The 72089-nt window shown below is 42.2% G+C and overlaps 2 protein-coding genes across 15 annotated transcripts; one reads left to right on the top strand and one right to left on the bottom strand.

Moving 5' to 3' along the window:
- DTX3L (deltex E3 ubiquitin ligase 3L) lies at window positions 2905-14020 on the bottom strand. The gene is given in 6 exon segments (XM_021070271.1): window positions 2905-5772; window positions 6871-7087; window positions 7515-8068; window positions 8071-9049; window positions 10961-11172; window positions 13794-14020. Coding segments are annotated over 6 exon segments (2235 nt in total). The 5' UTR covers window positions 13978-14020; the 3' UTR covers window positions 2905-5683.
- On the top strand, window positions 13626-53501 carry PARP9 (poly(ADP-ribose) polymerase family member 9). Of its 14 annotated transcripts, none has more exons than XM_021070269.1 (13): window positions 14053-14141; window positions 15742-16019; window positions 19201-19282; window positions 20571-20604; window positions 21016-21072; window positions 22851-23686; window positions 26323-26550; window positions 28260-28475; window positions 34314-34359; window positions 38919-39296; window positions 43688-43824; window positions 44425-44599; window positions 52685-53501. In XM_021070269.1, exons 6-13 carry the CDS (start codon window positions 23033-23035, stop codon window positions 53053-53055), a joined length of 2205 nt encoding a protein of 734 aa, XP_020925928.1. In that variant the 5' UTR covers window positions 14053-14141; window positions 15742-16019; window positions 19201-19282; window positions 20571-20604; window positions 21016-21072; window positions 22851-23032; the 3' UTR covers window positions 53056-53501. The 14 variants fall into 14 exon arrangements, with proteins under 14 accessions (XP_020925923.1, XP_005670224.3, XP_020925928.1 ...); XM_021070267.1 differs by having other exon boundaries at window positions 14058-14141; window positions 20571-20712; XM_021070268.1 differs by having other exon boundaries at window positions 14060-14141; window positions 15872-16019; window positions 20571-20712.

A 72089-nucleotide genomic window follows, 5' to 3' on the forward strand; every position in this document is an offset into this window, starting at 1 on the left:
AGCCCTGAGAAAACCACTCTGAAGAGGTGAGGGGATATCTAGGATATATGAGTTTTTGCAACAAAGGGAAGGTACTAGGAACAAAAGATATACAGAAAACCAGATATCTCAAGTTAAGGAATTCAGCATGCTTCTATGGGAAGATGTAAATGTCTGGGCTTACTGGAATCACTCCTTTGATATGCACCTCACCTATCTGGGCCAGTATTCTTTGTTTCTTTCCCTAGTTCCCTCAGGGCTCACCAGCTCACCCTTGGGAGTGGCTGCACTCACAGATGACTGTGACATCTTTTGATTTTGTCCACTTAACTACAGCCTGGGTAGTGCTGTGCTGTGGTATTTCAGATAGCTCTGAAATTCTGCCCCAAAGAGGCAGGGGGAAATAATATCAGTGGTTTGGGTAAAGGTGAGGGTGGGTGCATGCAGCCCTGCACACATTTTACAAAAGTTTGTTGCTGGTCTCTTGAAGGTTACTACTAGTCACAGACATCAGTCATCATGAAGGATTTTGGTGTATTTCTAGATGTGAGAAGACACAAGAATTGGGCACATAAAATCTCCTAAAAAATATCTGACTATCAAGACCTGTTCTTCCTGTTTTCCTAGAGCACAGATTGCATCACTTCTGATTTCTATCCCAAGCTCTGCTCAGCAGCTACAGTGGCTCATGATTTAATCCAAGTAGAGGCAGATGGCAAGTGTGGCAAGTGCCAAACTCCAGTTCACAAGATTATATAGGGAAAAGAGCAAAGGGCTTTTTGCTGGAGGAGGGACTCATCTTCCGTTTCCAGAGATGACTGTCTTAATCACATGGTTCCAAGTAGCCTTGATGTCTCACATTACCTGAGCCATAAATCTCTGATTAGCTAATCTTGGAAAGTAAGGGACTAGGAACAAAGACAAAGGTAAAGCAATGAGAACAATTAATCTTTAACCTCAACATGCATCATCAGCTTTTAATAGAAAAATGCTCCTAATAGAAGGAGCAAGCTAAGTTAATGGTGAACTAGGATAGAGGTCAGTCATGGTAAACATAAAATTATAGCCATGTCATAACTGAGAAATAAAGTTGAAATAATGCTTGGTTTTATTCAGATGTCACACAAATAAAGCTCCAGTCAGCCTGCTGTGAAGCAGTGGCCAGCGTGAGAGCCCGTGGCATTGCATAGCATTGCATCTTAGTTTGCCTCACTTCCCTGTTTGTCTTCACCTTCACTGACCTGGGTGTGTACCTCCCAAACAAATTGTTAGCATCTTACTCTTTCCCTAAGGCTCCGTGTTTTACGGGCTGCAAGATCCAGTCAATAGAAAAGGAAATAGTACCCAACTTTTGTATGGAAAAAATAAACTAACTAAATAGCACTAAACCTGAGGCAAGAATGAGGAAGTCCAATCTCCTAACAACTGCTCCGATGTTGTTTGTGATGTTGTAATTTATAATAAGAATATGTATATGGTCTTCATCCCCATTTCTGGCATAGAGCTTCTAAAACCCTTGAAATTTCCTGAGTGCTGAGAATGAAAAAGAGGTATCTTTTGTTATGTTATTGAGCTGATTTTGCAAAGGTTGCCAGAGAAACCAACCCAGATTAAGGATTGGAACTTTCCCACCCTCTTGATCTCTGGGGGAGGGGAGTCAGGAACTAGAAATTGAGTCGGGTCACTAATGACCAATGATTCAATCATGCCTCTGTAATGAAGCCTCCAAAAAACTCAAAATAATGGGGGATTGAACGAGCTTCCAGGTTGGTGAACACTTGATGACTCGGGGAAAGCAGTACACCTGGAAAGGGCATGGAAGCTCCTTGCCTTTTTCCCACATGTACCTCTTTCCTCTAGCTGTTCCTGAGTTATATCCTTTTATCGTAAACTAGGAATCCAGTGAGCAACCTGGTTTCCTGAGTTTTCTGAGCCTCTCTAGAAAATCAATTGAACCCAAGGAAGGGGTTGTCAGAACCTCTTATTTTATAGCCATTCAGTCAGAAGCACAGGTAACAATCTAGACTTGCAATAGGCAGCTGAGATGGAAGGTAGTCTTGTGGGACTGAGTCGCACCTGTGGAATCTGATGCTGTCTCCAGATAGAGGTCAGAATTGTAGGACATTCAGCTGGTGTTGGAGTGCTTGGGTGTGTGGGAGAAAATACACACTGAAACTGTGTGCAGGAGCTTATGATCTTCAGGGAAACGTCAAATATCTCAATATTATTTGTAATTCTCCTTTCTCCTTTGAAGAGAAAAGTACCCTGATTTTCTCGTACCTAGTGAGCCATCTGGGTAATCCAGTATTGATGCTGGGGAGGTGAAACACAAACTCGTGGAGCAAGGAGGGACAAGTGTAGCTTGCTAGGGTATTACTATGCTTTCTCCAGAAGGAAGGAAGAGGCAAAACCAGCAGGCTACTTTTGGGGCGGGGGGTGCTGCAGGTGAGACACATGTAAGTTCCCAGGCTAGGGATTGAATGGGAACTGTGGCTGCTGGTCTACACCACAGCAACTGCAACATGGGATCTGAGCCATGTCTTCGACCTAGACCGCAGCTCACAGCAACACCAGATCCTTAACCTACTGAGCGAGACCAGGAATTGTACCTGCATCCTCATGGATACTAGTTGGGTTTGTTACCACTGAGCCACAACGGGAACTCCCAGCAGCCTACTTTTACCTTTGTAACAACCTGTGTGTTAAGAAGGAAGACTATTAAGACATGTGATTTTTACCACTGAAAGTGGCCGTGAAGTCAACAGTAACTAAGTTCTTTTGTGATACTGTTTAGCAGTAGCTACACACAAAATCAAGCAAAGACATCCACCACATGGTGTGTTGTACACTGTATGTGTTGTAAGAAACAGCCAGACTCTCAACCTAAAGAAAAAGAAAAAAGTGGGAACGAACATAGACAGTCTGCTCCTAATATGTATATAACTTTATTTATAACAGATACAGATGATAGTACTTTCCACAGAGCAAAGGCAGTAATCCAAAGGCTTGCCAACCACTCGCACTAAATGAAACTTGCCTAAGCACACATGTTGTAATCAAAGATCCAGAACTTAGCAGGCAGGAAATCAAACTTTGACTTTTTTGAAGCACATTTAGCTAAAATATCAGTAGATACAAAATAATCGTAACTGCAAGACTTTAGTGAATCATCAAAAACTAAATGTCTAATCTGGTTTTTTTTAAGATACATCATTACCTTAAGCTTCCTCAACTCTCTGGACAAAGAAAAAGATTCTAGGTTTTTAGGCTCTTCAAACAAGACTTCCTCAGAGGAAATCTGCTTTGAGTACTGTGCAGGAATCCAGTCCCAAGAGAAGCTCGGAATAATGGGAATTCTTCAACCTGCTCCATGGAGGGGAAGACCCTTGTAGGACATAGTGTATTTCCAGGGCATAACAATTGTGCAGCTAGACTAACTCCTTCAAATCTCAGCACTTCTACTTATTAATTATGTGACTTTTGTCAAGGAACTTATCCTCTCTGTGCATCCTTTTTTTCAATTATAAAATAGATATGCTAACAGTTACTTATAAAAGAGACAAAATTAAGTACATAATATTAACTATTACTATCTGATAAAAAAAAAAATTAACGTGTGGAAGTTCCCACTGTGGTGCAATAGGTTAAGAATCTGACTGCAGTGGCTGGGGTGGCTTCAGAGGCACAGGTTCCATCCTTGGCCCAGCACAGTGGGTTAAAGGATACAGCAATGCTGCAGCTGTCGCTCAGATTCAGTCCCTGGCTCAGGAACTTCTATAGGCTGTGGGTACAACCATTAGAAAAAAAAAGAAAGAAAAAAATGGGTGGTTAACGAATCCGACTAGGAACCATGAGGTTGCGGGTTCAGTCCCTGGCCTTGCTCAGTGGGTTAACGGTCCGGCGTTGCCGTGAGCTGTGGTGTAGGTTGCAGACACTGCTCGGATCCCGCGTTGCTGTGGCTCTGGCATAGGCTGGTGGCTACAGCTCCGATTCGACCCCTTGCCTGGGAACCTCCATATGCCGCGGGAGCGGCCCTAGAAATGGCAAAAAGACAAAAAAAAAAAAAAAGATGTGTGTATGCATATCTTTAGGAAAAGAAATCTCATTAATCATTTTTGGAGAGAGGCTGGGACATGGATAACCAGATAGTTTGCTACTAAAACTTTTTTCTGACTTGGAGAACCATTTAAAAGAACAATTTGACATGTCATATATTCCTTATAGTAGGCTAAACCCTAGCTTTGTCTTTGTCCAGAGATTATCAGGGAGAAAGATTTTAAGGGAGAAATCATGCCTTGGTGGGACTTAGCAAAAGGATGGGAAAAGTGCTACTGTAAGAGCTACAGTTACTGAGAAAATGATAGTCTATGGAAATTTTGGTGATTTATCTGTTAAAATTGGAAGCAGGATATACTCAAAAGTACAATAATATTCAAAAGGAAAAAAGTGTTCAGAGACATGTAGCAGCGTTCCCTGGTGGCTCAGCAGGTTAATGATCCAGCATTGTTACTGTTGTGGCACAGGCTCAGTCCTTGGCCCTGAAACTGCTGCATGCCATGGGTGCAGCCAAGAAAAAAAAAAAAAAAAAAAAAAAAAAAGGAGAGAGAGAGAGAGCGCCACAAATAGCATTACTGTGACAGGGCAAGTGCATGCCATGTGGCAGATTATATGGACCCGGTGGGGAGCAAAGACAATGTTAAGAGGCCAGTCCCAGAGCTCAGAGGCCAAGTGTTCTAGAATAAGAAACTCAGTCTTCAAAATCAGTGGTGAGGGAGTTCCCATCGTGGCTCAGAGGTTAGCGAACCCAACTGGCATCCATGAGGACACAGGTTTGATCCCTGGCCTTGCTCAGTGGGTTAAGGATCCAGCGTTGCCGTGAGCTGTGGTGTAGGTCACAGACATAGCTCAGGTCTCGCAATGCTGTGGCTCGCACATAGGCCAGCAGCTACAATTCCGATTGGACCCCTAGCCTGGGAACTTCCATATGCCATGGGTGTGGCCCTAGAAGACAGAAAAAAAAAAAAAAAAAAATCAGTGGTGAAGACTCCAGAAATGGCTTCCTTACTCCTGCCTTTACCAAAGATTTAGGGAGCATATCTCCCTCTGCTGGGTCATTAGCAACTTGAGTCTGGCAGCAAAAATTTATTAAGCATCAATTGTACACCAGGGTCTGTGTTGTGAAAAGTAATAGCCTCTTTTCATTTATTACCAAAGGTTACTCAATCTCTGTCCTGGCCATTTTCTGGCCATGGGGAAGGGAAGAGGAACGTGAGTCTCTAGTTTTCCATAACCAAAGTCTTTTTCTTCCCCATTTACACTAGGATTTTACTTTTAGTGTAAAGATTAAAGGGCAAACAAACAAAACTAAAGGACTGCCCCCGAGATGGCCATAAAAAGATGACCACCTGGCAGCTAGTACCTCACAGACCCATGGCACTCCACCCCTGCCCCCAGAGCAGTGACACAAGAACGGGGCACAATACTTCAGCAGCAAAACTACACAGATCTTTGGGGATTTTATCTTCCATAAAAGGTAACACTTCAGAAAGGACACACCAGCACATTCTTACTCTTACACAAACCACTTCTTGAGATGAACATTTTTTAGAGGTGTTTTTACATGAGGCTTTAGATGAGTATTTACTCTGCTTCTTCAACTGTGCCTTTTGCAAGCTTGGCTCAAGGCATCCTTCCAGTAGGCTTCTTACTCAATTCCTTTACTTTTCAGCTCCTGCTTGACACGTTTCAGATAGTCAGGATCAGGGTAGCCATGCCTGCGTAAGGAAGAAGGCCCTTAGCTTTATCGCAAATGGTTTTAAAAAGATCTGTACAGTAGGTCCTTAGGATTAACACTCAATGTTGCAATGCTGAGGCTGATGACTGTTAATCACATTTAAGTGTGTGGATATGAGTCCGTTTACCTAGTGAGTAGGCCTAGCTGCCTGTCCAGGATCTGCCTTCCAATAACTTGAATTTTCAGCTCATGTTAAGCAGTGATTCTCATAATGTTATACTATATTTTTATGGAAGATAATTGTTTTACTATAGGAGGATTTTCAAATTTGGGAAATTAAAAGTCTCAGGATGTATTCCTTTTTTTTTTTTTTTTTTTTTTTTTTTTTTGCTTTTTAGGGCCATACCCACGGCAAATAGAAGTTCCCAGGCTAGGAGTCCAATTGGAGCTGTAGCTGGCAGCCACAGCCACAGCAACAGCAATGTGGGACCTGAGCCATGCCTGTAATCCACATCATAGCTCACAGCAATGTTGGATCCTCAACCCACTTCAAGGCCAGGGATCAAACCCACATCCTCATGGATCCTAGTCAGGTTCGTTAACCACTGAGCCACGAAGAGAACTCCCTGTATTCCCTTTTGAATACTAAGGGGCTGAGGTATTCTATCTGAATTTCATAAAGAACAATTGGATTGCCCATAATATACTTCCAACACCATTAACTAAGACTTTTTTCTAGAAAACTGTTAGCCAAGTGAATTTAGTATCTCTACTAACTGATGGGAGAGGAGGGTAGAAGAAAGGGTGATCTTAAAAGAAGGCAAAGTAAATAATATTCCTAGAATCTACCCTTCAAACAGACATGAACCCCCAAATTAAATCACCTTGGTACGATTCATCTTGGATTCTGAAGATCCCCTGCCCTTTGATGCAAAATTTAGTAACTGTAGGATACTTTATGCTTGGAAGATAGAAGGTGATGGGAACCAATCTTTCTGCCTTTGAGATTATCACCCCAGACTAGCATCTGTCAAAATACTTTACTGTGTCCAATCTCAGTGCTATAAACTCCCTCCTTACAGCCACATCCTCCAACTGCCCTGTTTTACAACCTTTAAATTCTGTGTAGCAGCCATTATGGTTCAAAAGGTTCCCACCTGTGTGGTCCCCACACCAGGACGTTTTGTGGTGGATGTCATTCCATGTAATGACATCTGAAGCTCCTGTTTGTCGAGACTCTCCCACTGTGAAGATTAGTTTTTGCTTAAAGGCCCTACGAAGCAATCCCAAAACTTCATTTCCTTCCTTGTTATCAGGCAAGTATGCAGTTCGACGTGTTCCTGAAAATCTCTTTCCTGGGTTTGGGTGCTCTTTCTGTACAAAGGTAAGAAAATGTCACATGAAAACATCCCTGTGTCTGAATTTAACAGTATGCATAGATGTGTTCATATGCAGGTAGGACAAACAAAAAACAACAGAAGTATTGAAGGTTTGTTCATACCCCCCATGTAATTCATATTTGCCCTCTTTCCCCAAGTTCATGCTAGGAATGCTATCTGCCTTGCTGACTACCCCACTCCAAGACACAGTCACTACCCACCCTTTCTCTGTCTTAACAGACACAATAGATACCTAAGTTATAAATAAATGTTGTTACTTTATCATCATTTAAAACCCTTGCATGTGACCATGGAGATAATTACCCAGGAAATCCACTGTCTAATTGGTAGCTGAACAGTCCCTTTTGCTCTGGTAATCCCAATATATTGGGAAGAAACCAAGGGATCTTAGAAACACTTACTGTTTGTACGCCTCCTTCAATAACATACGTAATCACAATGGTGCCACAGGGTTCATAACCTGGAAGCGAATCTCTTAAGACAGTGACATACATATCTCCATCTGGCTGATTCCCTTTCTGGACACCATAGGAAGTTTGGCACACAGGACAGACTGGCTTATATGACAAGGCTTTGTTGATACAAGGGCTGCAGAATTCATGCTTGCACTTTGAGAGCACTTTTTTATTACTCATGATGTCCATGCAGATGCTACATATGTCCTTTTCCTTGTCCCCTCCTGACACTTGAGCACTGATGGGGCACAGGAGTGTTGGTGAAGCTGTTTTTGAATCATTACTATCAATGTCCATGAGTGTTTCATTCCATTTCTCTCCAGCCGACAGAGACATTCCTGCTCTGTTTAAGACATACGCTTTTGCCTTTGCAAGGTGATGTGGCAACCCAGTCAAAGTCACTGAGTCTTGACTTAGCACAAAGTGTATATCTGGATGGCTTTGTCTAAAGTCATCAGAGAACTTGGCCCCTTGTAAGTGCTTTCTTTCCTGACCAAACGTTTCAGTGAAATAACTTCGTTCACAATCTGACATGAGACATGTTGGTAGCTATCGATGAAACTTGAATAAGCATGCACAGACAGGTCTAACTCCTTGGATATAGGTTCAAACAGAATGCAGGTTTTCTGACCTATTCCCCAAATTTTACTTTGAGTGTCGTACTTTCTTTCAATCTTTGATATCTCCTGGAATAATTCTGCTTCTAAAAGCTTGTAGTGAGCAGTGTCCATCTCAATTACATTCATCACGAGTCCGGGAGTCAGTATTTTCACAGGTGCGGTGACAAGACTTTCAGAAATTTTTGAGGCAAGAAAATCTTTGGCAGCCGAAATGTCACCTGTGGTCCCAAGGAGAGTTAATTCTCTGCCTTTTGCCTTTATGAGGAGCTTTTTAAACTGGTCACTTAATTCCTGTTTGATTTTATTTGCCTGCATACTGTCTGCTAAAGCAACACTGTCCTTGCTCAGAGTCTCTACGGTCTTCTGAAATTCACTGGCAAAAATCCCGAGAGCTGCTTCGAGATCACTTGATTGTCTTGCAGTGAAGTCTAAATAGACCATACCCTGAGAACTCTCCTGAGCGTTTATTCTTATACCAAATGTTTTCTGTATTGAGGGTATTATATCCGGAGAGGTATATGTGAAGTATTCAAAGAAAGCCAAGGGAACTTCAAAACCATTGCTTTTTGCTTCTGACTTGGTTTTTGATTCAGAGGGAAAAACATAGCTGTTCCTGTCCTCTTGATGGAACGGCTCCCTCTCTGTTGTCATGGGGGACAATTCATGTGTCTGCCCCCTTCCCAGGAGCTGCTCATTCAAGAAGCTATGTATTTTTTCAATATCTTTGAAGTCACCAAACACCGTCTTAATTCCATCAGCACCCTCCCATCGTTGGACATTGGGGCAGAGAGTGGTGATGCAGTCCCTCTGCTCTTTAGAAAACAGGCGGCAGTTCAGTTCAGCTGTGACAGTAAGAAAGATCTGAAATTTTGAAAGGGAACAAGTGAACTCTCTTAGACATCCAGGCCTACGTTCTCCTCGCAGGAGCATATCTAGAGAGTAGAGAAACAACCACTATAACTTCTTTCTTTTTTTCTTTTTTTTTATTACTCAAATGAATTTATCACATCTGTAGTTGTATAATGATCATAACAATCTAATTTCACAGGATTTCCATCCCATATGACTTCTTTCAAATCCTTTTTGCAACGTACCCAGAGGAGCCCAGCCCTAGGTGTACATCAGAATCGTATGGTCAGGGAAGAAAACGCCAAGGCCCAGCCACATCTCCATAGATTCTGAGCAGTATTTTTTAAAGTTCCCTGGACAAGACACCTGGATTCTCGAGCTGCCACTATCTGTTTGACCTTGGGAAATTGGGTGAAAAGAAGGCACTCTGGCTTTCTGGGTAAACTGCTGTTATTTCTCACTAAAGAGTGTGAGCCTGGAACAGAGTCATCAGTATGAGGAGGATGTTTTTTCATTTTTTCCTGTTACTGTTTTTTTCTACCTTCCTCTCTCTTTTCTTTTTTTCTTTTCTTTTTTTTTTTTTTTTTAACCACCTAACTGCATGAAATATTGCTAGGCTAAACTTTGACCTTTAGAAGTTCAAAATACGGCAAATACACAGGTTAGGCAAAAAAAAAAAAAAAAAAAAAAAAAAAAAAAAAAAAGGCAAATTGAATGTAATATAAAGCAAGATTTCTAAAGTTTTGTTCCTCCTCAAGGTCTTCGCACATGCCATTTTCTCCACACATAACATTCATCCTCTACATCTTCCTTCAAAATGCTTCCTGAATCCAGCCATTCCTCACACATCCACCAGGATCATTCAGAATCCAAGCCATTATCACCTTGCACCTGGCTCACTGCAGCCCCTTATACCTGGGCGCTAACCTTCCACCTGAGCCTTCTTCCTACACTCAGTTCTCCATGCAGCAGCCAGAGTGATCCTTCAGAAATGTCAATCAGCTCACTCTGATCCCCTGGCTCAAAACCATCTGAGGAATCTAACATTTCAGTTCAAATCCAAAGTCCTGACCTTCATCCCTCAAAGACCCCATCTCTGAGTTCCTCTTTAACCCTCTCTCCTGCTCTCTCCCTTCCAGGCAACTGGCCTCCCTCTTTGAATCTCCTGGGGCTCAGGATGTAAGCTTCTGTCTGGGCAAGGAGGTAAGCTTTGCACTTATTTTTTCCCCTCTGCTTAGAACTTTCTTCCCCTAGGAATCCACCCTTCATTTGTATCTCTACTCAGATGTCACCTCATTTGAGAGGTTTTTCCTGATATCCTATTTAAGATAGTGGTTCTGTCATGTATCCTGCTTTAATGGTCCTATCATTTCCCCTGCTTTATTCTTCTTCCTAGCCTTTATCACTGGCAGATATGTTATTCCCATCTATTTGCCTACTGTTGTTGTTTGGTGCCCTCACTAGAACGTAAGGTCCCTGAGGGCAAGGTCTGCTATGTTCCTGGCTGTGTCCCAGCTCCTGTGACAGCACCTGGCACACAGTAGGCAGCTGATACTCATTTCTTGACTGACTCTGTATGGCTGGCTTCTGCTCATCATTCAAGTCTCAGGGCAAATGTCACCTCCTCAGAGACTTCTGGTCAGAAACAACACAAACTCCTTCCTTGCCTGGCCCTGTCACGCACTAAGGCAAAAACCCCATTCTATTTTCTTCTTAGCATAGATCTCTCTCCTAAATGGTTTTATTATTTTGTTTACTTGCTTATTGTTTTTCTACATACCTCTCCATTCCCAGCAGGGATCTGTCTGTTGTGTCTACCTCTGTGTCCCAGTGCCTAGAACAGTGCCAGGCTCAAAGTAACGTCTCAGCAAATGGTCCTTGGACTAGAGAGCAAGTTGCAGGGTAGCTCTCTTCAATACTCACCTTCTGGATGGAGGAATCTGAAGCATTAGGAATGTGCTTCTCATTCGGTTGCTTTTCACCATCCCTCGCCCCTTTTTTTGACTGTGTCAAAGACGATATCCTAGGTCTTGTATTCTTCTCTATTGCAGTTTCATTGGATTCCAGGAAAATAGTCACTGTTTTGCTGTCAACCACAATTTGGTGCTTTTCTTTTTTCAATACTCCCTCTTTACCTTCAGTGGAGACATTAAATATACACAATACACATAGAAATGGGAGTGATTTCAAGGAATCCTCCTACTTAGGCATCCGTACCTTGCCCCAGTACCCTCCCAGTGAGGGCAGTTCCCTGCATCCTGGAATGGTGGATTGGTGATAGGGCAAGCAAGCTATTCAAGACACCAAAGTAGACAGCTTAAGTTTTACTATAGAAAGGAAAGCATAATGATAATGGAATATCATCCACTCATTAAAAGTCATATTCCTGAAACTGCCTCCAGTCTCCCATTTCATGATATGGAATAACACCTGCTCTAAGTGACAAAAAGCAGGAATCAAAAGTGTAGACTCAGTTTTGTAACTATATGTGTGTGTTTACTGACGTTCAGAGAAAAGGGCTGGGAGGAATTATGCCCCAAATGTCCACACTGTTTTTCTCCACATGGTTTTCTTTATTCTTTTCTCCTTTTTCAGTAGTGAGCATAAATAACTTTTGCCATTCTCAAGAACTAATCTATCAAATAATTATTTAAAACATAAAACTGTGCTCCAACCACCATGGAAAACAGTATGGAGGTACCTCAGAAAACTAAATATAGAACTACCACATGACCCAGCAATCCCACGCTTGGGCATATATCCAGATAAAACATTCCTTGAAAAAGACACATGCACCCGCATGTTCATTGCAGCACTATTCACAATAGCCAAGACATGGAAACAAATGTCCATCTGCAGATGAATGTTTTAAGAAGATGTGGTATATTTACACAATGGAATACTACTCAGCCATAAGAACTAAATAATACCATTTGCAGCAACATGGATGGAACTAGAGACTCTCATACTAAGTGAAGTAAGTCAGAAAGACAAATACTATATGATATCACTTATATCTGGGATCTAATATACAGCACAAATGACCCTTTCCACAGAAAAAAAAACTCATGGACATGGAGAACAGACTTGTGGTTGCCAAGGGGGAGGGGGAAGGAGTGGGAGGGACTGGGAATCTGGAGTTAATAGACGCCAACTATTGCCTTTGGAATGGATAAGCAATGAGATCCTGCTGTATTAGCATTGGGAACTATATCTAGTCATTTATGATGGAGGATAACATGAGAAAAAGAATGCATATATGTATGTGTGATTGGATCACTTTGCTGTACAGTAGAAAATTGACAGAACTCTGTAAACCAGCTATAATGGAAAAAATAAAAACCATTTAAAACAAAACCAAAACCAAAATAAAATTATTTTACAGCCTTCCAAAAAAAATAAATAAAGTACACTAATCATAAGTATAAACCTAGGGTGACTAGTTAACACTAAAAGGATGACTGAAGTTCATACTCTTAAAAAAAGACTACAAGTGTCACCTGCATTTCTCTCCTATTAACACAGTTGCCTTAATTAGAATAATGGATATTGGTCTTAAGATTGCTTTATTGGTGAAATGAGTGGTTTTCAAAATGCGTTGATCAGTTTCAAATGTAACATAGGCACTCCTGTTCTTACAAAGGGGTATAAGAATCTAGTGAGCCCAGTATAGGCCCTAGGCTTCACAGTCCTGGTTCAGCAGCTAATTCAAAGCAGTTTTGCCACCTAACTAGAAGGATAGCTGTGTTCTGCTACTAGAATATTGCTGCAGAAGTCTCTAATGAACCTTTCATGCAAGGTGCTATCAGAGCATCTAAAAAGGCAAACAGCTGGGACTACATCGAGCTGACACCAGGTCATATAAAAATTTTGGGGGGCCGTGTCCATGGCATGTGGAAATTCTCAGGGCCAGGAATCAAACCTGAGCCAAAGCAGCAGTCTGAACCGCTGCAGAGTTAACCCTGGATCCTTAACCAGATGGGCCACAAGGGAACTCCCATATAAGTGCTTTGATGCCTACTTGTAAATAGATGTTTCACATTTGACAAAATTTCATTGTATGAGACCATGTACTTCCAAGGATGGAAGGCAACCGGTATCTACCAAAAATAACCTAATAGTGAATGATCAAATCAATTCTAGTTCTTTTAAAACAAAAGTTATTTTCTCCAGAAAGTCTGGCATGACTTAAAAAAAAAAAAATTATTTTTTTGAAGTATAGGTCATTTACAATGTGCTAATTTCTGCTCTACAGCGAAGTGATTCAGTTATACATGTATACTTTATTTTTCATATTCTTTTCCACTATGGTTTATCACAGGACATTGACTAGTTACTCTTAATAAATAGGATGAAATTAATATTCATCAATGGGCTTATTTTAATAAATACAAGCTGTTAAATTTTACTGAAAAAAAAAAACCCATAAAACTGGAACACCTAAATGACAAGGGCTGACAGGTGTCTGGGGGTGGCAAGGGTGTTCTTCTGAAAGCTGAGATTTATGAGTTCGGAGGAGGATTCTGGAAAGCGTCAACTTTAAGGCGCGGTCCGACCGATCACAGATTGGGCTCCTCCGGGCTCTGTCCTTTGCTGTGGCTCTGCGCCTCGTGCCAGCAGGAGCCGCGGTTCCTGTTCCCCACCAGACGTTCCTAGACCTTCTCCCTCACTCTCTCCTGGCTCCTCTGAACTGGGTCTGCACGCACCCACGCCCCAAGGATGGCAGTTGCCCCCCCAGCCCTCGCCAGCCGCTCACCTGCCCTTTGCAGGAACTGCACCCGGAAGGTGTCTGGGTTGTTGCGGTCCAGGGCCTGGACGGTGCATTCCCCACCGCCTGACTCCCGGCTCTGGAAGTACTTTTCCAGCTTCCTTTGTAGGCGGGTGCCGGGCTGGGACACCCGCACGAGCAGCGGTGACGGCGGGCAGCCGTTCGAAGCCATGGCGCCGGGGCTCGCTTCGCATCCGGGCCGGGGCAGGGGTGCGCACCGCCCCGCCACCCAGGAGCGCAAAGTTTCAGTTTCGCTTTCCTCGAGATCCAGAGCGGTTCCAGGCAGAGCCGCCTCCCCTTCCTCTCCTCCTTGTCCTCCTCGCCGCGGACTGCCAGGTGAGTAGGTCCCTGTCCCCTGTTTCCCGAGGCAGTGGGCGCCGGAAGCTCCGCGGTCTTCTCCAGGGGGCTCTGAGGACGAGCCGGCGGGCGAGAGGCGGGCTCCCAGGGCCAGGCCTCCCCTGGTGAGGATGGAGACTAGGCAGATACTCAAGTCAAAGAAAGTTTCTCCTAAGTTCGTGATTCCTTTTAACTGTTCTTGTTGTTACTGTTAATTTGCAGCTGAAATTGTAATTCACATTCTGAATTCAGGTGAAACTTACCTACTTTTTAAAAAAAATTGAATATGTTCACCTGCGTGCAGTTACCTCCCTCTAACTCTATGCTTTAGACAGACTCTTAAGGCTTTTCTGCCTTCATTTCTTGATTTGGCCAACATGCAGTACTGAACTGCATGCTGGCCTGTGTGCCTGGGAATAAAGGTGAGAGCCTAGGCACCTGACCTCACCAGCTGTAAAGGGAGGTGAATTGATACCAAAAAAGCAAAATCTTTTGAAGGCCTCCAGAGGAAACAGACTCTTAAAAGAGGGAGGGAGGGGGAGCCTCTGAGATGCAGGGACCACAGTATCTAAAGCACTGAGGAGTACAGAGGCCTTGGAGGAGATGAAATGGGTGAGGGAGGTGACAGAGGAAGGGGCTAGAGCAGCGCTGTCTGGAATGAGACCTACGTGTTAATTTAAAAATTTTTTATTTTACTTACTTTGTCTTTTTAGGGCCACCCTCGAAGCATATGGAGGTTCCCAAACTAGGGGTGGAATTGGAACTGTAGCCACAGGCCTCTGCAACCTACACCACAGCTTAGGGCAATTCGAGATCCTTAACCCATTGAGCAAGGTCAGGGATCAAACCCACATCCTCATGGATGCTAGTCAGGTTTGTTTCTGCTGAGCCATAACGGGAACTCCCTAATTTTAAAATTTTTAGTAGTCATAGTTCTTAGAGTATAAACAGGTGAAATTATTTTTAATTATATTCTTTAATTCACTGCATCCTAAATGAACCATTTCATCAGATAGTCAATGTTAAAAACTTAATTGAGATATTTTGCGTTGTTTTTATGTCATCCTAAGTCATTGCAGTCCAGTCTTTATTTCACATTTATGTCACATTCTGTTGAGATTAGCCACATTTAAGTGCTCTAGAGCTACATGTGGCTAATGGCCCACACTGGATAGCAAAGTTCCAGATGTTGAAAAGTCTTGAGATCAGTAGGGAGACGTGGAAGGCTCGTATCACAGGAGTGTCATGTCAAATGTGCATTTTAGAAAGTTGGTTTTGACAGTGATATGGAGGACACATTTCCATGTAAGGATAATTGGAAGTGGAGAGGCCAGAAATAAAGTTTTTGCACATGGCTGGTAAGACTGGAAATGAGCCCCTCTTTATGGAGAATAGTTTGATAGTAATCAGAATTATAGCTGCATATATATCCTTATTCTGCAGTTCCACTTCTAGGAATTTGCCCCACCGATCGATTAGCACCTGTTTGAGGTGACCTACATACTAAGTTGCTCTTTATAGCTCTTTTTATAATAGCAGAGGATTTAGAACTCCTTAAATGTCCATAAAAAAGGTGGACTGGCAGTTAAATATCTTACAGTGCATTTATACACTGGAATGCAATGAGCAGTAGAAAGAAGGAAGGTGCTGTCTGGTGCTAATATGGAAAGATGTCTCGGATACATTGAACGGAAAGGCAAGATGCAGTGTGTAAAAGATACTACCTTTAGAGGATGGCACAGGCTCTGAAGAGCACTCTGACCAAAGCTGGTGTCCCAGAGCTTCCTGCCCATGAGGACAAAGGCCCAGAGGTGAAGGAGAGTTTGGAGAACATCAAATAGTGCCATTCCACACGCTGCTGTTTGCCTGGAGTGTGGGGTACGTAAAGGGGAGGCTGGGAAGCAGAAATGGCAAAGAGCCCCTTGAATGCCAGGCGGACTAAAGGGCTTGATCTTTACTGTAGGTAGTGGAGTCTACTGAAGGTCTTTTTTTTTTTTTTTGTCTTTTTGCCATTTCTTAGGCCACTACCGTGGCATAATCGGAGCTGTAGCCGCCAGCCTACAGCAGAGCCACAGCAGAGCCACAGCAGCGCGGAATCCGAGCCTCGTCTGCAACCTACACCACAGCTCATGGCAATGTCAGATCCCCAACCCACTGACCAAGGTCAGGGATCGAACCCACAACCTCATGGTTCCCAGTCGGATTCGTTAACCACTGAGCCACTACGGGAATTCCTGCTGAAGGTTTTGAGCAGAAAAATGCTTCTCAAATAAATGCCTTCTTCTTTAGGGTTTTTTTTAAAAAGACGCTATCTTTTGTGTAAAAAATGCCTCTGGAAGGATACAGGAGAACCTAATAACATTGCTTGCCTCTGGGAAGGGACTTCAGTGAGGGAAGTAGGAGGGAGCCTTTCACACTTTCTAAATTTGAATCTGTAAATGTAATGCCTATTCAAATAATAAACTGTATATTAAATGCATTTAAGTATTTAAAAAGAATGTATTGCCATAGCTCAAGCAAGAGGCTCTGCGGCCCTGGAGTGATGGACTATCAGTGGGCAAGGAGGGTGGAGCCATATTTGAAAGTGATTTAGGTGGGCAGGACCCATGATGGATTGAATATAGGACAGAAGAGAAGATTCCAGATTTCTGACTTGAGTGGGTAACTGATGTATTATTTACTACCATGCTGTGGAATCCAGCAGGTAAAGGAGGATTTTGGAGGGGGTTGTTTGAGGGGTAGGTAAGGTGTGGGGACTGGGGATAAGGAGATTAAGGGTCCAGTCTTGCAGAGGCTGCGTTTTAGGGGATTATGGGATGTCAGGTAGACTTGGAAGATGAGGCTTGGGAGAGCCATCGTCTACAGATACAGATGTGGGAGATTTGTAGCTGATGAGTTGATACCATGAGAGTGGATGAGTTCACCCTTGGAGGGTGTATACAATGAGCTGAGACCTGTTCTCAGACGAAATCCTGGGGAAGATGATTAAGGGTGAACTGTGGAAGTGAATCCAGGGGATAGGGCCTGTAAAGGCAAAACGAGAGGTAACAAAAGAACCAAGGGAAGGTGGCATCGGAGCAGCCAGAAAGCAGAGGTTCAGGAATCAAAGAAGGAAATGAAGACGGAAACTGTAGAGAGGGGTCAAATAAAGGTTGGGACAGAAGAGTCCACTGGGGTTAGCCACGCAGGAGACATGGAAGACTTGCCTCTTTTGTGAAAACAGCAGTGCCCTCTGGAGGCAAAAATGCATCTTGTCCTTGCATTTTAGGGTTGTGCTTGGACTTGCTGCTCTTCCTGACACTTAATAATAGTGCTCTCTCTAAAAAAAAAAAAAATAATAATAATAATAATAGTGCTCTAATGCTCTAGATAGTTGTACAAAATATTCCTATTTCAGAGGCATCAGAAATCATCTCAGAAGCCTCCAAGCGATTATGTGACAATGACTGTGAGCAACTTGAAGCATTTGAAACATTTACACCATTATTCTCGTCAAAATTTACAGTCTTTAATTCCTACTTATTAAATGGGAAAATCTTTAAAATGTATTTTCCTAGAGTCTCTGATTTGTATCCAGTTAGTCCCCTTTCTAATTAGATCAGCGGTATTTATCACAAACTCGGTAACACACCCTCTACAGGCACAAGACAGTTCCCTCTTTCTTCAGACACTCTCCAGGGGTCTTCACTCACTCAAGGCTGGTTTTTCCTCATTGCTCTTTGAATGCTGTGCTTAATTTTACCACTTGGTAGCACACTTCTCTTCTAAAGACATAAAAGCCTGCTCCATCCCCAAGGCCTTGCTCTAGGCTCACCTTTTCAGGAAAGCTTCCCTGTTGTAGCCCATACAGTTCTTTCCCTTCTTTGAACTGCCATTATGGTTTTAATTGGAACCTGTTTGTAAAGGATAGAAGGTAACAGTCACAACAGCAGAAAAAACACAATTTGTGCATCTTCACCTGTGAAATTAAAAATGATTCAAGGAATTCCCATTGTGCTTCAGCAGGTTGAGAACCTAGCCAGTATTGATGAGGATATGGGTTCCATCCTTGGCCTCACTCAGTGGGTTAAGGACCCGGTGTTGCCATAAGCTGCAGCGTAGGTCACAGATGCGGCTCGGATCTGGTATTGCTGTGGCTGTGGCGTAGACCAGCAGTTGCAGCTCCAGTTTGACCCTTAGCCCAGGAACTTATATATGTCGCAGGTGCGGCCCTAAAAAGAAATTATTATTATTATTTTTTTGGTTGCTTTTTAGTGCCACACCCACAGCACATGGAGGTTCCCAGGCTAGGGGTCTAATTGGGGCTACAGCTGCGGCCTATGCCACAGCCACAGCAATGCCAGATCCAAGCCGCATCCTCGACCTACACCACGGCTCATGGCAACACCGGGTCCTTAACCCACTGAGTGAGGCCAAGGATCGAACCCACAACCTCATGGTTCCTAGTCAGATTCATTTCTCCTGAACCATGATGGGAACTCCAGACGAAGTTTTTTTTTAATTTAAAAAATAAAAATGATCCAAGATCACAAGTGCCCTTGTGGCACAGCAGGTTAGGGTGTTCTTACTGCATTGGGCTTGGGTTGCTGCTATGGCACAGGTTCGATCCCTGGCCTGGGAACTTCTATATGCAATGGGCACAGCCAAAAAAAAAGAAAAAGAAAAAAAGTTTTAAGATCAGAAATTGGGGGTTTCCATCTTGACAGAGTGGAAATGAATCCGACTAGGAACCATGAGGTTGCAAGTTCGATCCCTGGCTTCGCTCAGTGGGTTAAGGATCCAGCATTGCCATGAGCTGTGGTGTGGGTCACAGACGTGGCTCGGACCTAGCGTTGCTGTGGCTGTGGCATAGGCTGGCAGCTGTAGCTCCGATTAGACCCCTAGCCTGGGAACCTCCATATCCTGCAGGTACAGTCCTAAAAAAAAAAAGACAAAAAGACAAAAAAAAAAAAAAAAAAAAAAAAAGAAAGAAATAGTTTTTGGTCTTCCTGTTGTGTATTCTCACTAAATTCTCTAAGGTACTAATCCATGCTTATTATATCCTTCTATTCATTCCTAGAAAGGGGCTGCTGTATTTGGGAAACAGAAAACGTAGTAAACATATAAAGACCCAAGAGACCTGGAGGATGGATTTTCTTAAGGTAAAAAGCGTAAATGTCTATAAGTCATAAATGTTGATCAGCATGTAAAATAGTTCTTCGTGTAACAGCACAAAATCTGGGGTCTTAAGTTATACTTGGCATTCTTACTTGGTTTTAATATGCCAATAAAAGTTTTTTGGGAGTTCCCATTGTGGCGTAGCAGAAATAGATCCAACTGGTATCTATGGGGATGTGGGTTTGATCCCTGGCCTCACTCAGTGGGTCGGGGATCCAGTGTTGCTATGAACTGTGGTGTAGGTCGCAGATGTGACTCGGATCCCGAGTTGCTGTGGCTGTGGTGTAGGCTGGCAGCTGCAGCTCCAGTTTGACCCCTAGCCTGGGAACCTCCATATGCCGTGTGTGCAACCCTAAAAAAAGGGAAAAAGAAAAGTTTTCTCATTGCTTATTGTGAGAGATGGGGAATCAAGAATACACTAATTAACACAGTCAACATGAGGACGGGTGATTTTTTTTAAATGTCACCTCAGTATCATTTTGCTTCTCGTTTACTCATTCAGTAGTTCTGCTTTTACAGAATGGGGGAAGGAGGACTATGGGGGAGGAATAAAAATAAGGGACTAGGGAAAAGGGACCTCATTTGTTTACTCTGAAAATTCCATATTCAGGCTTGTGTCATGAAATAAGCAAATGAAAGTGAGTCCTTACAGGTAGATGGGTAGGTGTGGCGGATGAGGCTCTTGTTGCCATGCCTTCTGTTCTGTCTAGAGCAACCCCACAAGCTTTTGGAGATTGGAGTCTCATTTGAGAGTTTGGGGGCATTTTGGTCTGTGACCTTTGAGCCTTTTCAAGTGTTCATCTCCAAGCCTCATCTCACCTTGAATTAGAAATGCACTGGCTTCTAGGGAAGTGGGTTAGGGTCATTGTTGGCTGGAACATTTAGTATTTCGGGTATTTTAGGCACACTGATTAAGCAAACAAATGGGTACTCCCCTTCCCTCTTTTTTTTTTTTTTTTTTTTTGTCTTTTTGCTATTTCTTGGGCCGCTCCCTCAGCATATGGAGGTTCCCAGGCTAGGGGTCTAATTGGAGCTCACGGCAACGCCAGATCGTTAACCCACTGAGCAAGGGCAGGGACCGAACCTGCAACCTCCTGGTTCCTAGGAGGATTCGTTAACCACTGTGCCACGACGGGAACTCCTCCCCTTCCCTCTTAAACCCAGTGCTTTCAGCAAGGTTTCTGTTGCTTGTGTTTGTTAGGCTGTGTTTATCAGCTGTAATCTGTAGTCATTTGGTCTCAGTTTTTTTAAAACCACTTTCACTTTTTACAGGGTGTTGGAGCAGCAGCTTACAAGGAGAAATCAGGTAGGATCACCTCATTCTCACAATTGTCTCAGAACATGTTTGCTCAGATCTTTCCTCAGTGGAGAAAGGGGAATACAGAAGGAGACTCTCTCTCCCACAAGTGCTCAGGTGCGTGACTGCAGGACTTTGTGGGGACCTGGCACATGCCACAGAAGGGGGACTGCCTTGGAGGCTGTGTGGCACTAGCAGATGTGTTCTCTAAGCCCCCCTTGCCCCTTTCCTTTGCACACAAGATGTGGGCCTCTTCTGACCCCAGCCCAAGCCAGAAGAGGTGACCCAGTGTCTCCTTGAGGCTCAACAAGGCTTGTAAGAGCCAGGTGGAACCTGACTAATCCTAGGGTGACTCACTGGATATTGTCAACCAAATCATAGGTCTGTTGGCTTTGACTACTCGTGTGCTGCTCTTTTTAGGTCATTGAGGCCACCAGTCATCTTTCTAGCTGGCTCAGATTAGAAATGGGAATTGAGGTAAAAAAAATTATTAATTACTATGTTGTATCCATTTTAAGGCACACCTTTTTTATAATTCTGAAATAAGGCTACTCCCTAGCCAAAGACGGGTTTAGCTGACACCGTTTTTCCTTTCTCAGTGGCCTATAATAATGAGGCTTTAGACTCCATGAAATACAGTATCACAGGTTTAGCTCTCCAGGAAGTGGAAACTGAGATGGAGTTAAGAGTGCAAAAGGTTTATTGTGAAAGGAAAAGAGAAGCTAGATTGGACAGGTGGAGCCATCAGACTGTAATGAAAACCTGGCACACCTCTGCCAGCCTGAGATTGTCCACTGGGAGAGCTCCACGTTGGACATAGATAGCCTTGCTCAGCCATTGAGGGTAGCCACGCTGAGAAGAGCATGACCTGGGCTGGAAAGCTGAGATGGACTTTCCCCTTCTGGAGCTGTCGGCTCACCATACCCCACTTCACTGAGGGGCACTGCAGCAGCATATCTGGCCTGCCACATGCAGTAAATAATTTTTAGTCAAACAGTTTTCCTTTTTTTTTTTTTTTTTTTTTGTCTTTTTTGCCTTTTCTAGGGCCGCTCCCGCAGCATATGGAGGTTCCCAGGCTAGGGGTCGAATCAGAGCTGTAGCCTCCGGCCTACGCCACAGCCACAGCAACGTGGAATCCGAGCCACGTCTGCAACCTACACCACAGCTCACGGCAACGCCGGATCCCTAACCCACTGAGCGAGGCCAGGGATCGAACCCGCAACCTCATGGTTCCTAGCCGGATTCGTTAACCACTGAGCCAAGACGGGAACTCCAACTTTTCTTTATTTTTTATTTTTATTTTTTTTAGGGACACACCTGAGGCACACAGAAATTCCCAGGCTAGGGGTCAGATCAGAGCTGCAGCTGCTGGCCTCTATCATAGCCACAGCCACCCGGGGTCTAAGCTGCATCTCTGACATGCACCCCAGCTCACAGCAGCACCTGGTCCTTAACCCACTGAGTGAGACCAGGGATCAAATCCCCATCCTTATGCATAGTAGTGTTCATTTCTACTGCACCACAACAGGAACTCCTAGTCAATTGGTTTTAATTCCACCAAAATCAGGCCACAAAACTAGAAAGTGATGAGAATTATTTACAGTAGCATTGTCAGTGCCCTGCCCATCTGCTGGACCATACCCCCAGGAGCATTTGACCAGTGACTGATAGAAACTCGATAAATATCCCAGCTCCTTTACTCCTCTGGTGGTATAACTCAGACACATGGTCTACACTCTCTGCCCCCAGTGGAGTTAAGCTTCATTTGCTCTGTAACATATCCCTTATACATTCCTTTCCTTTCCCTGTCTCGCTTTCTCACTCTGCTGTCCCCATCCCATGTCCCTGCTGTTCTCTGGGATCACCTCCCAAATAAACTTACACTCAAATCCTTGCCTCAGAGTCAGCTTCTAGGAGAATCCAAACCAAGACACTGGCAAGAGCGAACAAGTTATGAATAAGACCTCTACATGTTTTTGACTCATAATTAAATCCTTTCTAATTCTTATGCCTCAAGCATGGCTCTTCCCAAATGCACCCTTTTTATGTGGATTTTTTTAAATCTATAAGCCTCAATACACACAGCTTTCTCATTGCATCATCGAAGCTACCACTTGTTGAGTAAGTACCACTTTTTGAGCTCATCTCTCCTTTTGTACAGAGGAGGCTCAGTCTCCTGGTGTGAAGTAAAAGTACCTCCTTTTCAAAGGAGTCTTTGCTCATTTCTTTATTTCTTATCTTCTCTCCTTTTCCAGAGACTGATATCCTCCAAGAAAACTACAGTCAGCAAATTACCCTTCATCACAATGACCTCAAAATTTTAAAAAGTAATGAGAATCAGCTGTGGGAAATCCTCCAGAATAAATTTGACTGTATCTTTACCCTGGTCTCCCCAGCCCAGGAAGGTAACAATGAGTCTCTACAGGTCTTCAGAAAAATGCTGACTCCCAGGCTAGAGTTATCTGTCTGGAAGGCTGACCTCACCAGACACGCTGTGGATGCTGTGGTGAATGCAGCCAATGAAGACCTCACACATGGCGGGGGCCTGGCCCAGGCTCTTGTGAAAGCTGGCGGCGTGGAAATCCAAGAGGAGAGCCGAAAGTGGATTTCTGAATTTAGCAAAGTACCCACGGGTGAGATAGCTGTCACAGGAGCAGGGAAGCTCCCCTGCAAATGCATTATCCATGCTGTTGGGCCTCGGTGGCGGTTAATGGATAGACAGAAATGTGTCAGTAAGCTGCAAAAGGCCATTATGAGTATTTTGAATTATGTCAACAGTAAAAATGGGGTAATCAAGACAGTAGCAATTCCAGCACTGAGCTCTGGGATTTTCCAGTTCCCACTGGATCTGTGCACACAGGTCATTGTAGAAACTATCAAGTCTTATTACCAAAGAATGCAGCCAGGCAGCAATTTGAGAGAAATTCACCTGGTAAGCAATGAGGACCCTACGGTTGCTGCCTTTAAAGCTGCTTCAGAAGTCACCCTAGGGAAGAATGAGCTGGGACTCCGGGTGACCCAAGAAGCCAGCACGATCGTATTGAACAACATGACTCTCCAGATTGTCCAGGGCCTCATTGAACTGCAAGATGTAAGTCTTCGTTTTATTCTCTTGCACTGCCAAAGGGGATCCCTGAACTGTTTATTACTGATCAAGTGCACTTTGAGTATATACTATTTCAAACACTGTTTTAAAAAGCATTTTGTTAAGGTTAAGAGTATGGACTTCAGAGCCAGACCATCTGGATTTCATACTGGCTTTGCCATTTACTAACTGGGTGACCTGAATTAAATGACTTTACCTTTTGGTCTTCAGTTTCCTCACCTGTAAAATGAGGATGATAATAACATTTACATCTTAAGAGTTGGAATCAGTACACATAAACTGCTTAGAATAGAACCTGGCATGTGGTAAATATTTATACTTATTATTGCTATTATTCTTAGGCACCATGAGGAAATAGAGCAATCTTTGATTCCAAGGAACTTAAAATCTACCATATTCTTTTCATACAAAAAGATTCTCTTTTGAAAAAAATCTCATTAGAGAGACAAAAAAATCTGAACATTTCTAAAGCAGCCTATCAGTAATAGACAAAAAGTGTTAATACAAGGTAGATGTATAGTGTTTAAGAGTTTGGGAGTTCAGTCGTGGATCAGTGGTTAACGAATCTGACTAGCATCCATAATGACGCAGGTTTGATCCCTGGCCTAGCTTAGTGGGTTAAGGATCTGGTGTTGCTCTGAGCTGTGGTGTAGGTCACAGATGCAGCTCGGATCCTGCATTGCTGTGGCTGTGGAGTAGCCAGAGGCTACAGTTCTGATTCAACCCCTAGCCTAGGAACCTCCATATACTGCAAATGAGGCCCTGAAAAGCATAAAAAAAAAAAAAAGTTTGTACCTTTGTGGCAAGAGTGGAGCATAGTAGACCAAGAAAGATTACCTCACAGTATATGAGTTTTGAATCTGATCTCAAGTGAAGATCAGAGGAGAGGAGGAGAGGCCTGAGTGGTTAGAATGACTGATCAGAGAGATACAGAGAAATTAACAGATCAAAAGGAATAGGCTGGACCAGTCAGGGACCTAGATGGAGCTATACATTGTATTCTTAGTGTATGGCCCTGTTCTGGGACTGTGGAGGATACCGAGTGTAACTTAGCATTTAGCCAGGGATCATAGAGCACAAAAGTGAAGGCCCTGGCAGGAAGGTGAGAAAGTCAGGGTAACAGCAAACCTAGGTATTTCTGGGTTAGTGCAGCTTCTCTACCAGGCAGAAAGCACTTTGAGGATGGGGATCATGGCCTGTTTATCTGTTCATCTTTGTAACCCCAGGACTGGTCTCTGGGTGTGCATCTGGGCATGCTTCTAGGTGCTCAAGAAATTCCTGATGAATAGCTAAAGGGGGCAGTAGGGAGCAAGGGCTGCAAAAGAGTAAGAGAAAGAATATAAAAATATAGAGGTTTTTTTTTTTTTCCCTTTTATATCAGTGATTCTCCTCTAGCCACAGTCACATAGACTTAGTCCCTAGTGAAAAAAAGCCACTTAATTGCCTTCAAGATAATTAGGAAGAAGACTGAGGGGACCTCATAAAATGAAATCCCTATTTAATAAAGTATTCATATGCCAATTGAAAATTAGAGTGGAAACATCCTGGTTCAATAACTTATTCCTTTAAGTAAAATGCTATTGTTTTTATTTATTGCCAACATTAGGAACTTTAAGATTTGGGTGCCAGTACCCCAACTTACAAATTCTGATTGCACCTTCAAAGGGACACATTTGCTAACATCCAGGAGGAGTTACCTAAGTTACACCCCAAGGGAGTCAAAGGCATCAGGATAAATGAGGGGGATTTAGGCATGGGGGAAGGACACAGCCCCTTTGCCCAGCTCTGAGGGCTGACTTGGAGGTGTATTACTTAAAATACAGTCCATGTGTATGTAGTCTGTTTCCGAAAGGGCGGGTGAAGAGCTGATGAAAGCAGTTGCCTGTAGAATAGGTAGGTACGGAATATCTGGGGTCCCCACTCAAAAGGGGCCTGCTTTCCACCAAAGACTTTTCCCTTTGTTTTTGCCTTCTTTAACCATGTACTATTTACCTTAACAAATACAATTAAGAGAAATTTTTTGAAGAAATTTCATTTCTACTATGTTTAAAATAAAATGAAAATTCACACAGAAACAGCAAGAACCATGACAGCAAGGCAGGGAATGAAACCACTTATTGATAAAGCTTAATACAAGTCTACAAAGAATGCTCAGAATCTGGGAATACTGGGATATAAACCAGCAAGGGGCTGACAGATGCTTGTAAATTTTCTATTCATCATTAAATGACATTTTTGTGGATTTAGGATCTTCAAAAGTATTTTTCAAAGGTCTTTAGTGAAATAAAGATTTAAATTAGTCATTTAAGAAAAAGTAATTTAGGGAGTTCCTAATGTGGCTCAGTGAGTTAAGAACCTGACTAGCATCCATGAGGATGCAGGTTTGATCCCTAGCCTCACTCAGTGGGTTAAGGATCCAGCATTGCCTTGAGCTTCAGTATAGGTTGCAGGTGCGGCTCAGATCTGGTGTTGCTATGGCTGTGGTGTAGGCTGGCAGCTGCAACTCTGATTTGACCCCTAGCCTGGGAACTTTTATGTGCTGCAAGTGTGGCCCTAAGAAGACAAAAAAAAAAAAAAAAAGTGATTTAACACCGAATCCTGTTCATTTTTTCCCTTTTCAGACAGATGTAATTGTTAATTCTGTAAATCCACGTGATGGTCTTAGAGCTGGGACTGTGTCACAATCAATTCTACAAGCAGCAGGAATTGAATTAGAACAGGAATTTAGCCAAAATATGACTAAGACACCACAAGATTCCCCGCTGGTACTGGTCACAAAAGGATTTAAATTGTCCTGCAAATACGTATACCATGTGTTGTGGCATTTAGAATATTCTACACGAAAACTGGTAAGGTCAAGATAAACTTGTTTTTATGTAGCTCTGGAGTCTCTGTAGTCTTCGTTGAATTTCCATTATGTCATTACATTCATGAAATATTACTGTCAAGTGGAATAGCCCCCATTCTCTACTACTCCTGTGAATACTTGAAATACCAACCAGGTGCTTTTGTTACAAGTTACCTTAAGAAGTTTAATTTAGGGAGTTTCCTTGTGGCACAGCTGGGGAAGGACCCGTGTTGTCACTGCAGTGGCTCAGGTCACTGCTGTAGTGCAGGTTCGTTCCTTGGCCCAGGAACTCCCACATGCTGTGGGTGAGGCCAAAAAAAAAGTTTAATGTAAAAGATCACCCTGGAGTTCCCGTCATGGCTCAGTGGTTAACGAATCCAACTAGGAACCACGAGGTTGTGGGTTTGATCCCTGGTCTTGCTCAGTGTGTTAAGGATCCGGCGTCGCCGTGAGCTGTGGTGTAGGTTGCAGACTCGGATCGGATCCCTGAGTTGCTGTGGCTGTGGCGTAGGCCAGAGGCTACAGCTCTGATTCGACCCCTAGCCTGGGAACCCCCATATGCTGCAGGAGCGGCCCAAGAAATGGCAAAAAGACAAAGAAATAAAATAAATAAAATATCACCCAACCCAGAGTTCCCTAGTGGTTAAGGCTTCAGTGTTGTCACTGCTGTGGCTCCAGTTTGATCCCATGTGCCGTGGGGGTAGCCAAATTAAAAAAAATTAAAATATCACCTAATCCATGTCCAAATTTTATATGGGCATACTGTAAACAGACACAGAAACCGCAAGGCTCCCGCAGTCTGCACACTCATTCACCTCACTGCATCCAGTGAGCCTGTAGGCCTTTTCCTAAGTGGGCCTGAGATTCTGCCTCTCCATCTTCCCTGCCATCTGATAATTCTGGGAGGACCTGGGTCTCCCTGCCAGTCCCATTCCAGTCACATCTATTACCTGTGATGTCTTCTCACCTGTGCCTGTGGTGGAGCTTAGCTTTCTGGCTGACTTTACAACTGAGGCCCGTACAATATATGCGGTAAAGAGCAGGGGGGGAAGCCACTGAGATATGGAGAGAGGGAAACTTAATCCTCTTCTGTGGCTTCATCTGTCTTTATTTTGTCATCATGTCTGGTCTTCTCTTCTCTAGAAAGCCCTTAAATGCCAGATTGGTCCTTCAGTCTCTCTGTACCTCTCAGTTTTCCAAGGTCCTTCCACAGATAAGCTTCCTGTATTAGCATTCAGTTTGAATGTTGAAACATTGACCAAAGTGTAAATCTGCTAAAATAAATTACATGACAGGTCTTAATGACATTGAATAAATGTTGCTTGCTTACTTTAATCTGAACCTCTTTTTATTAAAGCTCCTTATCTTGACCCAAAAGTGGCAGGTTAAGTGGAGATAAACTGAAGGTTGGCTTTCTGGCCTGGGAGGAAGGCTACATAAACCGGGAGAAATCACAAGGCCCAGACATCCCGAATAGCTCAAAATGGACCCCTCAGTTGCTTCAGTTTTTCAGCCCTTTCATTTCCATCATCTACCTCATAGCTGTAATGGGTCCCCTATGGAGTAGGACCTTTCCTGTCCCCTGAAGAGTCCTGGACATGGCCCTGGGAAAAGTGAAAGTTGGCACTGTAAAATATGAGCAGGATTAAGGGGTAAGTGAAGTCTTCTGTTTCACTCAAAGCTGATCTTAAATTTGTATTTTTCCTACAGATATTGAAAAATGCAGTGAAGAAGTGTTTGGAAAAATGCCTTGAGCGAAATCTAACTTCTATTTCCTTTCCTGCCCTTGGGACTGGTATCCTTGGTATGGAGAAGGATGTAGTAGCAGAGATTATGTTGAATGAAGTTTTACAATTTGCCACATGCCATTTTCAGCAATTAACTGTAAAGTTTGTGATCTTCCCAAATGAAGTGGAGACATGTAAGGTAAGTTAGTATCTTAGAAATAAATGTCCGACAGTTCGTTTATCTATTCATTCATTCTTTCATTCATTCACGCAGCAGTATCTGTTGAGTATCTCCAAAGTAATTGTGTGGTGATGGTCTAACTTGGTTAAATTTAATTTTTATAAATTGCTGACCTCTGACCTAGCCAAGAATATCATTGTAGAAGCCATATTTACCCCAGTACCTAGCTTCTCCCTGTCCCTTGTTGGCATTTATTCTTTCCACTGCTCCTTAAAGGTAAGTGACCGCCTTTTAGCTTTAGTGTTGGGTCCTCTGTTCCTCCCCCTCCTCTTTCCCACCTCCCAGCTTATCTTCCTGTGGGTAGTTGCTATTTTCTCTCTCCCTACAAGGAAACAAATTTAGACTTGTTCTCGCTTGCTCTTTCCTGGAACAAGTGTAAATGTTCCTATTCCTCTTCCTGCCTCACTAGACGCAGGAAGGTTTGTCCCGCTTGGTGATTGCCTTTGCTGATGTCGAGCTACCAAGGTTCCATTACTGCAGGAGGAGTTGGGAAGAAACATTCACAGTGGGTCTCGTGAGCCAGTGTGAGCGAGCTCCAGTACACCGCTGTCTCATCCACAACTGACCTACAATGTTGGCAACTTACCCAAGGAAGTAGCTTACCTTCTTGACAGAATTAATCATCCTGTCATCTGAATGAAGCTCATGCGTTCCCCCCAACCCCAAGCAGAGGACTATTAATAGGTCCAGATAGGGGCCCTGAGGACATTCCTGAACTCTTCATAAAGCACCATATCCTGGAGTTCCCATTGTGGCTCAGCGGAAACGAATCTGACTAGGAACCCTGAGGATGCAGTTTTGATCCCTGGCCTTGGTCAGTGGGTTAAGGATCCGGTGTTGCCGTGAGCTGTGGTGTGGGTCACAGATACAGCTCAGATCCGGTGTTGCTGTGGCTGTGGTCTAGGCCAGCAACTATAGATTCAACCCCTAGCCTGGGAACCTTCATGTGCCATAGGTGCCACCCTAAAAAAAAAAAAAAAAAAAATAGACACCATATCCTTACAAGAGGAATTAACCACAGCTAGAAAAGAAGGCTCTCACTCTCTTCAGCACACAAACAAAAACATGCTTGGCAGGAATTCTGTCGTGGCTCAGTGGTTAATGAACCTGACTAGCATCCATGTGGATGCAGGTTCGATCCTTGGCCTCGCTCACTGGGTTAAGGATCCAGCCATGAGCTGTTGTGGAGGTTACAGACGTGGCTCAGATCCTGCATTGTTGTGGCTATGGCGTAGGCCAGCAGCCACAGCTCCAACCTGACCCCTAGCCTGGGAACCTCTGTATGCCTTGGGTGTGGCCCTAAAAAGACAAAAAGACACACAAAAAATGTGCTGGGCAATTCAACAATACAGAAAGATCAACCAGTTTGAGGCTCCCCTAAGGGCTAATAATAAAAGTTGTTGCCATGTGCTGCACAGGCCAGGTACTATGCCAGAAAACTATCTTTATTTCATTCTCCCCTCAATCCTGTGATAAAGTCACTTTGTCATCTCCATTTTATAAATGAGACCAGAGAGTAATATGCATACAGCTAGTCCAGTGGCTTGAATAGACAAAATTCTAACCTGAATCTGTTAGTCTGACCCCAAAGCCTATGTTCTAAACCCGTAAACAAAAATGCGGAAAAAATAACTTGAAAGATAATACAACTTTCCATTTTGTAACTCAGGAGAAACTTATCTTACATAGGAATTTATGTTATGTCCTGTAATTTGTATTAACTGTTCCTTCAGGCCTTTTTTCAATGTAGTTAACACTACGGTATATCCATGTGGAATGTGATGTGTGCATACACATAAGTATACACCTCTAGTCTTCTAAGCACATCTTTTCTTCCTAAAAGAGTCTTGCAGTGAGGGGTGTATGTTCAGAAAGATCAGAGGGCAACTTAGAAGGTTCTTCGCAGGGGGTATTACCTTGGCAAGGTCCCTACATTGCAGAAAATGGATTTGTCAGACATCTAGAGTTGACCTGACTCAGAAGACCAATCTGTGCTAAACTCACAATAAAGTGATACTTACATGCACACCCTCATGAATTTCCGAGTTCATGAATGACAATGAGTAAGTAACTCCCTAGCTGTGTTCATTCCTATTTCATGATGATAAGGATCCTGGGTGGAGCCGAGAATCTGTAAAAGCCAATGGATAGTTATTCATTTGGTTATTTAACAAATATTTATTGCATATCTACCTTGTGCCAGATATCATGTCTCTGAAGAAAGAACTCCTTACTATGAACACTCCTCACATTTCTCACGTTAGGTGTCAGTCATCTGTGGTCAGGGCTGGAAAAACTGCCAAATGCTTGCCATTTGGATTTACTTTTCCAAACTGCTTGCAGACCATCTGCTTGTTATCCACATTTTCTATGTTATTGATACTGGTTAAGTTGCAGTTTTCTTTCTTTCTTTCTTTCTTTTTTTTTTTTTTTTTTTTTTTGGCTTTTTAGGGCCACACTCATAGCATACAGAGGTTCCCAGGCTAGGGGTCCAATCGGAGCTGCGGCTGCCAGCCTACACCACAGCTCATGGCAAGGCCGGATCCTTAACCCAGTGAGTGAGGCCAGGGATCAAACCTGCAACCTCATGGTTGCTAGTCAGATTTGTTTCCACCGTGCCACGATGGGAAGTCTGAAGTTTTCTTTCACATTTAGTTCAAAAGCTTTGCCTAACTGATTTCTAACCCTGCCACACACAGTGACTGGTTGTGTTTTTTGTGGTGGTTGTGAGTTTTTTGGTTTTTGGTTTGGGGTTTTTTTTTTTTTTTTTTTTTTTTTTTTTTTTTTTTTTTTTTTAGCAGAGGAAGGTTTATTGCAGGAGGAGGCAAGGAGAGTAGGTGGCTCATGCTTAAAACCCCTGGACTCTGCCATAGTGTTAGGGGAAGTTTTTATAAGCAAAGTTTGGGGTGAAGGCTGCAGAGTGTGACTTTCTTCTGAGTGGTTGGTGGTGACATAACAGGGCAGTGCTCCAGCAGCCTTATGTTCAGCCTGAAGTTGCCATCCTCCACCCAGATGAATGGAGGCCTTAGTTCTGCAGAAGAGCTCAAAGATATTGTTTTGTGTATTCCTAGAGGAGGAATCAGAATCCTGCCCCAAGGCTACACTCTTGTTCCTTGACAGCGCCTCCTTGTTTCTGCATCCCCTCCTTTCCCTGATTAGCAACTGTTTGAATCTGCCCTTTAACTCAGGGAAAGTCAAGGAGGCTGAGTGAAGCCTATCTCCTACAAACAAGAAAGCAGGGACATGGAGTTCCCATCCTGGCACAGCAGAATCCGACTAGGAACCATGAGGTTGTGCATTCGATCCCAGGCCTTGCACAGTGGGTTAAAGATCCAGCTTTGCCACAAGTCATGTCGTAGATGCAGCAGCAGCTTGGATCTGGTGTTGCCGTGGTGTAGGCTAGCAGCTGTAGCTCTGATTAGATTCCTAGCCTGGGAACATCCATATGCTGCTGGTGCAACCCTAAAAAGCAAAAAAGAAAGAAAGAAAGAAAGAAATCAGGGACAGGGAAAGACTTTTGCATCCAGGCAGGCCCCACTGGGTCCTGCTTGGCTTCCATACCCCTTTTTCTTTGATACTTCATAATCTTGAGGAGAACCAGTCTTGGACAAGAAAGGGAATAACGTTTTGGACAAAGAAACCATAAAGTAGGCAGAGGAAATCAGTTTTGGGGGGACTTAGTTTCGGTCCCTCCTTTCACCCTTCCTCAAATCTTTCAGGGAACAGGGCAGCAACTGCTCTGGCTACTTCCTGCTGAAATGGGGTGTAATCCTGCCTCAATTTGGGAATAGGACACCGAACTGGAAATATTTTTGAATTCCAAGTTCTGGATCCAAGTCTAGACTAACTACTGACTTTTTTTTCCCCAAGACTACTGACGTTTGGAGTTCCCTTCATGGCACAGTGGAAATGAATCTGACTAGTATCCATGAGGATGCAGGTTTGATCCCTGGCTTCGCTCAGTGGGTTAAGGATCTGGCTTTGCCGTGAGCTGTGGTGTAGGTCGCAGTGGTGGCTCAGATCCTAGGTTGCTGTGGCTGCGGCATAGGCCAGCAGCTGTAGCTCCAATTAAACCCCCAAACTAGGAACCATATGCCATGGGTGGGGCCCTAAAAAAATAAAGACTACTGACTTTTTTTTTTTTTTTTTTTTGTCTTTTTGCCATTTCTTGGGCCATACCCGCGGCATATGGAGGTTCCCAGGCTAGGGGTCGAATCGGAGCTGTAGCCGCCAGCCTACACCAGAGCCACAGCAACACGGGGATCCGAGCCGAGTCTGCAGCCTACACCACAGCTCATGGCAATGCCAGATCCTTAACCCACTGAGCAAGGCCAGGGATCGAACCTGCAGCCTCATGGTTCCTAGTTGGATTCGTTAACCATTGAGCCACGACGGGAACTCCAAGACCACAGACTTTTAAAGTGACTTTGGAAAAGAGCTGATTTGTATCCATTTTGTGTTTGGCAGCTATTATTAGTCTATTATCAGCAGATAATGTTATCTTATTTACTTTGGAGGGCAGGAAAGTTCCTCCCTTTTATGACTTCTCTAGGTACTAAATAAATATGGTAAGATCAAGGGCTTTTTTGCTCTAGAAATAGCAGCTGCAAATACAATTTATGAAGAAAATGCCCTACAAATTAAGAAAGGTTGTTGTTAAAGTTCAGATGCAATGAAGTAGTCTTTACTTCGTTATTTACCATCTTTTTCACTGAAGTATTTACTGCCAATTGCATCAACTTTTTTTTTTTTTTTCCTTTTTCAGATGCACCCGGGGCATATAGAAGTTCCCAGGCCAAGGATTGAACCTATGCCACCACAGAGACAATGCTGATCATTAACCCACTGTGCCAAAGCGGAAACTCCTAAGTCAACTTTTTTTTTTTTTTTTTTTAGGGCCACACCCATGGTTTATGGAGGTTCCCAGGCTAGGGATCCAATCGGAGCTACAGCTGCTGGCCCTTGCCACAGCAGCACCAGATCCAATCTTCGTCTTCGACTCACATCACAGCCCATGGCAACACTGGATCCCCAACCCACTGAACGAGATCAGGGATTGAACCCACAACCTAATGGTTCCTAGTTGGATTCATTTCTGCTGTGCCACGACGGTAACTCCATGTCAACTTTAAACAAGGAAAACATAGGGCGTAGTCGTTCCAAATTCTAAGAGAGATGGGTTTTGTCAAATAGACACTATGTTAAAAGATCTCCCTGGCAATATGCATAAATCTTTGTGTGTAGGCTATTATATAATAATATTATTACAATAGCTAACATATTGAATGTTTAATATGTGCCAGGTACAATTTTAAGCATTTTACAGGAATTGATTATTTATTGAGTCTAGACAAAGCATGGTGTGCATAAAACTTTTAAAAATGAGTTTGTTTTATTGATTACAAAAGCATCTCCCTATATTTATCTTCTTCAATGATGTATTCTAAGCCTTAGTTCTGTGCCTAATGTGCAGTTAGTAGGGCACTAATAGCTGTGAATGAATGAATGAATGACTCTTTTGTGTTGGGATGTATATTCTCCTTTTTTATGCCAGATTTGAGGGGTTCCCCTCCCTCATTTTTGCTATATTTGTTTTCCCTACTTGCTCTAATATATTGTAGTACTGCACTCGCTGTTCCCTTGGACTTTCTTAAAGGCTGCTTTTGATTTATGGCAGTGGGAATGGGGGGCGACAGAGTGGCTGAGGTCAAGTATGGTGAGTGCGGGTAGAGAGGGATTTTGATGACAGTAACTAAAAGCCCCACTTAGGACTCTGCTTTGTTTTGTTTCTTGTAGGCTTTCAGTGCTAAAATGGAAAAGAGGCTCAACAGTTACACTGGTGGTGAGTAAAAAATTCTCGGGTCTGGAAATAGAGTCTCCCACCACAGACTCATTCTGTTTGGGATCATCTGAACTGATTGGATGGGAGAAGAAGAAGAAATAACAAAATATGTTTCATTGTGTTCCTGCTTGGATACCAACCTACTCTCTCCTGACCCTGATTCTGTTTTCACTCAGTCTGGTTTCATGATATGACCAGAGAGAGGCAAAGTTGTAGTAGGTAATCCACAGTGTGGGCAGTTCATTCACAAATATCTCTCTCTAATTTTTTTTTCATAAGATTAGTAAAGCAGTTACTCTTTCTGCTTTGAATGGAGTGACATCTAAATGAGGTTACTCATTAGAAATCATAGAAAACACATCTCAATAGTACCAGGTAATAATAAGTGGATTAACCCAGTGCTACCCAAACCTGAGTAATCATTGAGATTATGATGGAAACTTTAAAAAACAAAAAACAAAAATATCTGTGGCCCAACTCTACAGATTCTGATTCAGGGATCTGGCCCAAACATGTATATTTTTCGATGCTTCCTGACAATTTTGCTGCTGAACCAGGTTTGGGATCACTGGACTAAACCAATCCTGGTTGCTGTTAGAGAGAGATTAACTTTGTCTTATAAATTCCATTCCTTTAGAGGAGTTAAGGTGGGCTGAGATGAAATTGCATTGAGACAGCTAAGGTGTGTACTTCTGAAAAGGTCTTTTAAACCAGAGTATTCTATAGTGTTAAGAACAGCAGACATTCAACCAGCAATAGAAACCGTTAGAATATTTTCCATTAGGAAAATAAGAATGGAGTGACATCTAAATGAGGTTACTCATTGGAAATCATAGAAAACACATCTTATACCTTTAATTTAAAGGTATTTACTTATATGCTTACATACTTATATGCGTACATGCTTATACCCTTTAATTTAAGGATTCACTTATGGATGTTCACTGTCCAGAAGTGTTGGAAATGGAGAAGGGGAAACCTTAAGAGCTCTGGCCTGTGACTGTGCCTCTTATAAGCTTATTTATTTATCTGTAAGATGGTGATAATGATAGACTATTATGAGGATAATTAGAGATTGTTTGTAAAAACGTTTTGTAAACTGTCAAGCATTTAACCAATGCCAGGGAATAAATAATGAAGGAGAGAATGGACAGACTCCTCAGGCGGCCTAGAAGAGAGACAGATGCCTTCTGACTGGAAGGAGCAAAATGGCTTCATGGGCGAGGTGGTGCTAAGCTGGGCTTTGAGGATGGCAAGATTTGCAAAGGGCAGAATTGGTGGGGTAGGGCACCCAAAGTGAAGAAAACTCACAGAAGCAAACAAATACAGGGCGTGTTTGGGGAACCACAGTGACTCTCGAGAAGTTAGACAGGAGGAGTTTTAGGAGCAGATAATGTGGAAAAGGAATATACAAATATCCCTATATCATCATCTGAATAATGGGGCCAGGCCTTAACATTTACTTCAGTAATTCTTGAGGACATCTGTAAAGGAATTATAGCACAGGATGGTAATTGACATTAATAATGATTAATAATGGTGATCTCAGATTATTAAGGAAAAGTTAAACTGTTTAGGAAGGCAGGGAAGTATTTTTCCATTAGAAGTATTTAACTAATAAATAGTTAAGTTTGTTTTGGTGCTAGAAGAGACTCCTTTAGTGATGTGAATAATTTAGTTAACTAGAACAACAACTCTTGTCTCCTGGAGAAGGGATAAATGAAGTATCACCATATATTGTTTTTATTTTCTCCTAAAAAGTAGTATAAGCTCTCAGGCAGAACAAGGGTTAAAAAAAAAGGGGGAGTTCCCGTCGTGGTGCAGTGGTTAACAAATCCGACTAGGAACCATGAGGTTTCGGGTTTGATCCCTGGCCTCACTCAGTGGGTTAAGGACACAGTGTTGCTGTGAGCTGTGGTGTAGGTTGCAGACAGGGCTTGGATCCCGCGTTGCTGTGGCTCTGGCGTAGGCCGGCAGCTACAGCTCCGATTCGATCCCTAGCCTGGGAACCTCCCATATGCCGCAGGAGCAGCCCAAGAAATAGCAAAAAGACCAAAAAAAAAAAAAAAAAAAAGTATGTCATCAGTTTAAAAATGTCTGTCACTTCTTACTGTGGTGTAAAACTTTGGCTTTTACTGTTACTCAGAGGGAAGCCATTTTCCCCCTCCTACTTCTAGGTATGTCCTGGCACTTTTTCATAGCTCCAGGTACCACTCACCTACTATATCTGGGAAAAGGATGCTAAGAACTACTATTGTCCTTGCTGGGAAGCAGAATTGTGTGAGCACTGGAGTCACATTACCCATACCTCCTAGCTCTCTGGCCACCACTTAGAAGTCCTTTAACTATAGATATAATACTTAATAACTTTTATTTATTTATTTATTTTGTCTTTTTAGGACCACACCCTCAGCATATGGAGCTTCCCAGACTAGGGGTCGAATCAGAGCTGTAGCTGCCGGCCTACACCACAGCCACAGCAACACGGATCTGAGCCTCATCTGTGACCTACACCACAGCTCATGGCAATGCCGGATCCTTAACCCACTGAGCGAAGCCAGGGATCGAATCAGCATCCTCAGGATGCTAGTTGGGTTCATTAACCACTGAGCCACGACAGGAACTCCACTTCCTAACTTTCTAAATCACTTTCCTCATTTGTTATATGGGTACTACTAATAGTACCTATCTCATAAGATTATGAAAATTGAATAAAATAATACCTGTAGTGAAGTTAGAATAATGCCAGAACATACTAATAAGTGTTCCACTTACTTTTTCCTCTCAAAATATGTAGCTAAAATATACTCCTTTTCATTACTATGATATTCCATTGTTGATGGATATTTGGGTAATTTCCAGTTTTTTCCGTTAAAACAAGAATGTGAACTTTCTTATATACATCTCCTGCCGCAGGAGTTCAAAAGTCTCTTCAGATAATAGGAGCAGCTGTTTCAGTTTTATATCACAAATATGTAGGAATTCCATTTGCTCTATGTGTCCCAACCCTGGATTTGTCAGACTTAGGCATTTTTTGCCAATCTGTTCATTTTTCATTTCCTTGATTACCAGTGAATATGAGCATCTTTTCACGTATATATAGGCCATGTGTGTTTCCTTTTCTGTGAAATCTTTTACCCAACTGGCTACTTGGTTATTTATTTTCCTTAATGATTTGAGGGAATTCTTTATATATTCTGGATACTTCCTCATTCCCTCTTAGCTAGTCCATTCCCCTCTCCCCCTTTTTTTTTTCAATTTGGATTCAGAGTCGCTCTAATCCATCAGAGGTTCTTCTTCTTCCATTTTTATTTTATTTATTTATTTATTTATTTGAGTTTTCAGGGCTGCATCCATGGCATATGGACGTTCTCAGGCTAGGAGTCAGATCGGAGCTGTAGCTGCCAGCTTACATCACAGCCAGACCAATGCCATTTCTGCACCCTACACCACAGCTCATGGCAATGCCGGATCCTTAACCCACTGAGTGAGGCCAGGGATTGAACCGGCATCCTCATGGATACTAGTTGAATTCGTTTCTGCTGGGCCACAAGGGGAACTCCAAGATTCTTCTTTGTCTTTATATATATCTTTACTCCTTGTGAAGGAGGGTCATGGACAGGAGTATAGGTGGGTGGGCTGGAAATAAGTCCTATTTCCATTTCTGCTGGAATATATACTGTGTTCATCAGCAGGGGCAAAATGTCCCATCATATACAGATAAATATAAAAAGTAATCCCAGGTGGCAAAATTATCAGTATTACTTGCTTTCATTCTACTTTAATAATTTCCAATTTTTCAATAATAAACATGTATTATTTTTATAATCAGTAATATATGGTCTTGAGTTCCTGTTGTGGCTCAGCAGGTTAAGAACCTGACATAGTGTCCGTGAGGATATAGGTTCAATCCCTGGCCTCACTCAGTGGATTAAAGATCTGGCTTTGCCACAAGCCATGGTATCGGTTGCAGATGCAGCTCGGATCCAGTGTTGCTGTGGCTGTGGCCTAGGCCTGCAGCTGCAGCTCCAGTTTGACCCCTGGCCCAGGAACTTCCATATGTCACAGGTATAGGCATTTAACAAAAAAAAAAAAAAAAAAAAAGAAAGAAAAAAAAGAAAGAAAGAAAGGAAAAGGAAGAAATACAAGTTGTTTTCTGAAAAGAATTTTTGCTCTTTAAGCTCTATGCTTTCAGAGATGTTTGATTTTTAAACCCGGTGGTAACAAGAGTTTGAGGGAAATCCCATTCAGCAGGAAATAATAGTTGGTTAATATCAAAGAGGTGATCACAAGTGAACTCATCTGTAAATTGACAAATCTACCACAACAGGGACAAGACATGATAAGCTAAACTCTATGTTACCAAGGAGACTGTTAACTATACATTTATTTAGATTTCCTTTGGACCCGGCACAGCTCTCAGAGGTAGGAACTTAATTGAAGCCTCCACTGCTAAGGATGGTGACAATATCCCTGAGGCAAACACTGGCCATTGTGTTCTGTTCTGCAAGGCTTAAAACCTACCTGCCTCCTGTGGTTACTTATGCTAGTCTTTTCAGTTCCCCAGGAGACCAGAGAGAAGAGAGAAAACAAGCTCAAAGTTACACCTCCTGTCATCAGTCTGATGGGATCCACCCAGGAAAAGGTAGATGAGGCCCAAACATGGATCCAAAGGATTCTGATCCTCCAGGATTCCCACATCATTGAGGATAAGCATATCCTCTACTTGGGGAAAAAGGAACATGACGATTTGTCTCAGCTTCAGAAAACCTTTCGGGTCTCTATCTCAGAGACTGTCAGTCTGGAAAAAGCAAAGTTAGAGATTAAAGGAGCTCGGGCTGACCTCATTGATGCCGTTATTAACATTGAACATATGCTATGTGAGGTTCAACAGGAAATGGCACGAAAAAAGGAGCAAGTCCTTTGGAGCTTGTCAGGTGAGTAACTTTTATTAAATTGGAAAGTCAGCTCTCCCAACTGTGCCTTCTTTTGGGTGTGAGTGTGCATGTGTGTCAGTGGGTGAGAGACAGAATGGAAGAGTAGAGAGAGTAAACCATGTTGGGTCTGTGTTAGGCCATAAACTTTTATAACCTTTTTTGGCTCTCTTTCTACCAACAGGGTTAATTATTAGTAAATGAAAACACACACAATTGGATTTACTGATGATGACATGGATTGCCTAAGAGGCTATTATGTGGAAAACACAGGGTAACCCAAGCCCCAACTCTAGGAGAAAAAAGTACATCCCTAATTGTGCAGAGGGAGCATTCAAAGGCAGACACACTTCACTTACTTAAGTCATTTCTATAATTGAGTTTTACTTGCAATTATTTATTGCTGGCAGCGTTAGGAGCCCTAAAATTGCTTACTTTGAGCCTTGTTACCAAAATAAATTATTCATTGGTACTGTGAGGTCCATTCAGGTGTCACTTATTCAGAAATTCCCATTGTGGCTCAGCAGTTAACGAACCCAACTAATATCCATGAGGATGCGGGTTTGATCTCTGGACTCGCTCAGTGGGTTAAGGATCCGACATTGCCTTGAGCTGTGGTGTAGGTTGAAGATGCGGCTTGGATCTGGCGTTGCTGTGGCTGTGGTATAGGCCAGTGGCTGCAGCTCGAAATCAACCCCAGCCTGGGAACTTCCATATGGCATGAGTGTGGCCCTAAAAATACAAAAAAAAAAAAAAAAAAAAAGTATCATTCTCAGTGGGGCAAAATCCATCCTTTTAACTAAGCCCTAGAGCTAACTAGGAGATTATACCACTGAAAATACCTCCTTGGGAGATTGAGCCTTATTTCATTCATTATTCAGCTAATATGTATTGCATGCACAATGTATGAAGCATTGTGGGATAAGATGGATATTGTTCCCACCCAAAATCAAATGGGGAAACTGAGAAGTAAGCAGGTTAGTTACGAAAGGGGAAAGTGGAAGAGCTCTGGAAACAACTAAAAGAGGCACCCAACCCAGACTGGGGAGGTTAGGGGAAGGCTTCTCAGAGGAGGTGTCATAAGTGGAGATGTGAATAGGTAGGAGTTAGTAAGGCAGAGAAAGAAACTTTCAAGAAATCAGACCAGGAGTTTCTGTCGTGGCGCAGTGGTTAATGAATCTGACTAGGAACCATGATGTTGCGGGTTCGATCCCTGCCCTTGCTCAGTGAGTTAAGGATCTGGCGTTGCTGTGAGCTGTGGTGTAGGTTGCAGACGTGGCTCGGATCCCAAGTTGCTGTGGCTCTGGCATAGGCCGGTGGCTACAGCTCTGATTAGACCCCTAGCCTGGGAACCTCCATATGCCACGGAAGCTCCATATGGCCCAAGAAATGGCAAAAAGACAAAAAGACAAAAAAAAAAAAAAAAAGAAATCAGACCATAGCTGGGCTTAGATTATGTAAGAATTTATAAATCACATGAAAGTATTCAGAGTTTTTTTTTTTTGGAACCAAGGGGGAGCTTTGAATGATTCTAAGCAAAAGCAAGGTCAGACTTGTATTTTAAGAGATCACTGGTTGTAACGTGGAGAATGAAAATTCGGATGTAAAATTTCAAAGAACAAATTGAAATTTGTTTTCACCCTATGATTATAAAAATAATTCAGTCAGATATAGTCAGAATGGCTGGGAGTTTGCAATAACTGTTGTGTCCATTTTCAACAGAAAACCCAATGTCAAAAGACATGGACAAAAATAATACACAGGGAGTACCTGTAATGGCTCGGAGTAAGCTAATCCAATTAGGAACCATGAGGTTGCAGGTTTGATCCCTGGCCTCCCTCAGTGGGTTGAGGATCTCGCGTTGCCATGAGCTGTGGTGTGGGTCACAGACTCAGCTTGGATCTGGTGTTGCTGTGGCTCTGGCCGTGGACTGGCAGTATAGCTCCAATTGGACCCCTAGCCTGCGAACCTCCATATGGCATGGGTGCAGCCCAAAAAAAAGCAAAAACAAACAAAAAAAACCCAAAACAAAAACTCAGGAATGAGTCCCAAGATTGTGATTTCTACTAGTTTTTGAAATGTAATGAGTGTGGGTCTTTAAATTTACCCTGATACTTCTCAAGAGAACAAGAGACAAAATAACATTGATCTCCTAGAAGGCTTGTGGTATTGCTTTAACTGCATTCATAAACTTGGCCCATTCTCCCAGCTGTTGGCTATTTAGTCAAGTAAGTCCCTTGCTCTGCTGCAAGGTCCCACTTTTTTGGCAGTTGACAACTAAGCATATTATTCCACAGCCACATTTCAGAGGCTCGTATAGACTCACCCTCTCTTAATCAGCATAATCTCTTCATTAACAAAATGAAAAATTTCAAAATGAGTTATTACTGCAGGGAATATCAACTATCCACCATATCCAGTATGTTTCAAATACTAGAAGTTGGGTTTCTCCTCTTTTTTGGAACTCCTGTAATCCTTCCTGGTGAGTGCCTTTGACAGCAGGAGTGTGTGGATCTTTGAGCCTCTGGTGCCCAGCCCAGTGCCTGAACTCCGATACTATGCTTTATAACTGTGAACTATTGCTCCCCAGGTTTAATTTAATTCAAATTTTCCTCTTTTGAAATTTCCTGTCTTTGGAGTTCCTCTCCTCTAGAGATATGTCCCTCTTGCTCTCCTGCTTTCCAGATTTACAACTTGGCCCTGCAGTGAGTTTCTCTGAATTTTCTCATCTGCTTTTGGTGGTTGAGTCCACTCACTTAGATAATGTGCTGGAGATCAGGTCACTTTAGTATATACTTGGTTGTAAGTCAAACTGAAAAAAAAAAAAAAATGCCTTTGGTGTTTCTAGCGTGGCTCAGTGGTAACGAACCCAACTGGTATTCCTGGCCTCGATCAGTGGGTTAAGGATCTGGTATTGCCATGAACTGTGGTGTAGGTTGCAGATGTGGCTTGGATCCCAGGTTGCTGTGGCTCTGGTGTAGGCCAGCAGATGTAGCTCCGATTCGACCCCTACCCTGGGAATTTCCATATGCCATGGGTGTGGCCTGAAAAGAAAAGAAAAGAAGCCTTTTGTGGGGAGGGGTTTCCATTTGTCCACCTGGGTATTTAGCCCAATAAGGAACTCCTTCAGGCAATAAAGGATTACCCCTTGAATTTAAAATAAGGACAGAAAGAAGTTAAGGAAGGAAAGAAGGAAGAAAAAGAGGGATAAGGAAGGAAAGAACTGACACCGTAAACTTTTAGTCTCCAAATTTTGCTCTTCTTAGTTGAGTGGCCTATGAGTAATACATGTAGCAAATATTCTGCCTTGCCCTTTAGAGAAAGCTCTGGTGAAAGCCAGATTTATAACCTTGGATCTGTACTTACTAGCTTTGTGATATTGAGCAAGTCGTTTAACTTTTCTGAGTTTCAATTTCCCTATTTGTAAAATTGTGGTATTTCATTAATGGTGTTGTAATGCTCAGATCAGGTAGAGATATGAAACTGTTTTGAAAACATTGATGTGTTACATAAATGCCACACTGTTTACCACCACTCCTTAATGTTTTCTTTTTCTTTTCTTTTTTTTTTTTAAGGCCGCATTCATGGCACGTGGAAGTTCCTGGGCCATGTGGAAGTTCCTGGGCTATATGAATCTGAACTGCAGCTGCAACCTATACCACAGCTCCAGGCAACATTGGATCCTTAACTAGCTGCTCCAGGCCAGGGATCGAACCTGTGCCTCCTCACCTACCTGAGCCACTACAGTCAGATTCGCAACCCACTACTCCACAGAGGGAACTCCCTTAATATTTTCTTTTTTTATTTATTATTTATTTGTTTATTTGTTTTTTAGGGCCACACTGGTGGCATATGGAAGTTCCTAGCTAGGGGTGAAATCGGAGCTGTAGCCGCTGGCCTATGCCACAGCCACAGCATCACCACACCTGTGCCACATCTTCGACCTACACCACAGTTCAGAGCAACGTCAGATCCTTAACCCACTTATTAAGGCCAGGGATCGAACCTGCATCTTCATGGATCCTAGTCAGGTTCATTAACCACTGAGCCATGAAGGGAACTCCTTATTGTTTTCTTATGCTTGTCTCTTTTTATTTATGGTATCCTGGCTGGAAGTACAAACATTTCCTATTAGCAGCACAGCTATGTATCATTATAAGTTATCCCTCGGCTTCATAATCCAAATTATCTCAAGACAAATTTATTAACCATCTGTTTTATCCTATGACTTCTCATGGTATTATAGCTGTCCTTGCATGTCCTAAACATATGAGGCACCCAAGTTGGACTGATAGTCTCTTCTTCCAAATTTTTATAATTTGTTTCATTAAATTTCTTTACAAACCTTTCCCTCTCACAGATCACTGAGTCAAAGTTTTGTCACCCATTTTTAGGGCAACAGACTCATCAGCAACCAGAAAATCAGAATCAAATGAAGGAAAATACATTTCTGAAATGCCTAAAGCTTTCAACTCCAGAAATTCAGGATCAAAAGAAACAGTTTGAAGACTGTGGTTTTCGGGTTATAAAGGTACACTGAGTTAAGGGGAGGATTTGACTCTTCTTGCTGTCACTTGGAACCAAAACAAAAATTCACCTCCTGATGACTCTAATCTAGGTGCTCATCGACCTGGAATCCTAGGAATTAGAAAGGAGGATAGGAATGGGCAGTTGGAATCAAATGGTAGAAATGATGTAAGGATGTACAGCAGCAAAGCTCAAGACTTAGAGAACAGGGCTCTGCTTATTTTGAAGCAAAATACGAAAAAACGGAATAGCATTTATCACACTGTATCAACATTGTTTACCTATTTTTATCTCTCACGAAACTGTGAGCTTTGAGAGGGCAAAGACTACGTCTGCAAATGTTGACCATTTCATTACCAGGGTATGGCACATCATGATTGCTCAGTAAATTTTTATGAAAGAAGGAGCAGGGAATTTTAAAGAATAGAGGTCAAATGGGAGAGGGTTAGGTCCAGGAGAGACGCTGATGCAACCTTACATGACAAGTAAATTGCATACAAAGTAATGTGCACATAAATGCTCTTATTTTTGCAGCAGGGTATCAGTCAATTTAAGTAGCAGCTGTCCAGTTTCTTTTTCAGTTTTTCATTTCCTTGGGTTATAGGTGGAGAAAGTGGACAATGTGCTTCTCACGGCTACCTTCCAAAGAAGGAAGAAAATGATAGAAGAGAGAACTCATAGGAAACCTGTGAGCCACAGGTTGTTCCAGCAAGTCCCATACCAGTTCTGCAAAATGGTATGCAGAGTCGGCTTTCAAAGAATGTACTCAATGCCCTGCGGTAGGTGTCAGCCCCTCATCATCAGGGTTACTCTATGTGGGGATCGGTGAGCAGATATCAGCAGATGACTCACCACTAATAGCATTTGCTGCCTCAGTGAGGGGGTCATTTATGACTGGGATGTAGTGGTAAAGTCATTTGGAAAGGGTCATACTTAAGGGTTCCCGTCGTGACTCAGTGGTTAATGAACACGACTAGCATCCATGAGGACATGGGTTCCATCCTTGGCCTTGCTCAGTGGGTTAAGAATCCAGCATTGCAGTGAGCTGCGGTGTAGGTCCTAGATGAGGCTCAGATCCCTCATTACTGTGACTGTGGTGTAGGCCAGTGGCTGTAGCTCCAACTTGACCCCTAGCCTGGGAAACTCTGTATGCCACAAGTGTGGCCCTAAAAAGACAAAAATAAATAAATAAATAAATAAAAGAAAAAAGAAAGGGTCATACTTAACAATTTTTCCTTCATATATTTTGTGACTGGTGGGTTTTATGTTGATGAAAGTGTTAGCAGAAAGAATTCGTTTATTGTTTGTCCTCTTTCTGTGTTTATGTCCTATCTGCAGAGAGCACCCTGGAGCTTTTTTTTTTCTTCTTCTTCTCTCAACAAAATTACTATCAACACTACCAAACCATCTTCCTCCCTTAATTAGAAGGACATTTTCTTGAATGTAATAAAGTTGGTCTTTTCTCTTCTATCCTCTTCATTTCTTGTAGCTGCCACGGAGTGAATTAGGTATCATCTGGCAGGTGAAATGAAAAATATTTTAAGATCCTGCTTAGCTATGAGGGTTTTATGTGTAGTTTCCATGTCTCTGTTGTACAAAAAAATATTATGTACTTAATTGCTGTATTTTCCCCTTTAAATCTCTCTGAAAGAGGCTAAGAAGTTTGGTAATAATCATGGAGAATACAGAGCAATGTAGCTTGATTTGGCCATTAAATCTGGTCCATTAAGCATGTGGCTGTTGATCTTTACCTTTCAAATACATAGCATGATCCTCACTAGAGAGCCTGTGCCAGGCCTGGATTCCTGCGAAGCAAAGTGTCTGGAAAGCATCTTCTCTTTGCCCCAGAGAGAACATAAGCAATACCTAGAGTGAAAACTGAACAGGGACACTTTTTACCTTGGGGTAAAAATTGCTAAATAAATTCCCACCAAGAAGTCTTTGATTGGAACCCTGGAAAGTGTTGATTAGCATGGTCCTTTTGTTGGCAAAGTCTTAAAAATTCACAACCTCCATTTGCTCCTAAACCCATTGTAACTGACTCCTCTGCACTCCAACCCTGCTCCTTCTACTTCTGCTTAAACTACTCTCAGTAAGATCATTCCACTCCTCCTGTTTTGCAAATCCAGCAAGTGCCCTCTTTTCAGTCCTATGGCAGCCACTGGTAATTGCACAACAGCTGTACCCATATTTCTTCCCCGAACAGCTAAGACACACACCATACTCCCAAGAAAGACTGTCCCAGAGTCTTACCTTGTCTCATCATCCGTCTCAAGTCCAGACAGTCCTCTCTTAAACCTTAAAGACACGGTGACTGCCCTAGTACACTCATTATATAATGATATGAGAGGGAGTAGAAAAACTGCAATAAAAACTCCTATTTCAAGAGAGGAGAAGGAAAATACATAAGTCATTGATTTATAGCACTCATCACATGCTGCTGGACCAGAATAGTGAGGACTCTATTCTGGAAGTGGAATAAGACCCCTGTTTTGCATGCTGCGAAAAGTCTTACTTATGTACTGCTGCCCCTGGTCATTTCTAAGTGCATTGCCCATCTGGGGTCCATGGATTACCTCAGGGGTCTAGAATGCTCCCAGGCCCCTAATAGCTGGGTTTGTTTTTTTGACCATATAGTTCCTTTACAAACTCAGTAGACATGAGACCTCTTTGCACCTAATCAAGTTTGTGTCTTTATAACCCAGTCAAAGATCTTGTCTCTGTCTATTCTTTAAGCCTCAAGATTCTGGCCTCTGTGCTCTGCCCACCTCCCTACCTCTTAACTTAACAGCCACTGCCTTGTGGCAGTTCAGATGGTAGACTCAGTCGGGAGATACTACGCCTAATGTGACTTGTGCCAGTGTATCTGGTGAGAACGTTTAACTGCAAGTGCTTGAGAAACCCAGCAGACATCAACTTTGTCACCACTGAAGCTGTTTGCAACTCATTTTTTTTTTTTCATTTAGTTTTCATTTGGAGTACAAAGACACCTGGCTTTTTCACCCCTGCAAGGTTCCAAATTTGGGGACTCTAGGTGAATTTAGATGCCATGTGTTGGTAGAGGGGGCTTCAATTAACACAGCTTTATTTTTTTATATCTTTCTTGCCTTCTAGCCAGTTCTGTTTTGAATTCCTCTCTTACTTGTAAGACTTGGATGAATGCATCAAGAATAGACATGCTTGAAGTGGTTTTATTGGATTAATTCATTCATTCCATAGGTATTTATTGAGAACATTCTAAGAGTCAGGCCATGTGCTAGGTGGGAGGGATACAACAGTAAAACGAAGTATGCAGAGTTCCTGCCTTTCCAATTTATAATCTAGTGAGCCCATCTGTTGTCCTTTATTTAAATATTAGTGTTTTCTGGAGTTCTGAAGGGAACCTTCTTTTCCTCTGTAATATCCCGCCTATTCCCATGGCTTCAACTCCTACCTCTAGAATGATGACCTGCAAATTTGTTAACTAATTCTCTACCTTTCTCCTGACCTGCAGGTCCCTATTTCTGACTGTCTTTTGGACATCTCTGCCTAGATGTCCCATAGTTACCTCAAACTGAACTCTTTTCTTGGCCATAATTTTCTTTTTTTTTCTTCTCTCTCTCTCTTTTTTTTTTTAGGGCTGCATCTGCGGCATATGGAAGTTCCCAGGCTAGGGGTTGAATCAGAGCTGCAGCTGCTGGCCTCCGCCACAGCCACAGCAATGCAGGATCCTTAACCCACTGAGCAAAAGGCCATGGATTGAACCCACATCCTCATGAATACTAGTCAGGTTCTTAACCCACTGAGCCCCAATGGGAACTCCCTTTGGCCATAATTTTCTTTAAGAAATAAGGTTCCTCCTCCCTCCCCCCCATACTCCCTAACCTGGCTGATACCACCATTGATCTACCAGGTCTTCTAAGCTGGTAGTTTTATTATCCTCCATACCTTCCTTTCTCTCACTGTCCTATCCAGGCAGTCACACAGTCCTGGTGATTCTCAATTAAATTCTCAGTCTAGCCTTATCTCTCTCTCTCTGTTCCAGCTGCCTTAGTTCCCCTAGGCCTAGACTGGTCCTTGGCTCAAAACTACCCCATCTGACCTAAACTTTGCTACCAGAATTAGCATCTACAAAATTACATGCCTGCTTAATATCTACATTTTTAGTTTCCTATGGGGTAAAAACTCACACTCCTTAGCAGAGCACTTAAGGGCCTTAGCCGCACGTTATTTTACCAGCTTATCACTTATGGTTACATTCCTCAGCACTCCAGCCGTGAACTTCTTAGACCTTACTAAAGACATGCATCATGCTTTCATGCCTCTTTGCCTTTGCCAAAGACAGTGCTTTCCCTCCTCACCCATTTTAGCCCTGCGAGCTCCTGTTCCTTCTTTAAGATATAGTTCAGTTGGCATCTCCTGTTTGATACCTTGCCCAACTCCTGTAGCCCCATGAGTTGCTTCCCCCTCTGCTCCTGTACATTTGTTACAACAGCTGTAAATGTAACAAGTGTATCTCAGGTATGGGTTAGGGTTAGGGTTAGGCTCCATTTTTTTTTTTTTTTTTTTTTTTGGTCTTTTTCCCTTTAGGCTCCCTTTTCTTTATGGCTCTGTAACTGAACTCACCTAGCTTTCATGGTTCCGCATGTACACATGTGGAAAACTCCATCTTGACAGTTTAGGATGAACACAGTCATTTTCAGAGTTTTCTTAGTACATTTGGGGTTTAAACTCAGTTCCTAAAAAAATAAAAAAAATAAAAAAAAAAAAAATAAAATAAACTCAGTTCCTGCATGGGTTTGCCCCTTCTCCTAGATTGCACTGGATAGTGGGACAGGCATTGTGAGGAGGCCTAGTTCCTGGCCCCATCTGTCCTCTGCCTCCCAGCATCCTCTGCTCAATAAACCACCCTGGGCTTTGCTCATTAGCACCTTCCCGTGCTTAAATTTCCAATGTCCTTAGCTCTTAGGTAGTATCTACACAGGCTGCTCTGTTTTTTGTGCAGAGCCAAATCCTTTCTAGCCGTGTCTGTGCCCCTTCTGCAGCACAGGAGATGTTTGAGTGTGTGCATCCTCCAAGCTGAAATGTAAGACTGTGAGGGACAGTCCTCACCTGCGCTGAGGGTCTTCCCAGCCATTGCTACTTTCCCCTCAGGTGCCCGGGTGGATGAGGGGCTGCACCCAGTGGGGTCAGGCAGTGGTCCCCTCTGATGTGGAAGTCCTCCCAGTGTTTCTGAGATTTCTATTTTCTGCTCTATCTTGACTCCCAGGGCCTTCTCCAGGGAGTGAGAGAGTAAAGTGATCACGTTCTCAGAGCTCCCAAGAGTTCTAGTCACGTCTTCTCTGACTCTTTTCTTCCTGGCAGGGAGAAAGAAAACCTTTTATCTTGAAGTGAGAAAACTGCTTTTAGAATACCTGGTGTTCTTCTTTCCTCTCCCATATGTGATATAAACTCCATGATCTATATCCTTCAGGCTTTAGCCGTTTGTCTCAAAAAACCCTTTTTTTTTTTTTTTTTTTTTTTTTTTTTTTTTTTTGTCTCTCAGAAAACCTAACTCTGAAAGCCAGGCTTTTATGACCATACTCTCTGCTTGATTAAAAATGATTTTATGGTGTTCCCATTGTGGCACAGTGGTTAACGAATCCGACTAGGAATCATGAGGTTTTGGGTTCGATCCCTGGCCTTGCTTAGTGGGTTAAGGATCCGCCATTGCCGTGAGCTGTGGTGTAGGTTGCAGATGTGGCTCAGATCCCACATTGCTGTGGCTGTGGTGTAGGCTGGCGGCTACAGCTCCAATTAGACCCCTAGCCTGGGAACCTCCATATGCACGGGAAGCGGCCCTAGAAAAAGGCAAAAAAGACAAAATAAATAAAAAAAAATAAAAGTGATTTTATGCCATGTATATATTTTCAATTGACTTTGTTCTGAGCTTTATCCTTTTTGCCCCTGAGGTGATAAGTAGCAAGAACTCAATGGGTGGAGGAACAGGGAGCAAGAAGAAACTCCCAGAAAAGAGATCTTTGAATTTTATCTCAAAATAGCCCCTTGCTGCATAAAGTTGTACTGTATTAATCTGTTTACATGTGGGGAGTCCTGGAGTTCCTATCATGGCTCAGCAGTAATGAAACCAACTAGGATCCATAAGGATACGGGTTTGATCCCTGGCCTTGCTCAGTGCATTAAGGATCCAGCATTGCCATGAGCTGTGGTGTAGGTTGCAGTTGTGGCTCGAATCTGGTGTTGCTGTGGCTGTGGCATAGGTCAGCAATTGCAGCTCAGATTCTACCCCTAGCTTGGGAACTTACATATGCAACCCTAAAAAGGGGGGGGGAACAAACAAACAAACATGGGGAGTTCTCTTTGTGAATTTTTGAGGATCATATCATTTTTGAATCTCAGGTCCATCATGGTAGCCACTAGCCGCGTGTGGATATTGAGCACCTAAAATGTGGTTGATCTGATTTGAGGTATGCCTTGACAAAGACCACACTCAATTTTAAAGACCATTACCAAAGAAAAGAATGTAAAATATCTCTGTAATCATTTTTATATTGATTACATGTTGAAATGCTAAGTTGTTTTTCTTTTTCTTTTTAGGGCTGCACCAGAATGTATGGAAGTTCCCAGACTAGGGGTCAAATTGGAGCTACAGCTGCTGTCCTACATCACAGCCACAGTAACACCAGATCCGAGCCACGTCTTCAACCTCCACCACAGCTCATAGCAATGCTGGATCCTTAATGCACTGAGCAAGGCCTGGGATCATTCCTGTATCCTCATGATACTAGTAAGGTTCATAACCCACTGAATCACGACAGGAACGCCCAAAATAATAACATTTTGAACATGATAGGTTAAAAAAATCATTAAATTAATTTTACCTTTTTAAAAAATCTTTTTAGGGCTGCACCTGTGGCATATGGAAGTTCCCAGGCTGGGGGAGCTGGAAATTAGAGCTGTAGCCACTGGCCTACACCACAGCCATAGCAATGCCAGATCAGAGCCACGTCTGCAACCTACACCACAGCTCACGATAATGCTGGATCCTTAACCCACTGATCGAGGCCAGGGATGGAACCTGCGTCCTCGTGGATGCTAGTCAGATTCATTTCCAGCGAGCCATGACAGGATCTCCCAGTTTTACCTTTTTTTTTTAATGTGGCTACTAGAAAATTGTAAATTACGTATGTGGCTCCCATTGCATTTCTATTGTTCAGTGCTGCCCTAGATCCTGAAACAGTGTTAGGTCAAGTCCTAAGTAAACATAAAGAAGAGGGAGGGAAGAATGGAAAGAAAGGAGGGAAAGAGAATACAACTTCAAAGAAGTTTTCTTGTTTTTCCCTCTCAGTGGGAGTAGAGAGTGAATGAAGCAGAGATTACCTTCAGATCCACAGTTGGGCCCTCAGCCACCTTGAGAGTGCTTAATATTCCAGGGAAGAGAAGATAAATCACAAGCATTTAGGCAGAACAAAGAATATTCATTTCCAAGGGTTGGAATAGGGCATGTCCTCCTTATTATCAGAGTATTCAGGATACCTGATGAATGCAAAACTTCCTGTTGAGCATGGACCTAGATCAGGAGCATGTGGAGAAAGAAATAATGCTATTTGCAGCAACATGGATGGACATGGAAATTATCATGCTAAGTGAAGTTAGTCAGTGAGACACCAACATCATATGCTCTCACTTACAGGTGGAATCTAAAAAAAGGACACAATGAACTTTTTTGCAGAACAGATACTGACTCACAGACTTTGAAAAACTTAGGGTTTCTAAAGGAGACAGATTGGGGGGGTGGGAGGATGCACTGGGGTTTTGGGATGGAAATGCTATAAAATCAGGTTGTGATGATCATTGTACAACTCTAAGTGTAATAAAATTCATTGGGTTAAAAAAAGAAGAAGCGGAGTTCCCATTGTGGCACAGTGGTTAATGAATCTGACTAGGAACCATGAGGTTGTGGGTTTGATCCTTGGCCTCACGGGTTAAGGATCTGGCGTTGCTGTGAGCTGTGGTGTAGGTTGCGGACGCGGCTCGGATCCCGCGTTGCTGTGGCTCTGGCGTAGGCCAGTGGCTACAGCTCTGATTAGACCCCTAGCCTGGGAATCTTCATATGCTGTGGGAGCGGCCCAAGAAAAGACAAAAAGACTAAGTAAATAAAGGAAGAAGCATGTGGAAATTCTCAGTGGGGTATTTTACCAGCCCATGGTGAGAACTGAGGACTTATCCCTCCTTGCTTGCAGTAGAGAATACCCCTCTAGTAACCAGAGGGCCATTGTCCCCCAAATCCAGGGTATCTCTTCCTAAACCATGCAGCATGCACACTAACATTACTTCATAGGCTCAGTATTCCCCTTATTTTGACACAGTTTTCTTGTAATGCATCCATGAATTTGGGAGATACTTTGCCTTCCTAGATGCTTTGTTTATTAGCTCTGTTCTCAAGAGTTCTAGAGATGTACTTATCGGCAGCTCGAAAAGCCATGTTCTAAGAGAAACAGAATCTTCCCTACATTATGTTCTCTTTGTTAGCTGCTTGGTTGGTAATGTTGACTTAAGTCGTACTTCAATGAACCTCAGATTTTTCATGTTTTGCTACCCAAATCACATATGCAAGAAGATAGTTGATGTAAAAATGCTTTGTCAATCATAGACTCCTTTATAAACTCTAATGGTATATTATGATGCAAGCTATTAAATGTGTGTGATATTCATGGTAATTTGCCACAAGTGAACAACTTTGGGTGTCTTTGCTACAGACACAGGGACTTGGGACCTGGAAGTAGTGATTATTTGGAGGACGAGGAAGAGAATGCATATGAGTACCCAGATAGGCAATAGAATTTGTCAAATTATAATAATCGTTCATTTTTTTCTCTTGTCAGACCCAAAATATGGAGCTGGAATATATTTCACCAAGAACCTCAGAAACATAGCACGCCAGGTCAAGAAAGCATCTGCCACAGATAAGCTCATCTATGTGTTTGAGGCTGAAGTACTCACAGGCTCCTTCTGCCAGGGTAATCACTTAAATATTGTTCCCCCACCATTGCATCCTGGAGCCATAGAGAGCCATGACAGTGTGGTTGACAAAGTTTCCAGCCCTGAAACCTTTGTCATTTTTAGTGGCACACAGGCTATGCCCCAATATTTGTGGACTTGCCTCCAGGATCATGTACAGGATTATTTAGGACAAATGGTGCTCTCTTCACAGCAGTTTCAGAGGAAATTCTCAAGTGGCAGCCCTGTTGATTAACCTCCACATCATTTTAACAACAGGCATGACCTTGCTTTGGAAAAACCAACCAAATAATGACCATCAGTGACTCAAAGGCTGGTTTGAATATGTCAGATGGGTTGTCTGTATGGACTGACAGGGTAATTGAAGAGATCAAATACAAACTAGCATCTTCGTGCCTTCATCTTTATCTTCCTCTCTTAGGTTGGGTAGATACCAGCTGAAGCTTTCTCAGGACACTTCCCTCTCCTTCAAGCTGTCCTTTCTTTACCATAGTTTAATATTAACAGTGTTTTTCATATAACAAAGAGATTTTTCCAGTAAATAATCCAGTCCTTTTATTTTGTAAAATGATACTGTAATCTCTTGGAACAATAATGTGATCTTAGATTTTCCAGAGAATCTTATAAAGTACTTTAGATATCAAAATAAATCACCTTTGCCAAAGTACGTTGCTCTGAAAATTATGTGTAAAATGAAATTATTTGAAGTGGAACGACATCAGAAGGCTTTTACTCTACTGATATCCTATTTGGATTCATCCGTTTCAAGCAATGCCACCCAAACACCATGAAACCAAATTATTATTTCACCAAATATGTCTCGAACACCAGATGTGTTTCAGTCATTTTCTGAGTGCCAGACAAGACAAATGTCTTCCAAAAGCTTTCAGTCTGAATAATCAGAAAGGCAGCTATGGACAGTTTAGCAAATGTGACTTGGTGTAACAAAAGAGGATTTATAAATTCTTTGGAAATATTTAAGGAGAGGGATAAATTAATCCAGGGGTGAGAGGAAGTCCTTCTAAAGAAAGCAAAACTTAGGCTGAGAGCTAAAGAATTTGTAAGAGTTTGGCAAACTAGGGATGCAGCACATTGGGAGTAGAGTTGCAAGAGTATTCTATGCAGGGAGCTTAATCTGCTGTGACTGTGCTTGTATTTGACTTCAGAGTTCTGCAGTGTAGAAGCCAGCTAATCTCAGCATGCCTGTCCTTCCTATTCTGAAATCATTATCTCTGTACACTTTCAAACTTTCCTGACCCTCACATCCTTAGTCTCTCTGAAACACTTCCTCCTCCTCCTCATCTTACCTCAACCAACGTTCATCATCTTGCAAGAAGCATGCTTATTGTCTCATTGGTATTGTCCTTGAATATGGGCAAGACAGGTCCTGCCTTGGACTTCTGGTTTGAGAGATTCTCAATCTGACCTTTCCCCAGCTGTGCCCACCTCCACAAGGTGAGGAATTCACAAGGTCAAAAAAAATGTGTCCCTTTGGAACCTGCGTACTTCACTTCTAAGCCACCTACGATGTACCTGGAAACTCTAGTTTCCTGCCTAAATAGCTCCAGGTCACTTCTAGGGTCTGACTGGGCCTCTTCCTTGGGTCTCTCTTCCCAAGGGTGGACTGTGCCACAGTCTGCATCAAGAATGGCCATGAGGGATTCCTGCTGTGGCGCAGTGGGTTAAAAATCTGACTGCAGCAACTCCAGTTGCTGCAGAGATGTGGATTCAATCCCTGGCCCAGCTCATTGGGTTAAAGGATCTAGCATTGCCTCAGCTTCAGCATAGGTTGCGGTTGCAGCTTGGAATCAATCCTGGGCCCCAGGAACTTTCATATGCCACATGTGTCCATTAAAAAAAAAAAAAATAGAGTGGCCAAGAAACATGGTGAAACTGTAGGCCTCCGAAGAGGTGATCTTGAAAGCAGACAGAGGGGGAGTTCCCATCATGGATTAGCAGAAATGAATCTGACAAGCATCCATGAGGATGAAGGTTTGATCCCTGGCCCCGCTCAATGAGTTAAGGATCCGGCGATGCCATGAGCTGTAGTGTAGGTCGTAGACACGGCTCGGTTCTGGTATTGCTGTGGCTGTGGCGTAGGCCAGTGGCTACAGTTCCAATTCGACCCCTAGCCTGGGAACCTCCATATCCTGCAGCTGCAGCCCTAAAAAGACAAAAAAAAAAAAAAAAAAGCAGGCAGAGGGAGCAGTCAAGTCATCTACAAAGGAATGACAATTAGACTGACTGCATACTTTTTTTGTAGGCAATATAATATCCTCCCTCTGCCCTTTGCAAAGATGTTCACACCTTAACCTCCTGAACCTGCGAATATATTACCTTAGGTGGAAAAAGGCATTTTGCAGATATAATTAATGCTGCCTTCAAATGGGAGGATTATCCAGGATTATGCAAGTGGCCAGTCTAGTCACATAAGAGTCTAGTCTAGTCACATAAGACATGAGAAGAATCTGATGCCCTCTGCTTGTTCTGAGATGTAGGGGACTATGTGCAAGGACCAGAGGAAATCTTCTCAGAATTAAGGGTGGTCTTCAGCTGACAACCAGCAAGGAAACTGAGATCTAAGATCTTTAACTGCATGGAACTGAATTCTGCCAGCACCTGAGTGAACAGGGAAATGGACTCAAAATCTTCCAGAAAGGAATGAAGCCTGCTAACGCTTTGATTTTAGCCTAGAGAGACCTCTGCCTGACTTCTGACCTATGGAACTGTGAGGTGGTATATTTGTACTCTTTTAAGTCACTCAAGTTGTGGTAATTTGTTATGGTAGTAATAGAAAACTAATACTGAAGCCTGAAGGCATTAGTATAATATTTTCAAAGGCCTGAGAGACATGAACTGATAACCTAGAATTCTATAAGTAGCTAAACTTTTATTTTGTCTTAATTTTTTTTTTTTTTGGTCTTTTTGTCTTTTTGCCATTTCTTGGGCCGCTCTGCAGCATATGGAGGTTCCCAAGCTAGGGGTCCAATCGGAGCTGTAGCCACCAGCCTACGCCAGAGCCACAGCAACGTGGGATCCGAGCCGCGTCTGTGACCTACACCACAGCTCATGCCAATGCCGGATCCTTAGCCCACTGAGCGAGGCCAGGGATCGGACACACAACCTCATGGTTCCTAGTCGGATTTGCTAACCACTGAGCCACTACGGGAACTCCTTGTCTTAATTTTTGTATAAAGACCTTCTCAGGTCATCAAAAACTGAATTTACCAACAATATTAAACTCTCACTTAAGGAATTTAAAATTTAAAGAATATGCTTCAGGGAGAAGGCAAAAACAGAAAAATCTAAGCTGCAAGAAGGAATAATAAAGAATTGGTAAATGTGTAAATGGTAAATTATTGTATTTAAAAACAACAGTAATAATTTGGGGAATAATATAAGACAAATAAAATACGAAAAAAATGAACTATGTAAAATGGTGGAGTAATGAATACAGTTAAACGTTTAAAGGGATTAAAAGTCCTTGTGTTTTTCAAGATATTAGCATTAAGTTTATCATACAGATTAAATTTAAGAACAGCCACTAAAAGAAGAGAAGTAGAGTAACTTCTAAATAGTAGACCAACAGACAATAAGTGCTGGAGAGGGTGTGGAGAAAAAGGAACCCCATTACACTGTTGGTGGGATTGTAAGTTGGTGCAACCACTGTGGAAAACAGTGTGGAGATTCCTCAGAAAACTGAAAATAGAACTACCATTTGATCCAGCAATCCCACTCCTGGGCATCTATCCAGAGAAAAGCACGACTCGCAAAACACATGTACTCCAATGTTCATTGCAGCACTACTTGAAATAGCCAAGACATGGAAACAGTGTAAATGTCCATCGACAGAGGAATGGATGAAGAGGATGTGGTACCTACACAATGGAATATTACTCAGCCATTAAAAGGAACGAAATACTGTCATTTTTAGCAACATGGGTGGACCTAGAAATTATTGTGCCAAGTGAAGTCAGCCATACAATGAGACACAAACATCAAATGCTTTCACTGATGTGGAATCTGAAAAAAAGGACAGACTGAACTTCTTTGCAGAACAGATACTAACTCACAGACTTTGAAAAACATGGTTTCCAAAGGAGACAGGTTGAGGGGTGGGGGAATGGGCTGGGGGTTTGGGATGGAAATGCTATAAAATTGGGTTGTGATGATCATTGTACAACTATGAATGTAATAATAAACTCATTGAGTATTAAAAAAATATTGATGATCTGAAAAATAAATAGTAGACCAAAAAAAAAAAAAAGTCAAATCAGGGAAGGTGGGAAAAAAAGAATCAGGAAAAAATGTGAGACAAACAATGCAAGATGGGAAAAATAGTTCCAAATACATAAATGATCATAATATGTGTAATTTGGATTAAATTGGCTATTTTAAGTCAAACACTGATAAATTGGATTTTAAAAATCCACCTGCAGAGCAGTTAAATATATAAAGCAAACACAGACATAAGGGAGAAAAATTGATAGTACTACAATAATAGTAAGGGACTTTTAATATCCTACTTACATCAGTGGACAGATCATTAAGACAGAAAAATCAATAAGGAAACGCTGGACTTAACAACACAGTAGACAAAATGGAATTAATAGATATATTTAGAATGTTCCATCCAAAAGCAGCATTCTTTTCAAGTTCACATGGACCATTCTCCAGGATAGATCATGTGCTAAGTCTCAATAAACTTAAGAAGACTAAAATCATATTGAGCACCTCTCCAACCTCAACAGTATAAGACTAGAAATCAATTACAAGGAAAAAACTGCCAAAAATGCAAATACTATACTGAACATCCAATGGGTCACTGAAGAAATGAAAGAGGAAATTTAAAAATGCCTGGAGACAAATGAAAATGAAAACACAATGATCCAAAATCTATGGGACACAGCAAAAGAAGTTCTGAGAGGGAAGTTTATGGGGATACAAGCCTACCTCTGGAAACAAGAAAAATCTCAAACAGTCTAACTTTATACAAAAAGCAATTAGAAAAATAAGAACAAACAAAATGGAAAGTTTTAAAAGGAAGGAAGTAATAAAGATTAGCGTGGAAATAAATGAAACAGAAACTTAAAAAACAATAAAGATCAATGAAATTAAGAACTTGTCTTTAAAAAGATAAACCAAATTGGCAGACCTTTAGTGAGACTAATCAAGAAATAAAAAAGAGGGCACAAATAAATGAGAAATGAAAGAGGAGAAGTGACAACTGATACCACAGAAATACAAAGGATCAGAGTTCCCATCATGGTGCAGTAGTTAACGAACCTGACTAGGAGCCATGAGGTTGCAGGTTCAAGCCCTGACCTTGCTCAGTGGGTTAAGGGTCCAGCATTGCCGTGAGCTGTGGTGTAGGTTGCAGACTCGGCCCAGATCCCGTGTTGCTGTGGCTGTGGTGTAGCTGACAGCTCCAATTTGACCCCTAGCCTAGGAACCTCCACATGCTGCGGGAGTGGCCCAAGAAATGACCAAAAGACTAAATAAATAAATAAAAATAAAAACAACAAAAATTTTTAAAAAACCCAAAAAACAAAGGATCATAAGAGATTACCATGAACAATTATACACCAATAAATTGGAATACCTAAAAGATATGGATAAATTCCTAGAAGCATACATTCTCCCAAGACTAAATTAGGAAGAAATAAAATATGAACAGACTGACCACCAGTAATGAAACTGAATCTATAATCAAAAAACTCCCAAGAAACAAAAGTCCAGGACCAGATCTCAGCACGGGTGAATTCTACCGAACATCGGAAGAAGAATTTACATTTATCCTTCCCAAACTATTCCAAAATATTAAAGAGGAATGTTTCTGAACTCCTTCTGCAAGGTCAGACTCACCCTAATACACAAATCAAAGATACCACAAAAAAGGAAATTATATGTGGAATCTAAAAAATAAAACAAATAAAAAAAAACAACAAACCAGAAACAGACTTACGGATTTAGAGAAGAGTGAGTGGTTGCCAGAGAGGAGGAGGTGGGAGGCTGGACAAAAATAGGTGAAGGGAATTGAGACACAAACCTCTAGTGGTAAAATAAATAAGCCACAAGGATGTAATATTCAGCATAAATAATATGGTCAATAGTATTGTAATGACTCTGTATGGGGGCAGATGGTTACTAGACTTATAATGATGATTATTTCATAATGTATGCAAATGTCAAATCATGATGTAGTATAAAACTAATAAATATGTCAACTATTACTTCAGTATAAAAAAAGAATTGTAAAAAATACAATTACATACTGTTTACAGGGGGTATAACAAAATGATTAAAATACAGAAAGATTGAAAAAAATAGAAAAAAATGTAATTAGAAAACATCAACCAAAAGAAAGCTGATGCAGCTATATTGGTAGTAGCAAAATAGACCTTAAATTAAAGAATATTATTAGGGATAAATGGCTACTTGATAATAACAAAAGATTCAGTTAACCAGGAATAGATATGATGATAGGCCTATATGCATTTAATAACGTACCCTCAAACTATATAAAGCAAAAACTGACAGTTACAGGCAAAACTGACAAATCCACTTAGAGATTTAGTACAGCTCTCTTAGTAGCTAGTAGACACTCAGTTAAAAAAAAGTAGTATGGGAATCCCCCTCGTGGCTCAGCAGTTAGCAAACCTGACTAGTATCCATGAGGATGTGGGTTCTATCCCTGGCTTTGTTCAGTGGGTTAAGGATCCGGCATTGGCATGAGCTGTGGTATAGGTCACAGACACAGCTCAGATCCCACACTGCTGTGGCTGTGGTGTAGGTCGGCAGCTACAGCTCCTATTAGACCCCTAGACTGGGAACCTCCATATGCCTCGGGTGTGGCCCTAAAAGACAAAAAAAAAAAAAAATTGTATGACTATCAAAGATTAGAAGAACCCTATTTTAACCTAATGTTCTTCTCAAGTATACACAGCACTGTTATACATATTGATCATAGTCTAAGTTCAATAGTTTTAAAGACACTCTCAATTGGACTGTGTTCTCTGACCATCATCATGTAATTAACTTAGAAGTCAATTTTTAAAAAGCTTAAAAATAAATGTATTTGGAAATAAGATACAGCCTTTTGTGGGTTATGAAAACTTAACAGAAATTAGAAAATATTTAGATTTGAATAACAAAAATATTGCTAATACATTTTTGACATAAAGCTAAAATAGTGCTTAAATAATAGGACATTAAAGCTTATATTTAGAAAAATTAAAGGCAGAAATTAATCAGCTAAGCATCCAACTTAAGGTAAAAAAATACTCTTGAATAGAAACAGAAAATAATTAAACAGAAACAAAAGCATACAACAGAGAGAAGTAATAAAGTCAATAGCAATTTCTTTGTAAAAAAGTAAAAAAAATAAACCTTCGATATGACTGCTGAAGAAAAACAAGAAAAGGTGCAAATAGTTTGAGGAATAAAAAGGATATAACTAAGATATTAAAATCCTTTTAGATTAAGATCTAAAGACAAGATAATACTGGAAACAATTTTATGCTAATAAATTGACAATTTTGATAAAATATAGATTTTCGTAGAAAAAATAACAGCAAAAGTGACTGAAGAACTAGATATCCTGAATTTTCTAATATGTATAAAATAAATTCACTTAGTAATTAAAAATTTACCTAACAAGTAAATTAGGAAATACAACATGATAAGATGATTTAACTAGTGAGTTCTACCAAATCTTTAAAGAACAGATAATTCCAGTCTTTTAGAATTATAAATGTAAACATTCTGGAGAGCAGAAGTAGAGAAAACACTCCCCAACAATTTTTCAGAGCTAGTTTAACCTTCATACCAAAAATAGACAGCAGTACAAGGTAGCAAAAAAATAGATTGATTCATTTATGTAAAGAGATGCACAAATTCTAATAAAAACTTTAATAAATATAATTCAGCTCTGTATAAATATATCCTGGTCAAGTTGAGTTTATCTCAGAAATGCAAAAATACTTTAACTTTAGAAAATCTATCAATGTATCTCACCATATGGATATATTAAAGGGTATGTTCATTTATATAGAGAGAAATCATTTTATAAAGAATTATAGGAGTTCCCTTTGTGGTGCAGCAGAAACGAATCCGCCTTGGAACCATAAGGTAGCTGGTTCGATCCCTGGCCTCGCTCAGTAGGTTAAGGATCCAGCGATGCTGTGGCTGTACTGTAGGCCAGCTGCTACAGCTCTGATTCGACACCACCTAGGCCTGGGAACTTCCATATGCTGCGGGTGTGGCCCTAAAAAGCAAAGAAAAAAAAAAAAAAGAAGAAGAAGAAAGAATTCACAAAAGGATGTCTACCAGAGGCCTAAGGGGAAAGCATGATATTTCATGGTACAACATTGGTGCAATTCCCTACAAAATCAGGAATGAGACAGTGGATACTTCCTACCACTTATCTTCAGCAGTGAATTGGAGCTCCTGTCAAATACAGTAAAGAATAAACAAAAAAGACTAAAAATGGAGAAACAAGAATATCATTATATCATAGGAAAAATAATCATCTATAGAAAATCCAAGAAAATCTGGAGACAAATTATTAGAATTAATAAAAGCGTTCTGCAAGATTCTAAGTAGAAATTATATATAAATCAATTTCATTTTTATACATGTGAAAAAGTAAATGTAAAGGCATTTTTTTATTTATTTTTTTTTTGTTTTTTGTCTTTTGTTGTAGTTGTTGTTGTTGTTGTTGCTATCTCTTGGGCCGCTTCCGCGGCATATGGAGGTTCCCAGGCTAGGGGTTGAATCGGAGCTGTAGCCACCGGCCTATGCCAGAGCCACAGCAACGTGGGATCGGAGCCACGTCTGCAACCTACACCACAGCTCACGGCAACGCCGGATCGTTAACCCACTGAGCAAGGGCAGGGACCGAACCCGCGACCTCATGGTTCCTAGTCGGATTCGTTAACCACTGCGCCACGACAGGAACTCCAAGGCTTTTTTTTAAATGAGTACAATAGCAACAGCAAAAAAAAAGGTGACTAGAACTAAATTTAACAAAAGAGGTATAAAATTTTCATGAAAAAAATTACAAAATGTCATTGAAAGGCATTAAAGAAGATCTAAATAACTGGAGAGATATGTCCTCATTTAGAGGAAGACTTATATAGAGATGTCTATTCTCCAAAAATTAATCTTATTGGAGATCCCGTCATGGCGCAGTGGAAACAAATCCGACTGGGAGCCATGGGGTTGCGGGTTTGATCCCTGACCTTTCTCAGTGTTTTGGGGATCTGGTGTTGCAGTGAGCTGTGGTGTAGGTCTCAGGCGCAGCTCAGATCTGGCGTTGCTGTGGCTGTGGCTAGCAGCAACAGCTCTGATCGGACCCCTAGCCTGGGAACCTCCATGTGCTGTGGGTGCGGCCCTAAAAAAGACAAAAAAAGACACCCACAGAAAATTAATCTTATCAATTCAGTACAATTTCAAACAAAATCATAAGAGATTTTCTTCATAGAAACTGATGGAGTAATTATAAAATTTGAAGTTCCTGTTGTGGCATTGTGGTAACAAACCTGACTAGTATCCATGAGAATGTGGGTTTGATCCCTGGCCTTGTTCAGTGGGTTAAGGATCCAGTGTTGCCGTGAGCAATAGAGTAGGTCGCAGACGTGGCTCAGATCCTGCGTTGCTGTGGCTGTAGTTGTAGGCCCGCAGCTGCAGCCCCAATCCAACCCCTAGCCTGGGAACTTCCATATGCCTCAGGTGCTGCCGTAAAAAGCAAAATAAATAAATAAATAAATAACTTATATTAGGAGTTCCCTGGTGGCCTAGTGGTTAAGGGCCTGTTGTCACTGCTGTGGCTTGGGTCACTGGCCTGGGAACAATCACATGCTGCAGGCACAACCAAAAAAATTTATGTTAAACAAAAAGACCCAAGCTGAGCAAAGACAATTTTAAAGAAGAAAAAGTAAACTAGAAGTGACTTGATCTATAACATACTATGACATTATATAACTACAGTAATTAAGGTGTTTTATTGATGTAGGGATAGGCAAAAAGACCCACTAAATAGAACAAAAATCTCCAAAACAGACCTGTGCCAACATGGAAACTTGAGAACATGTATACCTTGAGTATATGTATCAAGTATGTATGTATCGAATACCTTAAAAAAGAAATTTATATAATAAACCTATATATATGTATAGTAGAGATACATATATCTCAAGTTTATATATTGTACATACTATACAAATTATATAAATATATACCATTCTGCAATATTTATGATATACTTTTTTACATTGCAGGTTTTATGTGTCAATATTTTTATGGTACATTAAAATATTTCCAGTAAATATTTGCAAGTAGAAGCTAAGTACCATTTTTTTTTTTTTTTGGCTGTGCCTGCAGCATGTGAAACCTCCCTTGGCCAGGGATCAAACCCATGCCACAGCAATGGCCCAAGTTGCTGCAGTGACAATGCTGAATCCTTAACCTGTTGCTCCACAAGAGAACTCCAGAAGCTAAGTACCATTTAAAAATCAGAACTTATGTGATAAAGAATACAGGTGATTCCTTTATTCAGGTTTCTGTGTTCAAGTCAAAACTGCTGTTTGTTGCTTGCATTTTTGCTCATTGTTTTTTTTTTAATTTTCTGAGTATCATGTGACTATCTATATGCATACGTTTCTCAATATCGAGCCCTGAGTGTGCATGTATATATGAGTAACAGAAGTAAGCTTGCAGATCACTAAGAAAACAATGGACCAGTGTCAAAAAGTGGTCTTGGACAAGTGGTTAAGGAAATGTGGAAACAATACATTTGGGTCATGGCTTAAAGGGGATACCTTAGATGCAGAGCCTGAGATGGGGAACCTTGTTCAAGTGACTTATTGGAGGAGTACTCTCAGGAGTATGGGCCTAAAGGACAATGCCTAAGGCAGGGGGAACAGCTAGCAAGAGTGTGGTCTTACTGGAAGACTAGCTTCAGTCTGATTTCAAGAGGAGGCTCTAGAGCACACCCATACTATTTGAGTAAGTTGCACCCTGTAGCAAGGGTTGGCTTTTGTAACTCTAATGTCACTTATTGGCCTAGGTTTGTCCTTGGGGAAAGGAGGGGATCCTTCTAGCAAGATGGCTCCTGTTAGGTCTGCAACTCTTTAGAGAAGAGGGCAGCTGAAAGGTATCAGCCAGCACTCACAGCAGGTGGGGCAATGGGTATACTGGTCAGAAGCAGGAAATACATTTGGCCAGTACAGGTGGGAAAGAATAACTGTTCCGATTTGCCTGACCTTGTCAATGTTAGCATCAAAATTCCTCTATCATATTCCCATATGTGTTTCCCAGGACACACATACACAAAATCCTGGTCTTCTATGATGTGTGGAAAGTTGGGGGAAAAGTACAAAATGGTATGACATGCCCAAAAATAGAGGCTGAAAGCAACACTGCTTATAGTTTCAAATGGATATAGCACAGATTTTTTGACTTCTATAGTCACCGTCATTGTTTTTTTGCTATGCCCACTGATATTAGTAACCATGATTTGCAGTTCATAGTAATGATCTTCCATTATTGCATCATTCTGGGAGATACGACTTAAGTGTGCAATTTAAGTGCATTGTAATCCTAAACATTAGCAGTAAACCTCTGGCTTTGCCTGTGGATTAACCATTGTGCCTTGTACAAATTAATTGTTTTTTAACATTGTGAGTATGATGATCATATTTTATAAAAGTGAAGACAGTGAAAATGAGAATGATTATAATACCAGCAACAGCATGATGACATCACTGAAAGGACAATGTAACTGGATTATGAAGGTAAATACCCCAAAACAGAGCATACTGCACAATATGCCCAGAAGAATTTGGGGTTGGGTGTGGTGGGTGGGTATAAAAGCATATATAGAGACTGAAATTTACAAGCCCAGAATGAGACAGACAAGTACTTCAAACTCAACCAAAAGTTTGTTTAGTTTCTCCCAAAGACATCAATGCTCAAGTTGAAAATAGTAGCTGCTGGGAATTCCCTTTGTGGCTCAGTGGTTAACGAACCCAACTAGGTACCATGAGGATGCGGGTTCGATCCCTGTCCTCACTTAGTGGGTTAAGGATCTGGCGTTGCTCTGAGCTGTGGTGTAGTTCTCAGACGCGGCTCTCGAGTTGCTGTGGCTGTGGCATAGGCTGGCAGCTGTAGCTCCAATCCAACCCCTAGCCTGAGAACTTCCACATGCCACAGGTGTGGCCCTAAGAAAAAAAAAAGAAAGAAAGAAAGAAAAGAAAGGAAATAGTGGCTGCTGAATTAGCTTGGGCATATAACAAACCAATATGCATTATTGTATCCTGCCTTTCTTTCATTGCTCTATAGAAGGGAGTAGGGTTGTATTTCCTGATTCAAAAAAAATGTCCCCCCCTAGCTCTTAAGGTAATTTGGCTTGAAAGTGCAGTTTCAAATTGTCTTCTTGTTGTCTATTAAGATTTTAATGATGAGTTCCTGGCGTGGTGCAGCGGAAACAGATCCGACTGGGAACCATGGGGTTTCGGATTCAATACCTGGCCTTGCTTGGTGGGTTGAGACTCCATTGTTGCCGTGGGCTGTGGTGTAGGTCATGGACATGGCTCGGATCCTGAGTTGCTGTGGCTGTGGCGTAGACCAGTAGCTACAGCTCCTATTCGACCCCTAGCCTGGAACCTCCATGTGTCATGGGTGCAGCCCTAAAAAAGACCAAAAAAAAAAGATTTTAATGAAACCACAAAGACATAAAACCAAAGTGTGTTATATCTTCTCCAAAGACAAAGTAGACTTGGCTCATTTTCCAATTTCAGGGCAAATGATAATTTTGACAAATTCTATTCAGTCTCTAAACTTTTTACCAAAGAAAATGAAATGATCTTATCTGCTAAACACCTTATATACAGAACACTGTTTAAAAGAGGAGTGTGGTTTGCTTACCTGTGATACAGAGGTTTTCATAAGGAAAGTATTTGAATGTTTCAGTTTCCTCAACATGTGTGAAAGCATTTAAAGACATTACTGATTTTATAGAAATGGCAGGAGATAGCTTCCTTAAACATGTGCCTGCAGGGTGGCTCTCATTGTTGCCAGACATAGAAAAGATGTTAAAATGTTGGCCTGCCATAAATTCATATTTTCAGAGTGTGGAGCAAGAATGTCCTCCAATTTGGAAATACATTGAGGATGAGAACGGAGAAAAGAATGACAGTGAAACAAAAATAAACATACTGGTTCTCAAAAACTACCAGATAATCCTTGAAAAGGCCAGAAGGAATCTGAAAAAGGATAAACCAACTGAACCTGAATTATTCAATGTTATATGCAGGTTGTGACAAAAACTTCAAACAGAAAAAAATCCCTAATTTATTGAAGATAAGACTGTTTCAGAATTATTTAAAAATGTCCCTATGGGGGGAAAAAAGCAATTAAATTAAATGGAACTTTCTGAGTTTCTTCACTAAAATTGTGCATTTAATTGGTATCTAACTTTGGTTCACAAGTTCAAATTACCTCTCTGCTGTAAAATCTTTTTCCCTGGAGAAGAGAGGTTTAACTTATGATGATATACATTGTACTTCAGAGTGTTTTGAAAACAATGGGCATTTGAAATTTTTTTGTCTTTTTTGTTTGTTTGTTTAGGGCAGCACTCGCAGCATATGGAGGTGCCCAGGCTAGGGGATGAATCGTAGCTATAGCTGCTGGCCTACACCATAGTCATGGAAAAGCAGGATCCGAACTGCATCTGCAGCCTACACTGCAGCTCACTGCAACACCAGATCCTTAACCCACTGATCAAGGCCAGGGATCAACCTGTGTCCTCATGGAAATTAGATTCATTTAGCTGAGCTTCCACGGGAACTCCTAACAATGGGCATTTCGGATATGGAGATGGTTAATTTACAGATGCAAAGAAATGGATTGACAAACAGTTTACTAAAGCAGGTTTGTAGATACAAAATAGGTGGACATTTTGGAGAACTGGCAATAAATTCCTGTAAGTTTAAAAACCTGCTGCGCTAGTAATTAAAATCCTAGATAGGAGTTCCCGTCGTGGTGCAGTGGTTAACAAATCCAACTAGGAAGCATGAGGTTGCGGGTTCGGTCCCTACCCTTGCTCAGTGGGTTAAGGATCCGGCATTGCTGTGAGCTGTGGTGTAGGTTGCAGACGCGGTTCGGACCCAGCGTTGCTGTGGCTCTGGCGTAGACCGGTGGCTGCAGCTTCGGTTCAACCCCTAGCCTGGGAACCAACATATGCCGCGGGAGCGGCCCAAGAAATAGCAAAAAAAAGACAAAAAAAAAAAATAAAATAAAATAACATAAAATCCTAGATATTCTACACTCACTTTTGTTGAAGGAATATTTAACTTGATGTCATTTGTACCAACAATATAAATCAGAGAACCGCAAGTAGAGGAACAGAGCTACAAGTCAAAATTAATTTTATATTTGACTGTGTTCAGTTTTACTGTTATGTAAAAGATATCCTAAAGGCTCCAGGCAGTTTAGAGAAATACTGATGAATAAGGAAATAAACAATAAAAATATCCCAGTGTATCATGGGACAAAAACATGGTTTTTTAAAAATTTTTATTTATTTATTTTTTGCTTTTTAGGGTGACACCTATGGCATATGGAAGTTCCCAGGCTAGGGGTTGAATCAGAGCAGCAGATGCCAGCCTATACCACAGCCACAGCAAGGTGGGATCTGAGCAACCCACACCACAGCTCATCAAGGCAATGCCTGATGCCCCACCCAATGAGTGAGGCCAGCTTCTAAAAGCATTTATTTTATTGAAATATAGTTGATTTACAATGTTGTTAATTTCTGCTGTACAGCAATGATTCAGTTACGTACATAAGTATTCTTTTTCATATTCTTTTCCGTTATGGTCTGTTACAGGAGATTGAATATAGTTCCCTGTGTTAATACAGTTGGACATTGTTGTTTATCCACTTAGATATAATAGTTTGCATCTGCTAATCCCAAACTCTCAGTCCATCCCTCCCCCATTCCCCCTTCCCCTTGGCAACCATTTGTTTGTTTTCTATGTCTGTGAGTCTGGTTCTGTTTCATAGTTCATTTGTATCATATTTTATTTTTTTGTCTTTTTAGGGCCACACCCACAGCATATGGAGATTCCCAGGCTAGGAGTCAAATTGCAGTTGTAGCTGCCGGCCTACGCCACAGCCACAGTCACAACAATGAGGGATCTGAGCTGCATCTGCGACCCACAGCACAGCTTGAAGCAACGCCGGATCCTCAACTCACTGAAGGAGGCCAGGGATCCAACCTGCGTTCTCATGGATACTAGTCAGATTTGTTCTCCTGTGCCATGACAGGAACTCCCATTTGTGCCATATTTTAGATTCTACATATAAGTGATGTCATATGTCATTTGTCTTTCTCTTTCTGACTTACTTCACTTGGTATGATAATCTCTAGGTCCACCCATGTTGCTGCAAATGACATTTCATTTTTTTAAAGGGTGAGTGGTGTTCCATTGTGTATATGTACCACATATTTGTCCATTCATCTGTTGATGGACATTTAGGTTGTTTCCATGTCTTGGCTATTGTAACATAGGAGTATGTCTTTCTGAATCATAGTTTGGTCCAGACAGATGCCTAATAGTGAGATTGCTGGATCATTTGGCAATTAGTTGCCACTTTTAACAAGTCCTATTGCTAGTTTAAATAATAGCATTTATGCAACAGAAAAAAATACAACAGAAATAAGTATATACTTATTTTTCATTTTATGTTAAAATGTGTATAATTATTAAATATGTTCACACCCATCTGTTTGGCAAAAATAAAAAAGTCAGACATTCCCAATGTTAGCGAGGATGTTTAGAAAAGAGATTCATATACTGCTCGTGGAGTGTAAACTGGCACAACCACTTTGGGAAATAATCCATAGATATCTAGTATGTTGGTTTCTGGTAACAAATTACTGGAAACCTAGTGGCTGAATACACATTTATTATCTCATAGTTTCTTTGGGCCAGGAGTACAGATACAGTAGAGCTAGTTCCTCTGCTCAGGGTCTCACAAAGCTGCAATCAAGGTGTAAGTCTGGTTGCCTTTTTATCTGGAGACTTGATTGGGGAAGAATCCACTTTCATGCTCTCTCAGGTTGTTAGCAGAATTCATTTCCTTGTGATTGTAGGAAAAACGGCTCTGGCTTCTTACTGGCTGTCAGCTGGATGTTGCACATAGGTTCTAGAAACCATCTGAAGTTTCCTGCCACATGGCCCTCTCCATAGGCAGTTCTCAGCATGAAAACTCACTTCTTCGGGAGTTCCTGTCATGGCGCAGTGGTTAGTGAATCCGACTAGGAACCGTGAGGTTGGGGGTTGCTCAGTGGGTTAAGGATTCGGTGTTGCCATGAGCTGTGGTGTACATCGCAGACTCGACTCAGATCCCGTGTTTCTGTGGCTGTGGTGTAGGCTAGTGGCTACAGCTCCAATTAGACCCCTAGCCTGGGAACCTCCATATGCCGCAGGAGCAGCCCTAGAAAAGGCAAAAAAAAAAAAAAAAAAAAGAAAAATTACTTCTTCAAGGCCAGCAGGAGACTGTCTAGTTTCGGTCTGCTAAGAAAGAGACTTATATCATGAAATGTAATCATCTTTGCCATATTCTGTTGGCCAGAAGTCAACAGTTTCACTCACACTTAAGGGGTAGGGATTATATAGAGCAACACCAACAGGTGTTGCCCTCTCCCCAAAGATCATGGGGGTCATCTTAGGGTTTCACCTACCTCATCTAGTAAAGTTAAAGATGCAATGTCTTAGGATCTAGCAGTTTCCTTGGACACACAAAGATACGGAAATGTTCATAAGAGTATTGTTTGTAATATAAAAATTATTCTATAATTTAAATTAAAAAAATTTAAATACAAAAAGACATTAGCTAATGAAACATCATGTATGGTATGATAACATTTTTGTAAAAGTGACATATATATAGGAATTCTGCTTCAGCAGTGGCGTGCAGTTGTTGTCTTGAACAAATCCTCCTACCACTAAGAACAAATGGACAATATATAAAAAACATTAAGGCGTTGAAGAGCTACCACAGACAGCAGTGACAATCTGTGGGTCCAAGATCTGGAAGAAAAGGGAAGCCAAGAGAGATGAACCTGATGTTTGCTGTTACTTTTCTACCTGTGGTAATTGCTAATTCTGAAAGCAGTAGCTGAAAAACAGTACAGCTTTTGGTTGTCTTACAGGGTTGAGATGGCTGGGTTAAAGACGAGAAGCCCTAGTAAATACCCCAGACTTTTGGTTGGGACCTTCCAGGGACACTCTAACTAGGAGTAAGGGTGAACTGGAAAGAAACTAGTTTTCACAATACTGAAGTCCAGTTCTGAATAATATTAGCTTCTGGTTGGAATAAAGTGATCTGTCCTCAGCTTAGCTGTGGTCAGGCATCCTTGCCTCTAAATCTCTTAGAACACATTCCCTCTCCCCAGCATCCTTGCTCACACTCAACTCCTAGAAAATACACCTTGGTGGGGAGGGAATACTGACACAGCAGAGAGAGATCCAGGACAAACGAACATTGCATAGCCCAGGATTCAGGTAATGTCCTCTCTCCCACACTTTCGTCATAGTTTTACCCCATCTCTTTCACTTTACTTCTCCGTGGGTGTTTTATATTGATTTGCTAAACCATGTCATGTGTGAGACTTTCTATTCCGTGACCACTGCTTGGCTGGCTTGTCTTTCTTCTTTTGAAGACACTACTTAAAAAGAATTCCCTAAAAAGAATACAATCAAATTTATCAGTAACAATTATTTGTCGCAAATATTCGTTTGAGAGCGTTTATTGAGAGTAAAGCAAGTATGTGTATCTCAGTAAACTTAATGACTTTTTGATACTAATACATCATCAGGCAAAGGTGATGGGAGAGAAATGAAAAAGGAAATACAGAGAAGCTTCCTCAAACGCGCTGCCTGTGAATGCCTTAGACACGAGGCGCTGACTTCTAACATTTTTGTAATAACCCAATAATCCCTCACCCTCATTCATTCCATTATTCATTCAATAAACGTGTATTAGGTAACAACTACCAAAGAGGTGAGCAAGGATCGATCCGTCCTGGAAGAGCTTCGAAGACAGGTTTGTAGACATAACTTTGCAATTCAACCTGAATAGTACCTTTTCATTGTCACGCCGGCATGACTATCCAACCTTTGGAATTAACTGCGAACCTCTTCAACCAGACCTTCTCCCGACCCGAGACTGCCCACTAGTTCCGGGCTAACAGCTAATGCTTCCAGAGAAAGACCGTGGGAAGACTACATTTCCCGGCAGCCTTTACAGCAGGGCGGTGGATGGGGGCGCGCAGGCGCGCAGGCCCGCCCCCGCGCACAGGCGCACTGCGAACGCCGGCAGAGCTGGGTCTCGCTGTGCTGGGTGCGCGGCGGCGGCGGCGGCGGCGGCGGGGAGTGAGGCCTGCTGTGCACCGCCGAGGGACGAGCAGGCTCTTGTAGGTTGTGTGCGGGAGAGGCACGGCGGGCGGGCGAGCGAGAGCCAGCGGCTCACCCCAGCGGCTCACCCCAGCAGTGGCACTGGGATCGGTCGCCTTGAGCCTGGTGAGTGCGAGGCCCCGGCGGCGGCGGCCCCGGCCCCTCCCCCTCCCGCCGGCGGATCCGGCAATCCTCGGCTGGACCCGGGAGAGGCCCCGCGGCGAGGGCTGGCGCCGGCCGTGCTCAAGCTGGGGTTCCTGGGCCTGGGCGCTCACGGCGCGTCTGTGCGTCACGGGCCCGGCGATCCTAGCGGCCGCGCGGCCGGCGGAGGGGAGGGTGGGGGTGGGGAGTGCTGGTGCGTTCGCCCTCGGGAACGCCGGTCGAGGCGAGGCGGGGCAGGGCGGCGGCGGGGCTGGAAGGGGCGCCGGGTACTGCGGGGCGCCGAGGCAGCGGGGCGGAGAGGAGGGAGTGCGGAGCCAGCGCCTCGGCCTGGCGCTAGCGAACAAGCGGGAGCCGGGCGGGGGGCGGGGGTGGGCCTCGCCGAGTGCCATGACTGAGGTAGGAAAGAGCCAGGGTGGTGGTGGTGGGGGGGAGCGTGTAAAAATCCTAACCGAGGTAGCAAGGGACCGTCTTAGGAATTTGTAAGTTAACAGCCCGAGCCGGAGCGGGTGGTTCAGAGGGAGGTGGAGGGGGGGCGGGGGCGGAGACGGACGGCTGCAGTTTACAGATGTCATAACAACATGGGCCTGAAGCGGCTGACAGGGGTGTGGTAATTATAGGAATGACAGAACTTCGTCTGCACACA

This window comes from Sus scrofa, chromosome 13 (genome assembly GCF_000003025.6).
Source record: "Sus scrofa isolate TJ Tabasco breed Duroc chromosome 13, Sscrofa11.1, whole genome shotgun sequence".
NCBI classification, from domain to species: Eukaryota; Metazoa; Chordata; class Mammalia; order Artiodactyla; family Suidae; genus Sus; species Sus scrofa.

Coding starts and splice junctions, on each gene's coding strand:
- PARP9 (XM_005670167.3), top strand. Junction 26,551..28,259: donor AATATTCTACACGAAAACTG/GTAAGGTCAAGA, acceptor TTTTTCCTACAG/ATATTGAAAAATGCAGTGAA. Junction 39,297..43,687: donor AGTCCTTTGGAGCTTGTCAG/GTGAGTAACTTT, acceptor ACCCATTTTTAG/GGCAACAGACTCATCAGCAA.